The sequence below is a fragment of the Lygodium microphyllum genome, chromosome 11 (assembly GCF_053477565.2).
Source record: "Lygodium microphyllum isolate KBCC chromosome 11, Lygodium_microphyllum_v1.1.10, whole genome shotgun sequence".
NCBI classification, from domain to species: domain Eukaryota; kingdom Viridiplantae; phylum Streptophyta; class Polypodiopsida; order Schizaeales; family Lygodiaceae; genus Lygodium; species Lygodium microphyllum.
In genome coordinates this window covers 123234787-123306875 of record NC_141145.1, presented here as the reverse complement: position 1 = coordinate 123306875, position 72089 = coordinate 123234787, and the positions used below count along the sequence as shown (strand labels likewise).

At 40.2% G+C, this 72089-nt stretch overlaps 1 protein-coding gene across 1 annotated transcript; it reads right to left on the bottom strand.

Annotated features, from left to right (window-relative positions):
- Nucleotides 1-22128: 22128 nt before the first annotated feature.
- Nucleotides 22129-62051, bottom strand: LOC148029323 (ubiquitin-conjugating enzyme E2 8). The gene is made up of 4 exons (XM_087688102.1): nt 61789-62051; nt 61200-61327; nt 33311-33415; nt 22129-22659 (listed from the first exon to the last, which is right to left on the bottom strand). Exons 1-4 carry the CDS (start codon nt 61856-61858, stop codon nt 22516-22518), a joined length of 447 nt encoding a protein of 148 aa, XP_087544228.1. The 5' UTR covers nt 61859-62051; the 3' UTR covers nt 22129-22515.
- Nucleotides 62052-72089: the final 10038 nt, after the last annotated feature.

Here is a 72089-nt window from a genome sequence, read left to right as displayed (position 1 = left end):
CGAAAATTGAAGTCGTAAAACCTACAATACGAGGTTCAATAGAAAAATGATGCTTTCGTTGATTTTTATTGTTCAAATGGTGTTCTTATGGAATATAATGCTAAATCACAATTAATATAAGCCTTAAAAATCTAGAAATAAAAAATAATTATTAGTATTAAAATAAATAGTAAAATTTTCTTTAAATGAATTTTTTGATAAAATGAAGTGTGAGAAATTTTATTAAAAAGTGGGAGAAGGTCCGGTAGCTACTCCTCTACCACCTGAAAGTGAAGGACTAGCAGAAAGGGTATCCAAACAACCAAGCCTTAGTGATCCTAAAGATATTGGTCACCAATTTACAGCAGAAAGTCTACAAAAGCTTAAAATTGGTGAAGACTCTTTTCTCTTGCCAGCTGAAAAGCAAATCTTCATCCAGATGTTAAAGAACCATGGTAAAGCTTTTTCATTTCAGCCACATGAAATTGGCTGTATGGATCTAAGCATTGTAGCACCAATGGCCCACATGTGCCTTGGAATCTTAAACCAATTCTGGTTCCAAGGGCTCATTTGCCTAAGTTATTGGAACTTCTAAATGAAAAGATAAAAATGCGAATATTGGAGCCATCTTCAGCTCCATATTCCAACCGATGGTTTACTGTACCCAAGAAGAATGGATCTTTACGATTCATTCAAGATTTACAACCCGTCAATAAATTCACTATAAGAAATGTTGGATTAGGACCAATTGTGGATGAGTTTGCTGAAGCTTTTGCAGGTAGGGCAATCTATTCCATGGGAGACTTATATTCAGGCTACGACCAATTTCAGCTTGCTTTGGAAAGCCGGGACATTACCACAATGAAGACGCCTCTTGGCCTAGTCCGCATGTGTACTCTACCTCAAGGGGCTATGAATTCAGTAGCTCACATGATGAATGCTATGCATAAAGTATTGAGGGATTATATTCCTCAATTGACTCTTCCTTTTCTTGACGATGTTCCAATTAAAGGATGTGAAGTTCATGAGAAAAATGAAGAACTTAATGAACTTGGATATCGAAAGTTTGTCTCTGAACATGTGAATGATTGTGCTCAAATCTTGTCTAAATTGGAAGAAGTCAATCTTACTCTTTCAGGAGCTAAATCTGTTTTTGGAGTCGAAGAAGTCCTTGTGGTCGGGACATATGTGTGGTCCATATGGCCGAAAGCCTTCTCCATCCAAAATAGATGCTATCAGCAAAATGCAAGAAGAATGTACAAATGTTTCAGATGTGAGAAGATTTCTTGGTGCATGTGTCTTCTACCTTATTTGGATTCCACATTTTTCCCATGTTGCTGAAAGTCTTTATCAGCTTCTGAGAAAGGGCCAAAGGTTTATATGGGAAAAAGAACACACTCAGGCTATTCGGAAACTCAAGAAAATGCTGACTTCAGCCCCCACTTTAAAGAGGGCTAACTACTCTAATGGACAGCCCATTATACTCACAGTGGACACAAGTCCTATTGGAATAGGATGGACAGTGGGTCAAGACGACCTTGAAGGCAATAGATATGTAATCCGCTTTGGAGCAAAGGTTCTTAATGAACGACAAAGAAGGTATGCTCAAATTAAAAGAGAGCTTCGGGGAGTAGTAACTGCATTAATGTGACAGGGAGTACTTTATAGGCGCACATGTTATAGTTGAAACAGATTGCCTTCCACTCTTGGGCATGATCACCAACTGTTCCACTCCTGACATAGCCATGCTAAGATGGATAGCCTATATTAAATCCTTAAATCCTGATTTAAAACATATTGTAGGTAGAGATAATCCAGTTGCTGACATGCTTTTACGTGCTAGATATATGGATGAAGAAGAAATGATGGATGAAGAAGAATCAGAGTCTATAAATGATGCTGTTAATGCAGATACAACAAAAATTACAACAAGAACAACAGGTTCAGCTGTTAAAACAACTTTTACATCAGCAAGGAAGGATGAATCAACCAAAGAAGGACAATGGACAGCTAGTAAACGACATATTCCATGTTTTGTTATGGTTTGTTCACACTTTAAAGAAGAATATTATGCATATGATTTGCTAAAAAGTGGCCAATTTTTTAGCACTATGACAAAGAAGGAAGGTTGGACTAATGAAGAGTTCAAGAGAATTAAGAGAAAATCCTATGGTTTTTTTCTTAAAGATGGTTACCTTTGGAGACATGCGAAAAAGAAAGGAAGGGCGCCTATTCGTGTCTTAGGAGATAAAAAGACACAAAGACAGGTCATGCAAGAATTCCATGAAAGCCTATTGGCTGGTCATAGAGGCATATGGGGCACTTTTGCTAAAATAAAAGAGAAATTTTGGTGGCAAAACATGTATAAAGACATTGAGCATTTTGTTGAGTCTTGTCATGTTTGTCAAATGTATTCTATGGTAAAGTATAGAGATGGGCTTCAGCCTACCTATCCTTTATCCATTCACTATAGATGGGTTATTGATTTAGTAACCATGCCTATAGAAATTTGGAACATGAGATATCTAGTACTTGCTAGAGAAGATCTCACAAATCAAGTGGAAGGAAAAGCCTTGACAACAAAGTCCACTCATGCTGTTTGTAGATTTTTACTTGAAGAAGTATTTTGCATGTATGGATGTGTTGCTAAAGTAACTGCTGATAGAGGAGAATTGGATGCCGATGAGGCTCGCCATTTCTTTGCTCAATTGGGAATTAAGCTATCTCTTACCTCAGCCTACAATCCTGAAGGCAATGGTAAGAGTGAAAGAGGCCATCAACCAATTCTTAAAGCTTTAGCGAAATCATCCAAAGGAAAGTTGAGGGAATGGCCTAAAATGCTACCATTCGCATTATGGGCTGATAGAACTATCCATAGTGCAGTAACAGGATATATGCCAGTTGAACTCATGTATGGACAGCCACCCGTTATGCCTATTGAGGAATCCATTGTCACATGGAGTATCTTGCCTTGGAATGAAGCCATGAACAGAGAAGAATTGTTGACTTTACGTATAAGGCAACTTGAAAGAAGGCCAGAAGATGTCAAAACAGCTATTGAAAGGCTAAAAACAGCAAGACTAAAGAATAAGAAGAGCTTTGACAAGCATCATCGACTCCGTCCAAGAGCTATTCAAGAGAATGATTGGGTTCTTGTCTATGATAGCAGCCTGGACAATCAATATAGTGCTCATAGGAAGTTAGCCAAGCGATGGTTTGGACCATATGCTGTAAAAGTAGTACATAATAATGCTACTTACTCTTTGGCTGAAATGGATGGGACCATGATAAAGATTCCAATAGCTAGGAAACGAATCAAACTCTTCAAACGAAGAGAATCTTCAACTTATGAACTTGATGACTTAAATATAAGCCCTCTACTTGAAGACATGCAGTAAGAAAAAGACTTAGAGAATGAAGATGAAGAAGAAGACCCTCCTCCTGTAATCTTATGAAATGGCACATGACAAGGATGTGCAGGTTAGGAGGGGGTGAATGTCAAAGAGTTTATTGTTCATAATATAAATCATGGGATTCTTATGAACACAGAAGAGCTTCACTGAAAGTCATATGAGAAATTTGCATACAAAATTCAGACATTGTTATCCAATAACCACCTTAGTTATACAAGTTCTTTTGTATTTAGCATATAATTTTCAGTTATACCATGTATATTTATGAAAAATAAGTCTATGGGAACCTACAACTTGGTCATCTGGAAGGAATTAACAGTCTACAGGATAAATCACATTAATTCAGGTACAAAAATATGGTCAGAACCCAAGAAAAATGCTAAAAACTACCAAAAGTCCACTAGGTCCACATGGGACCTGGAGTAACAGACTTAAGTGACCAGCAAGTGACCTAGGCTAGTCAAAAAGTGACCAGGGATTGAGCAGGAAGCAGCCCGCGTTTTTCGGCACAAAATGCGAGCTGCACTGTCTGAGGCAAACTGGAGAGAGCTGGAGCTATGGTGCATGAAATGGAGCATGCAAACTGAAGATCAACAGGCCCAACTACTGAAGATGTAAACATGGTGAGAGCTCCATTTCTCTGCCTCTTTGGTCTGACGAAAATGCATGCTGAAACAATCTATAAAAGAGGGAAATCTGAGAGAAGAGTATTCAGCCTGCTCTTATGCACGACTTCTCTCATTTTGTTTACCTTATTCTTGGTCCAATGAAGCCCGACTTGTACCCAAGTACTTGAATGACTTTGGGGCGAGCAAAGGGTGAGGATATTGAAGACTTATGGGCTGTTATGAGCTGAAATAACCAGTCATAAATAGGGCAGCCCACTGTTATGGTCCATTTTTATGAACAAAAATGGGATTTTTATGGTTGTAATGGAAGGAAATGACCTCTTTTCTTCAAGACATTGTTCATGAATGATTAGAAGTGCTTCCTCTTGAGTTTATGCACTCATTTTGAACTTGATTATGGGCTGGAATTTTCTATTTTAAAACAAGGCTGAAGCTAAAATTATACTTTTTCAATTCATTTCATGTATCTTTGGCCCAAATCTTGGATGCATTTGAATCTATCAACAATATACTTGAACCAAAGGGTTGAAATCCATCTATGTACTTGGAATAAATGCCATTAGAGCTTGCATTTGACATTCATAAATGAATTGAGAATCTGAAAATATCCTTTATGATATGATGTATGTATCCAGAGACATTTGATGTAATCAAGATAGACTTCTTCCTTCTGTTCATGTATGACTAAGTACATAATGAAAAGGCTTGAACTCTTCCTCTGTATCTAAATCATTTCTAAATCCCGGATTTTATTAAACCCCAATCTATTTTCCCTTCGCGAATCTTGAATCCTAAACTTTTCTTCTGCACTAAAAGCCCCGGTGGTAGACCTTCAACTCTTAATGCGACGACAGCGTGTGAGGATCCCTAAGGTGCTATAGAATAGTACGATTTTGTTTGGGGACTAATTAAGTGAGGAAAAAATATATCTCTTGGAATGTGCATCTTGGAATAAGAGTGGACAATATTACAATTGTATTTTATGTTTAGACAAGGTATCCTAGGGCCAATCCTTGAGGTGTAGAAGAGTTGTAGGAGCCACATTATTGACTGAGGGGTACTCTATATATGTATATAAATCAAGGTGTTAGTCACCTATATGTGTGGTATACTCCCTCTGATAGAGTTGGAATAGGAAAAATCATTGGACTACAAATCGATACAAATGTGTATGCATGCAATAGAGAAGGGACAAACCCCTAGGGGTGAATTAAATGATATAAGAAAGAATGTATGTGAGATGATAGGTTGGGATGCACCAATAGAATCTTTTTCTATCTATGCATAACCTTCTAGATTGCATAATACATATGTGATTTTGGAAGAGAAAAGAAAGAGAGATTATGGCAATGCTAGTACATCTAAAAGGGTCACCAAAGGGAGGGATTTAGATTAGCCATCTCCTCCACCTCCTATGAGATCTATGTCCTAACATACCATGGAAGATATTTCAAAAGAGAAAAAGCTGAAGCATGTAATCCCTAAGGGGAAACAATTAGATACAAGTTGTAGTAAACATTGAAATTGTAACGAATTTGAAAAAAGTACTTGAGGAGTGCACCCTAAATAGCAAAGTTGAATTCACTTTGGGAGACATTCTTGGTATTGCCAAGAGAGAGTTTCACAAGGTAATCATTGCTATTATCAAGAGAAAAAAGTAGTTTGTTAGAGAGCCTATGCATGCTATGATGCAGGGAAAAGAAGAGTATAGTTTATAGGGCAATCCATGAAGATGACGTGCATGTTGCAATTGACTTTTTTAAAATTGAACATATTATTATTGATGGTGGAAATCTAGTTGATATGGTTGAAAAAGTATTAGCTTTTAGCCATACACAAAGTGCAGTGAGATAAATGCACTATAGTGACAAGGGGATGTCAAGTATGATATCTAGGAGTCATTACACATGCAATCATTGGGCTCATAGAACTATACAAAGACAACCATTAAGGTTGGGGATCTTGAAACTCCTTGTATTGCGCTCAGTGATTATGGTTTAGAAATTAATGTCATGCTTCGAAGCTTGTATGAAAATGACATATGGCCACTATATGTTGATCATAAATGAAGGATGAGGGCAACCAATAATTCTTTGGGTGATTTGTATATAACTTTCCCAAATATTAAAATTACTATAGGTGATGTCTGAGGATGAGCAACACTTTTTTGTACATTAGTGTTGTACATATGGAGATGAAAGTCTTAGATGATAGATTAGCCTATGAGATTGAAATAAAACATAAGGCTATGGATATAATAAAGTCAATTGTAGTTCCATTATTTGTGGATAGTTGTAAATCAATGTTGTATGTATGGAGATGAAAGTCTTAGATCATGGATCAACTTATCCAATTGAAATAAAATATAATACTATGGATATAATAAAATCTATTGCAATGCCTCGCTATCTTATCCCATTATTTGTGGATAGTCATACATCACTATTGTACATGTTGTGATGAAAGTCTTATATGATAGATCATCCTATGAGATTGAAATAAAATATAAGACTATGGATATAATAAAATCGATTGTAGTGTCATTGCTTCCAAACATTGAGAAAAAAATTAGTTGGCTTCTCATCAAAACCAAATTTGAGGGATCCAAAAAAAATTGATCCTAAGTTTATTATAGAATCTCTCAAAGAGTTGAAAATTGGTTGTAATGAGTTTGTTTTCCCTACAAAGAAGTGATGTTTTAAGGAGATGTTGTCTAGGCATGGCGTGGCTTTTGCATTTCAATTGCATGAGATTGTCTATATAGTTCTAGGTATAGTTGCTCCTATGGTGATTTTTACTATTCCACATGTAACATGGAACTTCTTGCCAGATCTAGTGTCAAAAGTTCATTTGTAGAAGTTTTTTTTTGGAATAAAAAGATAAATATGAGAATTTTAGACCCTTCCTTAGCTTCTCACATGAACATATGGTTCATTATGCCTAAGAAAAATGTGGCTTCAAGGTTTATACAAGATATGCAATGAGTCAATAAGATCACTATCAAAAATGTGGGAGCAAGTTCTATTGTTGATGAGTTTGGAGAGGCTTTTTCTAAAAGATCAATATATTCTTTGGATCACTTGCACTCTAGTTATGATCAATTCCAATTTTAGCAAGCAAACTAGGAATAATACTACCATAAAAATCTCATTGGGATTAGTATGCATGTGTACTTTACAATAGGGGGCAACAAATTTTGTTTGCTGATAAATGGGTGTGTACAAGAGGATAAGGATGAGAACTTGAATGAATAGGGAAGTAGAGAATGTTTGTGGTGGTTGGATTGTATTGTTGACTATGAGAAGAACTTGTCTAGACTAGAAGAGGTGAATCTGATTCTTTTAAGTAAAATTCAATTTTTTGTGTGAATGAAGTACTAATTGTTGGGAATATATGTGGACCATATGGCAAAAGGGCATCACCAGCAAAAGTGGATACGATTAACAGAATGGACAAGCCTTGCTCTTTATAGTATCAGAGATGAGGTTTTTGGGAGCTCGTATATGCTATCTTATTTGGATACCTCATTCTGTGCATATTAAAAATGCTATGTATCAGTTACTAAGAAAAGGGTAGAAATTCCAGTGAGATAGAATTCACAACAGGAAGGCAATGGGAAAGTTGAAGAAATTATTTAAGACTACACCTACATTGAGAAAAACAAATTACACAAGTGAAAGACCAACTATCATCATTGTAGATACAAGTTTGATTGGCATTGGTTGGGCTATTAGTCAAAATGATGATGAGGGAAATAGATATGCAATATCAAGTTTGGAGAAAAAGGTGTTGAATGAGAGACATAGATGGCATCCACATGTAAAGAGGGAATTGTAGGGAGTTGTTATAACTCTATAATGTCATAAAGAAACTTTATTGGAGTACTCTTAATTGTGGAGATTAATTGTTTGCCTCTTTTTGGGATGATTATCAGCTTTTAAGTACCACATAGTTTAAATCCAAACTGAGATAAGCATGTAGCACATACAAAAATGAAGAGTGAGTATGAGCCTCAAACACTAGCAGTAGCAAATCAAGACAATATTTTTCTTATATTATGAGTATAAGCACAATTCCCCAACACAAGACAACACAAATGATTAATCCTAATATCCTAGTTCTTTTTAGAGTGTGAGATAAGCCTCTAACACACATAGAAATAGAGACTACATTAAAAAATACTTTTGAAATATGAGGTACATATCTAATAAAGTAAAAAATAAAATAATAAATATTATTTAACAATTTTAAAATAAAATAAATATTATAAAAATACAAATTAAAAGAGTAGTCAAAGAAGGAAATGTTGATTAAAGGTTGGTATGCTAGAAGGCAAGAGGAGAAGTTACTTAAGATACAACTGAAAGCTCTTCAAATGATCAAAAGGCCTTTTATTAGGGTATTTGTTATTATTTGGATGAACATTGAATAATATGTTAGGTATGCTCAATGCCCCACCTTGTAAGGTGCCACCAATGATCCATGGTACTCTAAGTGGTAAGGCTCCCATTATGAGGAGAAGCCATGTGTGAGTACAGACATTGATTGGGTCCTAACTTGTATGTCACATGAGGCCTATGTGAGAAAATGGCAAAAAGGTGATCTTTATGGATCTAGCCTTTGATATAGTATTTATGCTAGTAGCACAATGCATCAAGTTGCAGGGTGTGGGAGTTATCTGGGACCCCCTATTTTGAGGTCCGAGGGCCATAGAAGCAACCCCTGACTAGGGGGGTCTCAAGGGGGCCAATATCCCCCTTGATAGGGGTCTGGGAGCAATGACCCCGACCCGATAGCAAAGAGAATATTCTAAAGGATATTCCCAGGTTGATTAGAAAAGGTTTATAATGTGGTCAAATAGACTAATTGGACTATCTTTTTGGGCTATAAAAGGAAGACCCCTCCAAAGCCATAGTCAATCTAGCTTTCATCCGATTAGAGTTCTTCTAGTTATCCTTAATATCTTTGCCTATCATTTGTCTGGATCACCATCTATCATCAGGAGATATAGAAGATCGGTTGGTAGCCTCATGTACTTGTGTAACACTAGGCTAGATATTAGTTTTGCTATTGGTGTTTTGAGTAGGTTTTCAAACAAACCACCAGAAAGTCATTGGAAAGGTGGGATGTGGGTGCTCAAATAATTGAAGGGAACTCTTGAGCATCGTGTCACATACAATTCTAGAAGCTCCCTTATGGGGTACTATGACTCAGACTGGATAGGTGACAGTGATTCTAGGAAATCAATTTTTAGATATTATTTCTCTTTAGGTTCAGGAATATTCTCTTGGATCAGTAAGAAGCAACCAATTGTGGCATTGTCTTCTACCAAAGCAGAGTACAAGGTAGCTTTTTTTGCTGCATGTGACGTAGTATGGTTAAGAAGGATCCTATGGCATATGGGAGTATAGGATGAAGATCCAAGAGTGTTAAGATATGATAATTAGAGTTCCATTTCCATTGCCAAAAAAATGCAACACAACTAGGAGTTTTCTCAATTTGAAGACCAAAAGTAGCAGCTTCATTGCAGGCATAAGCATCTCCTCAACCATATCATCTACCAACTTTTGCATTCCACTCTTCCTAAAATTTGGATTAAGTGGCAAACTAATCTCCTACAAGTGGATCTTCCCATGTGAAAAAGAAAATCAATTTCTTTTCTAGTGCATCCCTATAATTCATGTAGTCCCTACACTCATGCTCTATACTACCACACCAAATACATCGATGGACAAATCCTTCCTGCATCAAGACTATTGGTGCAACACGTTGATGCTTTTATTTTATCCTTGCAAATTTCAACTTCACATTGTGCATGCCCTTAGTGATTTCGTCCATTATATCCTTCTTTACTTGAGTAATTGTAGAGATAGGGTGCTTTCCAACATACTCTATAAACTTGCTAGTGGTTGAAGGCATATGCCCCAACCTACATACTAGCCTATCTCCTTTGTCTCTTAACCACTACAAAAACAACATTCTTGGCATCCTACTACTCTATCTTTAAGCCCTACTTAGTACTCTCATCTTTCAAAAGTTCTTGTAGCAACCTAACTACAAAGCAAGATCAAGAACCTATAAGAACAATTCTATCTTCTTGAACTCAAGAGTCTATTACTTTGTAATATCCAACTAGCCAAATTTGTGCTCAAATTCCTGCAAGAAATCTATATCTGCAAGACCTTTATTGGGTTTCAAAACCAACTGCATGAAAGTCCTATAAATCACCAAATTTGTGTTGTTAATTAAAAAACTCATCCTTTAGATCTTTCTTCAACCCATTTCACCCTAGATATTTTTCATTAATTTCATTTATGCTTAGCTTCAACTCAGTACTACAAGCCATACAAAATAATGGCTTATCATGTATGAAGAAACCACATAGAAATCCATCTTTTCAACATATAGAGATTCAAGTAATTACAAATGTTTCTGTCACATCAAACAATTTTAGATGGATTTCCATATCATGTAAAGCTTTAGTGACAATAGATTCATTCATTAGAACAGAATTCAACTACTATTGTTGATACTACTATTGCAAATATATAGTAAAAGTCTACAACAATACCTTACATGATGTGGAGGACTTGTAGTATCTTGTCGGGACCAAAAATGGGCCTGACACTAGCTCTAAGGCTCTAGCCATGCCTCCTAAACTCACCTAAATAACCCCACGGCCTTGCGGCCATGAGCATAAAGACACTACGAACTAATTCAATCAAAGAATGTGTTTGTAGATAATATTACTAAAGCATAGTCCAATGGATCATTCTTCCCCGACTCCAAGCAATTAGAGTTCCCAAACATAATGGTTTCTCCAACTCATATCACATACACAGGGAGCACCCCCCAACTAATTGTTGTGGCCCCACTACGGCTCTCCTACATCTCAAGGATTGGCCCCAATATACGTCGTTCCAACATAAAGCACATGTGAAACATAGTCCACTCTTTTAATGCTTGTTCCACTAGATGAAGTATAATTCTCACTGAATCAACCCCCAAAGAGATGAATGTACTAAACCTATAGCTTGGGACTTCTCATGCTCTCAACATAGGTTAGCATTTATGAAACTAAGTGCTATGCAATCTAAGACCTCATACTCATTTGATACCATGTATATGGAATGTGATGCAAAGGTGCCCACGAGTGCACAAACAATTTATTTTATCAAATCAACAATGTGGATGTGCATAACCAATTATTTTCATGATTTTCATACTACTAGCATATTTACTTTGTCGCATAAGGGACAGTACCGAGCATTCTTGTGCTATTGAGCCCTTTAGCTTTTAAAATAAATGCATCCAATATGTAAAGTGCATTATAAAAATCGTATTTTAGCCTATATTTAGCACTCGTGACCCCTCCCCTTCCTACCATTTAATGTTATGCTTGCAAGGGTAGGTGTAGAGTGTTTTTATATCTTTTTTTTTGTCTAAAAAGCAATAAATCACGCACTATAACATGGAAATGGGGCTAAGATGAGGCTAAAACTCCTACCTTAGGCCCATCATACATCCACAAACACATTTGTAATTTATGGCGCATAAAATCTATTTTTTCTATATAAAATCCTTTTTTTTCTTGATTGTTTAATGTAAAATGATTAAGAATATTGAGATTTGTCATCATTCACCATTTCATACCATAGAAACATAATATAACTCAACAAAATCCATATGACTCATGATTTGCCATAAAGTAACACTTTGTGGGTTTTGCATGTCTAGCATAAAATTAGTAAACTATTAATACTTACTATTCTTTCTAATGTTTCTGATAAAACAAATCATTTCCAAGTGATAGCAATCATTTCCAATCATATAAAATCAAAATGCATCATAAAACAATCAAGAATCCCACTTACGCATTGAACCATATAAAAATCCATATGTATCTCACGTTTGGAACGCCACGACGCTCATCCATGGCCATTGACACCTCTCTCACAATCAATCTATGCTTCATAATGCTTCAACATCATCCCATGTTCAAAATCCTTTATCTCAATCCACCCCTCTCTCATGTAGAATCAATCATGGAAACAAGCACTAAGAAGAGAGAGAGAGAGAGAGAGACACACACACACACACACACACACACACACAGAAGACAGAAATACTCAAATCAAAGATTTTAATTCCTCGTGTCATATCGTACATACATATAGTCAAATTGAAGCTCTCAACGCATAGATCGGGGATATGCCTTCCATCTCTAATCAATCGGCTCGATTAAAAAACCATGATCATCCAAATCGAGGAGGTATCAAAAAAATTGTGCTCCCCCTCCTCCACGCAAAAAAATAATAATAATAATAAAGCCCTTAACTTAATTCTTAACTTTCCAGTTCACTTTTTGCATGTTCACACTACCCGAAAGTGGTTCCGACTTGGTCAGAGGGCCAAACGAGCTTGGAATCACAAAGGGACTAGATGGCTGGTTTCATGGCATTAAAATCTTTCAACTTGGCCTTTGTTGTGCTCTTTTTGGCTCCCATATCTAGTAGCCACTTTATAACGCGAAACTTTGTGGAGCTTAAATGAGGGGTCAAACAGACTTCGATCAACAAATAGAGACTTGCATTGGGTTCTTGGTGTCAAAATCTATGTAGGAAAACTCCTGCTCATTGATTTGTCTCATTTTATTTTCCATAAAAAATTGCTCTTTTACGACTCTCAAGCCATTTTTATGCTCTAAATCGAGCTCCAAAAATCTACACTCATTGGCAACCACAGGATAGGACGACTCAGCCCATTGAATCCATGAACTAACCTACACATCCAACAACCATAAAGAGCATCAAGCTACTTCAAAGAAGAAAACACAACAAAAGATAAGAACAGCTCCCACCCTACCCCCTAACTAAATTAAGGCATGAAGATCCACAAGGGATAGGCCAACTATAACCTGACAAAGATCTAGAGCTAGTTGCTAACCAATTGCTCCAACACATACAAGCTGAAAATAACTACCAAAGAAGTCATCCTACGTGGTGTTCTGAACTATCTGCCCACCCTAGGACAACCGGACCAAGAACACTTACTAGTAGGCGCTGCAAGAGGACTGCTATAGCCTGATCTTGCATTTTTAGATCCTTTTAATTTACCACTTTTTAATACATCTAGACTTGATACTCCGGCATGTAAAAGGGAGGGAGTTGTCTTCTTTCTACCTTTTTACATCTCTTGTCCGATCGAACCATGCATCACATCAATAAGATCAACAACAGACTCGACCAGTTGCCATTCCTCAAGATTAGAGGGATAAACATCTACAAGACAAATGAACAAATGCTATAATGAAAAACCTTAAACCAAGCTCAAGAAAAGAAAGACTTTAAGAATCAAATCATTACAATTTGGTCTATGCATTGGAACATTTGAAGTTTCGAGTTCCAAGTTCCAAATATAGCTCTCTATGCATAAACACATGTTGCACTAGTAGCTCTTTTATGCTATTCTTATTTACTCCAAGCTTGAAATCTCGAAATCTACCCTTCCAAGTAGAGATGAATGAGCTCTCATATCTTCACCTTTTCCCACGTTTTCCTATTACATGGTGATCCAACTACCTTTGCTAATGATTGTAGAAATCCATCTTCCATCTTTTTGGAATGAGTTAAACACTAATATGGATGTGATTTGGGAGCTTGGACACCTTGTTGAAGGTCGAATTTTTGTATCCATGGCACAGAGAGAGAGAGAGAGAGAGAGAGAGAGAGAAGACTAAGCTACCATAAAGGAGGGAAAAACACGAGAGGGATAAAAAAATGAGAAAAATTAAATAAAGGCCAAGCTCTTTATTAATTTGAATTTATATTAAACATGTTATTATCATTATTCCAAATATATCATTAAATAAAAGTGGTCGAGACTATATATCATTAATGCAAAGAATGTCATAATCACGAACATAAGAGGCAAAAATAGACATTGATAATAAAAATTCATATCTCTCTCTTTTTGTAAAATGATTTTTTGTAGTTTTTGAAATAGAACTTCCGTTACGGTGGCTCTGCTCCTATTGGTCTAGAGAACTCTCTCTCTATCTCCTAAAAGGCATTTTCGAGACCTCAAAACTCCCCTAATGTTTCAATAAATACAAAGGCACAAAAGATTCAACTCAAAATGATTTGGTTTCATCTACTTTGGGTGACCTTTGTAATGAGAAGGCCTAAAAATCTTTTGTTACTTCTATTTATGTACGGAAGTCATTTTCAAGATTTTGATGAGTTAGTCTCTCTCATGATCACTAGCAATCAACATGCAAGGTGAATCATCTAAAAGAAACAGTGAATAGATCCAAGCATTTTACTCAAGTTTAGGAAGGGAATGTGGTAAATCCTCTTCAAGAGGCCATGATATGGGTCGTGCTAGTGGTAACTAACAAAAGAGGTTGAATCAACAATTTATTGACATGCATATTTTGGGAGGCTACAGTAATTTTGGAGGTAGGGGAAGCTCTAGAGGAAAAGTTGGATAGCAGAATAGAGGTTCTAACAATTTTGGTATTTTCTACCATTGTTGTGGAAGAAAATATCATATTGCAAGTGCCTATTTTAATAAAAAGGATGACATTTGCAGTGAAAAATTGTGACAAGGAAACTATGCATCATCTTCAAGGTCGAATGATGACAATTGAGTGTTATTGGTCATTCAGCATATTATGAATGATGTTATAGGAAAGGGGGCCTATGATGATGTATGTTATGTTGATTTAGGTGCATCTAATCATATAATGAGCTATGTTGAATATTCCTTTGTCCTTACATAATGGTCAGACAAATTATTTGTCAAATGTTTTACATTTGTCATTCATCACAAAGAGTTTAGTATTTCTTGGTCAAATGCTAGAGAATTGACTGCAAGTTAGATTTAATGCAAATGGTTGTTTTGTTGAAAACTTTAATAACAAGTTTAAGTTGGTTGCCAAAGGAAGTAGAGTTGGCTACATTTTAACTTTAAATGTTGGAATTACTACTAGAGAAAGGGTTGCAAGTTAGATTTAATGCAAATGGCTATTTTGTTGAAGACTTCAATAACAAGTTCAAGTTGGTTGCAAAAGGAAGTAGAGTTGGCCACATTTTAACTTTAAATGTTAGAATTGCTAGTATAAATGTTGGTATGTATACTAAAGGAAAAGGTGTGGTTGCATACATTGAAATATGGCACAAATGTATTAGAGGTGCAAATCTGCAAAGGGTAAAATTAATGCAATTGAAAGGATTGGTTGTGCAGGTTTTCCTATATTCAAAGTTCCAAATTTGCATAAAGTTTATGAAGCATATTAGTTCAGAAAGTAGACAAGACAACCATTTTTCATGACAAAGATGTAAGCAAGGATATACTTAATGTTGTGCATATAGATGTTTGGGGGCCTACCTAGAATGTATCTCTTAGTGGCAGTAAGTAATTTGTTACTTTCATTGATGATTGCTCTAGAAAAATCTAGGTATCTTTCATAAAGGAAAAGAGTGAAGTATTTGAGCCCTTCAAAATTTTCAAGGCTATTGTTGAAATAGAAATAGGATTGAAAGTTAAGTGCTTGACATCAAATGGAGGGAAAAAATACCTATGAAATGAGCTCATTGATTTTTTAAGGTCACATGGGATAAAGCAACAATTCACATGCAAGTCTACCCCACAACAAACTAGGATTGTAGAAAGGAAAAAGAAACATATTGCAGAAGTTGTATGGGCATTGAAAAAAGAATATACCCAAGTACTTTTTATCTAAAGCTATTCATAGTACTATCTAGATTATGAAGAGGTTTTCCACAGTTGTAGTTTATGATATGACTCTTGAAGAGTGTTTTACATGCAGGAAACCTGATGTATCACAATTGAAAGTATTCAATTGTAATATGTTCATATGTCTAAAAGGCTAAAAATTGTATTTTCATTGGACTCAAAGGCTAAAAAGTGTATTTTCATTGGATAGATATTCTACTGAGTTGAAAGGATATCGTTGTTATAACCCTGTTAGTAGTGAGATTCAAGTGAGCAAAGATGTTATTTTTAATTAGATGAGCAATTGGTATGCATCTAGTTGAGATGCATTGAATTATGTTGATTATCATGATAGTCATGTTCAAACATAAAAGCAGGATTCATGGACTCTTAGTGGGCCAAATACATCATCTAGTAGTAGGACTATAGCTAGTCCATGGTCTGGGAGACTAAGGAGTAGCTCCACATCTTCAAGTGCATCTACTAGTACTTCAGGTGTAATGACCAAGGGAAGAGGAAAGTGTCATATGGTAATAATGCATCTACTAGTCATGTACGTCTTGATGAAGACTCTAGTGGCTTAGAGAGTTTGGATGATGAGCTTGGTATTCCTTCAATCAAGACACTAAGTGTACAGAGAGAGCACATGGTCATGTAAAGGCTCGATTGAGTGATCCATAGGTACACATCTAGTAGGGTGGGATACCTTGTTAGAAGTTGGTTTTGAGGGTTATGCAGCTCACCATTATGCTTATATGATAAAAGTATTTGAGGATGTTGAGCCCACTTACTTTGAGGAGGTTGTTGGACATGCTCATTGGGATACACCCATGGATGAGGAGGCTAATGCATTAGAGGCCAATAAAATTTGGAATTTAGTACCATTGCCCAAGGGATAAAAAGCTATTATTTGTAAGTGGGTCCATAAAATAAAGCATAATGCAAATGGTTCTATTAGCAAGTATACGACCAAGTTGGTTGCAAAAGGCTATGCACAAATATATGGCATAGGTTATGAATAGACATTCAGTCTAGTTGCTAGAATGGTAACTATTGAATGTGTGACTGCTTTGGCAATTGCCAAAGTTTGGAGTTTGCAGCAAATGGATGTGAAGAATGCCTTCTAGTATGGTTATTTGCAAAAAGAAGTGTATATGGAGTAGCTAGCAAGTTATGAGGATTTAGAGCATCCCACATACGTGTGCAGGTTAAAAAAGGCTAAAGCATGGTCTGACAAGATCGAAGACTATCTTGTCAACATTGTCTTTTATTCTTCTATTGCAAATCACTCACTTTATGTTAGGAAAGGTGATGCAGGTTTGGTCATCATAGTCATATATGTGGATGACTTGACTATTACAGGTGACAATGGGATTGCTAAAGTCAAGGGCCTTTTGAAAAAAAAGTTTGAGATGAAGGATCTGGATGAGCTGAGACACTTTCTTGATATTGATGTGATCAAATGTGGTAATGGTATATAGCTATCCCAAAGGCAATATGGCTTGGATATGTTATTCGAGTATGGTATGGTGGCATATAAGCATCTTTCAATGCCATTTGTACAAAATGTAAAATTGATTATTGATATTGGGGATGAGATAGAAGAGCCTCCTATGTTTAGAAAGATCGTAGGGAGTTTGATCTATATAATCATCACAAGGTTAGACTTGAACTATGTTGCTGGACTTGTGAGTCAATTTCTGCAGGTACCTAAGAAGCCTCATTTGGATGCAGTGATATGCATATTGAGATATGTGAAGTCCACCTTGCATTATGAGCTTTTTTATGAGGTAGGTAAGGATTTGCTGTTGTTTGGGTATATAGATGAAGATTGGGCTAAGAATATACTAGTGTTTGGGTACACAAATGCAGATCGGGCTAATATCAAGTCCAATAGAATATCTACAAAACAGATTCATTCCCTTGGTAGTGTAGCTATTACTTGGAGCAACAAAATGCAACCAATGGTTGCTTTACAGAGTACAGAGATGCTACTATGGCAGCATGTGAGATGGTATGCTTACAAAGTTATTGGGTGATTTGGATGTGCAAGGAGATGGTCCAGTTATCTTTTACTGTGACAACATGAGCAGCATATAGTTAGCTAGAAATCCAATGTTCCATGCTAGGACAAAACACATTGAGGTGCATTACCATTTTGTGAGAGAGAGAATGTACTTATAGGAGAGCTTGACTTGGTATATGGCAATACACATGATCATATAGTTGATATTTTGTGAGAGAGAAGGTACTTGCAGGAGAGATGGGCTTGGTTTATGTCAGTACTCATGATCATATAGCTAACATTTTCACAAAGGGATTTGGTGTAGAGAAGCTTCAAGGATTTCAAAGCTTACTTGGAGTTATAGAGATGCAGTTGAACTTGAAGGGGATTGTTGAGATGGCAGAGTTAGATGAGTCCACAAATCTACACTTAGCACATTGGTGGTCATTATGATCCTCACATGGTCACTAACTTATTACTTATTATATTTGGTTGCTACACCTACCTATATCTAGCATAATTATAGTGCCATTTGATTAGTTATACACTATTTGACTTAGTAGACCACTTTCCTTTGTGTTGTATCTTATATATACTTCATGTAAATTGTATTGTGAGAGAAAGGAGGAAGAAAAACTATCAAAAAAACATTTTGGCCTCCATCTCTCTTTTTGTGTTCTTAACTGAGCTTCCTCGTGTATTGTGTGTATTTTGTGCAGTAGCTCAAGTAAGTCTCCCCACCATGCAATTCGTGACATAGGAATCAAAACAAGAGAGCCCATGAGCTAGGAGAGTAGGTGTTCATCAAAGAAGTGCATCCCATGATGATTCAAGATCCCTTGTATTAGGCTAGAGAGTTCCTTTATGCAAAAGAAGTGCTTCTTATAAACTTTGCAAGGATAAGATCGAGGAATGCTCAAGTGTTTTTCATGAGTAAGAATGTGGAGGCCATCATGGAGTGAAATAACAAAGAGCAAAATTTCAGCAACCAAGCTTATCTAGCCAAGTACATGTATAGATATTGTTCATTTGTGCAAGAGCTCTCATGTGCGCCAAGCATTGCAAAAGAGGATACTACTTTCAAAACCCATACATCATACTTTGAGCTATGGAGATTTTGAAAAATGGGGTGTTGATGTGAGAGTATCTCTTCAAGATACCAAAAATAAGAAGTATTACATACTCACAAAGTGGGGTGTGGATGTGATAGGACCACTTCAAGGCACCAAAAATAAGAAGTGTTAGATCATCACTATAGTGGATTACATGACTAGGTGGCCAAAGACAAGCAACAAGTAATTGTACAGCAAAGGAAATGAAATATATAACTTTGCTCATGAAATGTTTTGTTGTCACTTTGAGGTTCCTTTGGAGTTGTTTTCTAATCAAGAAAAATAGTTTAACACTAATTTGGTAAAGCAACTTACATAGAAGTTAAACATAAAGCATGTCATGTTTACAATTCCTTACCATCCACAATGAAACGGGCTTGTTGAAGGCTTTAATGGAGTATTGCAGAAACTTTTGATGAAGCTTGTGGAGAAGCATCCTAAAAGTGCCACCCAAAGTTGGCCTTCGTAATTCAAAGCTATGCAATCATAAGCATGATTATACATATCCACCAAACTATGAGGCTATTTGATGTAGCTATTAGAAGTATATCACCACACTAATCTTTTGAGGCAAAACATAATGCTTTAATGGATCATGCATTAACCATTACATACATTCAAAGCAAATATAGGAAGCATAAGAAGGATAGAATCCACCTAGAAATGAAAAAAAGAAAATGCCTTGAGGCCTTGGAATTAAGTTTCTATCACTAGTAAGCCAACTTTCTTAGGATTTCCTTAAGGTAACTCAAAACTCTACGAAAGTTTACTTTGATATGTGTGAAACTACTACTCATAGGTATCATGTCTTTAGAAGGAAGCATCTAATTTAGGAGTGTAAATAAAATTTGTTGACACTCTTGTGCTCTTTTTATAACACCATCTCTTAAGATCAACCAAATTTATTGCCACTATTGTGCCCTTTTATAACATCATAGCTTTAAACCAATGTATAATATCACATCATAATTGTTCATCTAAATTTGATTGCTTGTAGCTCTTGAATGTTGCTCGTGAGAGCCATTATCAAGCTAGTGAGATCATACCATACCATTAACCATTACATACATTCAAAGCAAATATAGAAAGCATAAGAAGGATAGAAACCACCTAGAATATGAACAAAAGAAAATGCATTGAGGCCTTGGAATCAAGTTTCTATCACTAGTAAGCCAACTTTCTTGGGATTTCCTTAAGATAACTTGAAACTCTACAAAAGTTTACTTTGATATGTGTGAAACTACTACTCATAGTTATCATGTCTTTAGAAGGAAGCATCTAAGTTAGGAGCATCAATAAATTTGTTGACACTCTTGTGCTCTTTTTATAACACCATCTCTTAAAATCAACCAAATTTATTGCCACTATTGTGCCCTTTTATAACACCATAGATTTAAACCAATGTATAATCTCACATCATAATTGTTGATCTAAATTTGATCGTTGTAACTCTTGAATGTTGCTTGTGAGAGCCATTATCAAGCTAGTGAGGTCATATCATCATGTTTTAGCGATTAGAACCAACTTATACACCTCATTGGCAAGATGTGTCAAATGATTTTCATTTATAATCAAAGCCATCAAACATTCAAGATCTTGTTTACTTTAATTTATCAATTTAAAACGTTTTTTGACAAATGCTTAAATGTTTTTCAATGCATTACTATTTACTGTTGATGATCGTTAATATTTAAGAATGATAGGTAATATTTGAGTTTATTAACATTAGATGTATAAGTTTATTAACGTTAGGTGTTAGCACATACATTCTGATTGATGTTTACAATCAGCATTCATTACTCTTTCATGTGGTCATTGTTTATCAATTTTGATCAAGCTCGCTCTTAAAATGTTGCTCTTTCATTAAGTCCAGCAAATTCAGCACATTTACACAACATAGCAAGTGAAGGGAGTAACCAAATCCACATGCAAATAATGTAACTTGCCCAGTAGAACCTAGGATGCAAAAAACACAAACATACAAGACCCAAAGAGATTGCAAAAACTAGTCAAATCGTTGTACTCAATAAGACCATTTATGTTTAGTATTTCTGTTCACTTACTGAGTTAAGCGTCATTATTGTTAAGTCTTAATGGAGTATTGTTTGTGTATGACAACCAACAGATATAATTTGTTGGACTACAAGGGCACTTCCACGTGGAGCATCCATTTGGTGCAACTCTGATCCACACATTTTTTAGTTGGGAAACACCGTCGATGTGCTACATGGGTGATCCCTTAAGAGCAAGGAATACAAGGAGTAGCTTCATTCTTGAATTTAATCTTTAAAGCCAAAGATACCTGTCATTCAAATGCAGTAAATCAACATACTCCATGAGGAGTTTGGGAGAGCACAAATACATATCAGTATAGAAGCAAAATTTAAAAAACCAAGGTGAGGGGGGAGCCTACAGACATCGGAATGGTGATGCAATTCATAAACCTTGTATTCAATTGTGCATATATGGTGAGAGTTTGGATTGTTGGCTAAATACAAGTTTGCAATTGCAAATTTCTTGCGTGTAGATTTTCATGGTATCTTTTGAGGTTATTCCCAATTTGTTTCATTGAAAAAATGCAAAGGACACAAAAGATATGATTAACTGAATCAAGATGACTTGAGACATGATAAAACAAAAACAGAAGGCTAATAACTTGTGAAGCATTCATACCGCACAGACATTACATAGTGTAAATAGCCTTTACTTGAATGCACTTAAGGCTTCTGTAAGTGCTATTTAGGATGCAGGAATGTAAACAATACTACACTCTGGAGTGTTAGTGTGGAAGTCTTTGATTTTCCATCCCATTTCCACTAATGCATGGGTAGCAGCAGGTGTAGTTTCATGTTAGCATTCAAGCTTACGCCAACTTCATTAAAACTTGGACATTATGTAAATGTTTTCTTAAAAGGGGTGAGGGAAATGGATAAGAGTTTTGAATTTATGGAAGCTTGTGTGGTTCCTACCTGCATTTTAATAATCCATGCTGAATGAAAGATGGAGCTCATCTTCACGATCATTAAGATTAGTATTTTATGAGACTTCTCAAGTGGCTACTCAAAACAATAGTTTTCACTTGTTTTAATATCCGAATTAACCATTTAAGAAGGCAGACAATGTCAAACAAGGTGGCTCCTGCACCTATGCCTCCACTCAAGAACACTCCCTTACAAGACTCCAGAGAGCTTCATTTATGATCTTTGTCACCAGGTAAGAAATCTAGATTTGACAGCAGCTAAAATCTGTGATTTGGACTAACTATAAAAAAACTCTATAGAACTTCACTTGTTATCTTCTTTATCACCAAGGGAAAAAAATGTAGTTTTGAAACCAGCTAAAGCTGTGATTTGGACTTGCTATAACACTCCCACTTCTTCAAAATGCAACCAATAGCTTAAATACTATGTGCACATGACAATAAGCCACTGGTTACTGCAAATAGCTACCAAAGTACTGAGGACGGTATCATATTAATTTTCCCCCAACCCCAATCTATCAAGGGAAGGCAATTACAAATTTTGAAACTGGAAAAAGATAAATGGTTTAATTACTTGAAAGATCTAACAAAAGCGGAGAATTCACAATCCAGAACGAGTGTAATACAGTTACAGCAGCGTAGATAGACACCACCCTTGTCATCCCATCGCATATTTCTGGGTCCAATTTCTAGCAGTCGCTTCATACTTTGCTCTGTCTGTCTTGTACATGTGAGCAATCTCGGGGACCAGTGGATCATCTGGATTAGGATCGGTGAGTAAAGAGCAGATCGAGAGAAGAACCTGCCATAGAGTTCCAAGTTTGGGTAAAAAAGGTTTAAAAAAAGTGTAGACACCTTGCCCTCTCCTCCCTCGCATGCACACACAAAACAAAAAGCTAGCAATTGAAATGATTTTTAAAAAAGAATGTGCCGAGCATAAACACATGAACACATTGATTTGGCTACTTAAACACTTGATTCATAGAAGATATCAATCTTGCTGATAAATAAGTACCCTACAAAGTGCCATCACAACAGACAACAATTTCTGATAATCAAGCTCACTAATAGCTCTCGCTCAAGAAATAAATCTTGACAGCCAGTATACAAGCCAAGTAACTCATCTCGCCCTCACCAATCAATTAACACCTTCATATTTCAAAAGGGAATGGGCTCATTTCCACCTCAATCTAGTGTCAACTGTCTCAAGCATTCTGTTTTTCTCTCGACAGTAATATTTTAAACACCACATATGATGGCAAATGTCCATGGATTAAACATTGGCATTAATTGACAAATAGCTTTTTTGTGCTACCTTGCGTCTTTTAGATGCACCCAATGATGGTGAAGCCTAGGAGGCACAACAGCATGGAATTATACCGGAGCATTGTTAGGCTAAAATCATTTGACGAATTATTTCAATCTAGTACACCCCAAAAATAGTTAAGTTACGTTTAAAACTCTGGAGTCTAGATTTGTGTAGGACAACGATCGATCCTAAATCTCCATGAAAGAGAAGTACTCGGCAAGCCATTTGGCATCACATCCAGTCTGTCATAATTGCAGCCTATCGCCACCAGCTGCCTCCTTCACCATCCACACTGCCTCATCTTCGATTCTAAACTTAACACCCTAACTTGAGTCCTGCACAAGACTCAGGAGTTGAACCTCATCAACATCCACATCCATCTACTTCAAATCTGAAGACTCGACAGCCTGATCCTCATAGTCACTCCCAAAACACACTACAAATGCATCCTTGTCAAGTGAAGATACAACAAAGTACTAGCATCAGCCAAAGCTCTTCTTTAGCATCATCTAACAACACATGGAGGAATCATCTCCTCATATAGATATCTCTCTCTCATGGAATCCTCATATCTCTTTGCATTTTGGATATCTATATTGTTGAAGTTGACCCATCTCTCAAATTGCCGCATGGAGGGTCTGTTCCTCTTCTTGGTATGGACTCTAGAGCAAGGCCCATGGACTCTAGTTCCTCTCACAAAGCACAAAGCTACAACCTTGTAATAGAACTTTCATTGCATAGCATCTTGCAAGAAAATAAGCTAGAAAATCAATGCTTGTATTAGTAATCAAGAAGCAATGTTGGAGGTTCAGGTGAAAACTTTTACTCATACCAAGGTAGATGCTTTGATGCCTACTCTTCCCGCCAAGAGATTGGCTATGACTAAGATTTTTATTGCTGTGCCAACCACTTCGATTGCAGAATAGATGATGTTTGTCCGCCAAATTCAATAGCAAGTTATCATTGCCCACAAACCTGCCTATATATGCTGAACATCCCTCCTCTAATTTCCATTGACATACTGCTCCTAGTTCTACCACAGCGCATGAAGGATGTGGACAACGGCTGGATAGGCCTATGAAACACATCCCAATTTCAGTTCCAAATGTCTTCAACTCTTGGACACTGAAATTGAGTAAGTACAAACATTGAGAAGGAAGAAAAAAACCCATAGACTCGTAGAAGCCAGTAAGTGCTCCATTCCATATCTTGTCAGGTGGTGCAGCCACTGAAGTACGCACTAGATGAGCAACTACGACATGTGCAACTCCATAAAGTCCCTTTTTTTGGTTTTGGTGGTGTTTGGTATTTTTTCAGGTGGGTGGTGTGGGGTGTGTGGGTGGTGGTGTGAGTGGTGGTGTGTGTTTGGATGGAGGGAGAGAGCACTTTAAACCATAGAAACAGGGAACGCCCGTTCCGGGCCTTAGGAACGGATTAACACGTTCCGGCATGTGTCTGCCAGCGAAACGCCCATGGAACGTTCCTGCCCGTTCCCAGCCCCGTTCCTGCCCGTTCCGGGCCGTTCCAGCAGCCGTTCCCTGTTTGGAACGGCCGTTCCCTGGAACTGCAGCAAGTGTGGACAGACGACTGGAGGCGACTGCTCTTCCACCATGCAACACCATGTTTGGAACTGCAACAAGCGTGGACAGACGACTGGAGGCGACTGCTGTGCGATACGTAACAGGCAACAGCTGCACGCGACGGGGCGACTGCACGTCGACTGCACGGCGGGCACGCGACGGGGCGACTGCACGGCGGGCATGGTGACTAGTGCGTAACGGCGAAAGGCGGGCGTCATAGCGCACGATTGACAGGTCCGTTGACCCGTAGATTTTTTCAAAAATTCAATCTTTTTTTTGAAATCTCCACCCATTGACGGGGTTTCACACGCATGAGCACAAGATCTCTTATCTGTTCAAAATCGGCTCAAAAATTTGGGGCTTTTCTCGAATCTGGGGATCTCAACACAGAATTGGACAATTTGACTCAGAAATTGCAAAGTCGGTGCACATCTACCCGGGAATTTTAGGGCTTTTCACATTTTATTGAAATCCTTTCAATTTCACTGAAATTGGTGCACGTAGGACTTGGAAAATTTGGGGATTTGTCCAGATTTGGTGCGAGCAAGTTGCAACAGTGATATCATGCCACCCTTCTTACTTCCACCATGCAATCTTCCAACTAACTTAATCTATGAGCTCTCTCTCTCTCTCTCTCTCTCTCTATATATATATATATATATATATATGTATATATATATGCCGTTCCCTCCGTTCCCGTTCCCTAACTTTAGGCGTTCCCCCCGTTCCGGGGGGTCCCGTTCCCGTTCCCGTTCCCCGTTCCTGGTAACTATGCTTTAAACTTCACAAGAAACCCAAAATGCTAACCCCCAAAGTACAAAGTTAGGGGTTTCTTTTATAGCATGCGGATTCCGTCATATGCTAACCCTAACCCAAAACTCTCACACATTGAGGTGCGTTCACACACATAGCTGGTAGATAACTAACCCCCCTGAGTGTTATGGGTGATTGAAGTTTTGACATGAAACATCACGAAAGAAAACATGGAAAGGTCTTCTCTCAATAGATGCAATGTCTAATCCTATACAACAAATCTTCGAAAGGAGAGATACATGATAGGAAGACATTTGCAACTCAAGCTAGGACATGGTGTGTTCTACTAAGAAGCTCAAAGACCCGAAGTAGGGCGTGTTGCAAAGATGCATGTGGGTGGATCAAAGGCTGATCAAAAGTTAGCATGGCTTAGAGGAACACTACAGGTGACCAAGGGCCCAAACTCATGTATGGCCAAACTCATGTATGGCTCTTAGGCTCAACACAGAGGCCATGGAAACTAGTTACAAAACCCTCCCCTAAAATATAAAACTCCTCATAGAATATTCAAGAAAAGGAAATTAAAAATTTTCAGATGAAAACTCAAGCAAAGTACCCCACATAAATATTTAATATGCATATGGAAAGGTCTTAGCACATGCTTGAGCCTAGCCAATGTCAAGTTCAATCAGTTTTTAATTGCTCTTGTTCGCTATTGTCTATAGACAATGATTGAGCGAAGATGGTCAAGGCTTTGTTGGATGCAGAACAAGGCTAATCTGCAACACTATCATTGTCAATGTAGGAACGGGTGTCTGCATAATTGGCATGTTGCTTCTCCAACTCCCTCCCCTTCTTTTTGAAGCATCAATCAATGGTATGACCAATACATTTGTTGATGAAGACACTTGGGCAGCTCATTTTTGGTATAGAACGTGTTAATCTAAAACATGCTTTACAGCTGATTAGCATTTTTAAACCACCCCAAAACACACTTAATTAATGAAAAACGCAAATTTGGTGCACAGTTCAACAGAGCTTCAATGGTCCCCCAAAACCCTAATTTTCAGGGCACCCTTCAACATCTATAAATCGACAGGCTGCCCACCATTCAGCCTTCTCTCTTCTATGCAAGCTTCTCACCCTTGTGTGCAGATCTCAGCCATTAATCTCCCACCACGTAGAGGTCTCCAACCTTCACGACTACTACCACCACCTCATCTACTCCTTTACTGCAGCGTTTTATTGTCGCATTTTACTATGACATCCTGTAGCAGCCTTTTGCTGCTGTGTTTTACTACTATGTTTACTGTTGTGTTCTACTGCTTTGCCCACATCATCAAGCATCATTCCCTACAGTCACCTCAGTCTCCCCACACTCTAGTGATCAGCATTTGGTGTTTCTCTCACTCCATCACTTTGACTGGTGGTCGCAACACTTGGGATCCATCTCTGATGGATGTCACTCTCCAACACTTCATTGCTCTGCCCTTGGGCATTCTGTATATTCTTACATTCATTTACAACATTCATTCACTTCAGAGTTTCTTCTCTGTGTGTTTGTCTCTATGTTTGAGTTTTGAGTTTTGAGTTTTGTGTTTGCATTTTGTGTTTAGGTCTTAAGTTTTGCTTGTCTCTGTCTGAGTCTTTGTATTCCAGTCTCGGTCATACATGTTGTGTTTCCTTTGTGCAAACCCTAGCATATCTTCACATGATATCAAAGTTGGTGCTCTTCTAAAGAGTATCCTGCAGTGATTGTGGAGGCCAATCTTTGTGCGAGACTTACACGTGACTCCATTTCGTCTCATAATGTCTCAGACACCTTCTTCTTCGACTCCTATGACACCCTATTAGGCTTCTCCATCATTGGAGGCTCTGATTATGCATTATAGTCTCAAGGAGAGGATAGGCACACATTCACCTTTACCATCTTCTTCTTCTTGTTTTGGTTATCTTATAGATGAAGAGTTTGAGGAGTACTTGCGCATCACGTACGATTCAATTTACACTCCTCCAAAGAGTGCTAAGGATCCGAATGATTTTCAGTATGTTAACTTTAAAAAAGGGAAACTCTCGAAGCAAATACCCTTCATCAAGGATACCTCTAGTATCTGATTCATTTGAGCAAGTAAATCACACTTCTCAACTCCCTCCCATCCCACCACTAACTTCTCCACATTTTGATCTACTCACATTTTCATTCCAAAATCTTGAATTACATTCCACTTCCACTCAAAGCACACTAGCATTTGGATCTTCCATCTCTGCTCCTAACACTTTCTCTTTCTCCACCCCACCATCTGCATACGCTCCATTTCTCCCACCTCTTGGTGCATCATTAGGGGAAATGCCACCCTTTAACAATATATCTTCCACCAACCCCTACTTCACCACATCCTTTCACTCTAGGAGAATTGTGGTGGGCATCCCCCTCACTACCCCCTGACACTCACATAACCCCCAACACGACCTTTCAAATGCAAGAATATCCATCATCTACTTATGGATTGTCATCACACATCCCTTGGGTCACTCCTACGCAAGAATTTCCATCTTTTGCTCCCCATGTCCCTATCCCTCCACCTTGGGCTCGTCATACGATTACCATACCTATACCCAATCCACCCATGCCCACCTTTGGAGCCACTGTACACACTTCTCATCTCATATGCATAGTGGGTACTCTCGAATTCTTTCATGTGCCCTGCTCCCCCATCCTATGCCCCCTAATCAACCTACCCCCATTACACAGCTTTTCTATCTTCTAGTACTACCACTCCTATTGCAACAGCCAAGAATGTCTTTGCGGATAAGACTCATTTTAACAAGTCAAATTTCACCACTTGGTCGAACTTCATGCAATAAGTGCTCCAATCTCAAGGACTTTGGAACCTCGTCGTTGATACAATGCCACAAGGACTTTGGAATCCACAATTCCAAAGTCCAATCTCAAGGACTTTGGAATCCACAATGCCACAAGCAATGTTGCATTAATACAAGGTTGCTTCTTTAGTTACACTCTCATTGAGAGCATTTTCCCCTTGCATTTGAGCGTTGGAGTTATCTCATTGACCGCTATGCAGCTCGAGATCGCACTCAATATATCAATCTCAATTTTGAGCTTCAAGTTTTTTCCATTAAGGAAAGGGATTACTAGCCAAGTTTGCTACTATTGGCTCCCCAAAGTCGAACAACGATCAGGTCACATTCTTTTTGAACAAGTTGCCGGACAAATACTTTCATTTTATCTAGCACATTATCTCAATCCCTAGATTACCGACCTTCTACGAGCTTGAGTACGAGTTTTTGCATTATGTGAGGCTGCACAATCAAGTCCACAAAAAGTCCTCCATATACATCCATTCAAAGGGGGCAAGGGTTGGTTGCCTCTTCTTTGGGAGGGAAAACCAACAATGGTAAGAACTTGCAAGATACAAAGGCAAGCCAAAACAAGGGTGACACTACTTCCTCCAACGGAACCAAAGAAACATGAACCCTTGACAACAAATTTCTAAGAAAAATAGGTTTTGCACACACTGGCAAAGGTCAAGTCATGTGGACGAGAAGTCTTGTACCAAGGCCCTAGGTCTTTCTCTTAGAAAACTACCACAGATTACTACAGCTGCCTCCATTCCAGTTGGCAAGTCCAATGGGGCTACACCTTCCCCTACTACACCATCTATTCCATCCACCCCAGCGGCTACTGGATATGTGGCACACGGACAGTCTCAACAGCCTATCTCCTTCACTACTCTTGAAGGATTGGTTGATTGGTCTGCTAGTGGCTCACCTATTGCACTTTACACATCCCTTTCTACAATATCCACTGCACCTTCTAGGACCACTTTCCCACCTCACCGTACGCGATAGTAGCCACACACAAGCTTTCCCTTATTAGACTTCCATTGCATACTTAAATACTCATTGCATTTCACTTAGCTTTGCTTTCTTTTATTTTCAATTTTGTTTTTGGAGCATCTCACTATTTATCTTTGTGCTTGCAAATTTCTCTTTTGTAGGGTTTTGTATTTCAGTGTAGAGCTAACATACACGCTTTCACGAGTCCTCCCTAAACTGGAGATAGAAGATGCATGTCGTTCCTTTCATGGTTCCATCTACTTGGAGTTATGCTCTTCTACCACCATGGAGGCTTCCCCCCTGTGGCAAATCGTGCAATCAGTCCTCCCTGAGCTGGAGACAAGAGATGCATGTCGTTCCTTTCATGGTTCCATCTACTTGGAGTTTTGCTCTTCTACCACCGTGAAGGCTTCCCCTCCCGTGGCAGATCGTGTAATATCTCTCTTGATGCTATCATGGCAGTGTCTTCTATCCTTGCTCTTCCAGTAGGGATGCTTCATTATCTTCATCCACATGGTTCTCAACACAACAAGAAGACCAACATCTTCAAGCTTCTCTTTCTTCTTCAACATCAACATCCAAGTTTGGAGGGAATTCCTATCCTTCTTGGTATTCTACAAGTTTCAACACTTGTCATCGACATCGACCTTCCCCCCTAGTTGTACCTTCACCTATGCATTGCATAATTTCATCATCTTTGTACTAGAGTGTGGTGCTTGGGCAAGTGAAAAATTTTCCCATAAGGGACACTGCCCAAGTGGCACTTGTTGTATATGCATTCTTCAACATGTAGCATACTATGCATTCTATTGTACAAGGGACCACTAGACAGATTCTAAGCTATTTCCATAGACAGATTATACAACAATCCTTCTTTCCATGATACTTCATCATCTTTTCCCTCATCATTAACATTATCGAGTGGTTGGGTAAGCTTATATTATTTTGTAATGTGTTGGGTGTACCATCCCTACTCCCGTCTTCTAGTTCACTATTACTTAACCACCAGTTGCCACCCCTAAATTTAACTTTCCACCACCATCACCACCACCACAAAAAAAAAAAAAAAAAAAAATCAATGTGGTTCCATTGCCTTTGTAGGGCTTCATAGGCCCCTAGGCAACTGACAAGCACCCTTTGTCCAATGCCATGTCCTCTTTAGGATAACTACTTGGACTTCCTTAGTAAGATAACCATCAACTCTATAGTCTTGATAGGCTACTAGGCAACTGACATGCACCCTTTGTCTGATACCCTAGCTGCTTTGGGATGGGACACCATGGAGCAAGCATTGTCGGCCTTCCCTTTTAAGCTCAGTTTTAGGCCTGAGAGGGGGTGTTAAGCTAAAACACACTTTACAATTGATTAGCATTTTTTAGCAGCCCCAAAATACGCTTAATTAATGAGAAACACAAATTTGATGTGCAGTTCGAGAGAGTTTCAATGGTCCCCCAAAAGCACCAACTTTTAGGGCACCCTTCAATATCTATAAATAGACAAGCTGCTCACCATTCCTGCTTATATCTTCCGTGCAAGTTTCTCACCCTTGTGTGCAAATCTCAACCATCTGTCTCCCACTACGAGGAGATCCAACCTTCCTGCATTTTCATTGTGAGATGCAACTACTATTAGGTTGGATAGAGGTTATACAACACTTGGAGCCCTTGAGGGAAAACGTGCAAATGCTCAATTCTAAGAATCTCTAACCCAAATTGTGGTGGTATGATGCATTGGTTACCCTAGCCTTGTTATACGGATCCCCAATCTACAAAAGGACCTAGAACAATATTAAGAGGCTACTAATGATGACGATTGCTTGCATTATCGAAAGCAAACCATCAATATCCCATGAGATTATTAGAGTAGACGTTGGAGCAACACCTCATCCACAACTTGCTTACGGAGGCTATGGGAGCTCCCTAGATATAGATATTTGTGATTGGCATTAACTTCCTCCAAACAATTCGCTAGTATTATACACACTAACGTATGTGAACACACCATAGATGTGTGTGTGTGTGTGTGTGTGAAAGGTGTGAACACCTTTTACACCTCCTAGGCCGTATAATAAGGCCCTAGCCATTGTACTATCATAAACATCTATCACATCAATCTATTCAACTTATTGTATACTTGCAAGAGCGCTCTCTCTCTCATGTTGCCAAACCCAACAATGGGGGTTTTGTAACCACTTTACGCATGACCTCTGAGTTGATCCCAAAAGCTATACTTGCATATTCGGCCTCTAGTCATATGCCCAGTGCCTCTGAGCCACACTGGCTTTTGATTAACCTCTGAGCCATGTACACGCACCTTTGCACTGTGTCTTACCTTGGGTCCCTAAGCTTCTCGACAGACCATGTCATGACCATCCTCATGTTGCACCTTTCTCATTTATGTATCTCCTTTTCCAGAATCATTGTATGGGACTAGACACTGCCGCTTTGAGATAAGACCTTCACATTTTCATTTCTTTGTGTGTTTCATGTCACAAATTCAGCCACCCATAACCCAAAGGGGGGTTTGTCAATATTATGCACGCTCGCATGTGTGAACACACCTTAGGTGTGTAACTGTATGTGTCAAAGGTGTGAACACCTCTTACATCTCCTAGCATTTAATAAGGGTAAAAGGTTTAGGGAAACCCTATGCCTATTTAATAAGGCCCTAACAATTGTACTATCAAAAACCTCTCTCACATTATCTATTCAGCTTCTTGTGCACTTGCAAGAGAACTCTCTCTCTCTCTCTCTCTCTCTCTCTCTCAACCCAACACAATTAGCAGAGAGTGGGGAGACATTGTTGGTATGCACAGATACAATCATGATTCAAAACACATGAAAGATGGATGCACTCTCACCACCACAGTACAATTTGGATTGCCCATACTTAGATCTCACTCGTATGGAGTAGAATTGAGTTATCAAGTCACATATTATGAAGATTAACACAAATTCTATATGGCTACACCCCTAGGGCCCCTTGGCACGAAGAGGGCATGATATCAGCACCATTCCTTTTCCCATGGGATACATAGTGCTATTGGATAGATACAAACATCATCACACAAAATTAGGGCTGAGACAAGACGGTACATGCACAAGTCTAAGCATACATATTTGCTAGTTATGCCACTAAGAGGTTGTGTCAAACGAGCCCTTTATTTGCAAATGTATTGCATATTATGCGATAAAAGGGAGATTTCATTGCCTTTACTCAGAGGGGTTTGGGTCCCTCTACAACATGATGAAGTATGAGGATCAAAGATGCCTAGGACTGTTCTTGGTTGAGCTCCAAACACAGAGAGAAACTTCTGAGGGACAAGACAAAGACAAAGGCAACGTCAGTGAGCTAGTGGGTTCTTGCAAATTTCTTCATTGCTAGCTCACTAGACACTACTACCACAACAAAACCGCCACACCATCCACAAGTCAAAGCGATCACAACAAACGAGACAATCATACTCCATAGAGCATGATGCCCACCACCTTATCGCCATGCCCAACATCCTTACCTTCAATAGATTAGACCCATCATCGCTCACATCAAAGATGAGTACCCCCTCTCAATGGACTTGCTATCTTGGACAAACTCATGATAGAGATGAGTACCCCCTCTCCATGGACTTGCTATCTTGGACAACCCCATGATAGATATTCTTGCCTCTAGAGAGTCCTATTGATTGGTGTCGGATATTCCATGTCAGCTGAAGGATTATTAAGAGATAATTTTATACATAATGGTAGCCTACACTAGCATGCATTATGATTGTAAGCATAAGCATTGTTGGTCACTTTTTATTTCATTCTTGTTCCTAAGTCAAGACAACATGGTCAAATGTACTCATTTTTCTGCCTCATAGGCCATTCTCACTTTTTGCAAATGTAAATACAACTCTCTCTCTCTCTTTTTTTTTTGTAAAAACTCTCTCTCTCTCTCTCTCTCAAACATACCTTTGAAATAGTAAGGGCAGGACTCCACTGCTCTTTCAAAATATCTAAGCAAATGCTTCCGTTGCTGTTTATGTTTGGATGGAAAACCTTAGTCCGAAAAGCAACCTGCATACATATATACAAATAAATCAAAAGTAATCAATTACATTTTTTTAAAATACATCTTAGCATTAATAAATAAAAGTTCAGGAAATCCTTTCAATTAGCTAGCAGATCATATGTCCTATAGGTACAAAGTGCCATTGAAATGGATGTTTCTTCAATATTTGTGTTTTAAAAACAAACAAATCTAGTTTGAGACTTGTCAAAAACAAAATCACCAAACAAAAAGGAGCTTATAAATAGTGCTACCCATATCCACCAACACTTGAACCATGGGGACATGACTTGTTAGCTTTGGAAGATTGAAACAAACTCACGAAACGAAATGAGCTAAAGACCTTATCAAATGGGTTCCCATGTCATTGGAACGTAGTCCATCAAAGTAAAGAAAATATATTAAAGCGCAAAATAATGATTTTAAAATATGTAAATTACATGAAAGGACAAAGTGCAAACCCTAAGGTTTATTGGTTACAAATTGAAGCAAGTGTTCATCCGAAAAAACCACTAGCATGCAAGAGGTGAAAAATATAGCACACCTCATGGTGTGGCTTGCTAGCAAAACAATTGGATCATGTGAAGGACATGACCTTCACATGGTATTAGAGCCGGTGCCAACCCTAGCATAACTTCACATGGTATTAGAGCCATATCTTCACATGGTATTAGAGCCAGTGCTCTTGTAAACAATATCATGTGGCTATTGTAGAGGATTGGTTTGTGCAAGATACATGAATGACACATAACCAATTCATAATCTCTCAAACTCCTTCTCGGGATCCTACTATGTCTTATTAGGCTTCTCCATCATTGGAGACCCTAAGAAGGCATTATGGACTTGACAAGGAAGACGACACTTCACCTTCACCTTTTTCTCCTTGGCAAAATACAAGTTTTATGACAAGCAAGGAACTTGAAGAATCCTTGAGCATCACGTATAGTCACAACTACACCCACTTGAATATCACGTATGGTTACAACCACACCCCTTCGGGTAACCTTCCTAATGCATCCAGATCGGTTGGTGAGACTAGCCACCTCTCTAATCAAGGAGGACATACGGCATTTGGAACACCTAGCAATCCATCATCTTTAGCACAGCCATGCCAAGTGTCAGGTTCATATAATCCTAATCAAAACCCTTCCCTGTTTTTCCTTTTGGTATGCAAGATCGGAATCATGTGACAGGTGTCAATATATAAATGTAAATCGAGGAGGCTTTCCAAGCAAAAGCACTTCTACACATATATCTAACACGGTTCCATTTGTTTCATTAGAATATGGTATTACTAGCCCTTTTTTTCAAGATCCTCTCATTCCTCCATCTTCTAGTCAAAACATAGACATTATTTCTTCTGCTTTTAATAATTTAGGATTGCACTCCACATCTGCATCTAGCACATTAGGGTCAAGATAATTTGTTTCTATCCCTAGCACCTTTTCTTTCTCTAACCACATTAAGGTCAAGATAATTTGTTTCTGTCCCTAACACCTTTTCTTTCTCTACACCACATGCCACCTATTCATAGGTAAATGCCACTCTGCATCCTAGTACATGGTTAGCGAAAATGCCACCCTTTAACACTGTGATGTGCTCTCCTTCTCCCCCCCTTCCCCCAAAAAACGTCCACCCCATACCATGATACAATGCGTGCTCCTCAAGTGGTTAGCATGTGTATGCCTAGTCAATCCATACCCACACTTGGATCCTCTGTGCACACATCCCGTATGCATGGTGGATATTCTAGGTTAATTCCCACGTGTACTTTGATCTCCCACCTTATCCACCTTACTCATCCTACAACACTACCACTCTTGTTGCTATGGCCGAGCATGCCTTCACAAAAAAGTCTCATTTCAATGGGTCAAATTTCACCACTTGATCTAACCTTATGCAACAAGTGCTTGAGTCTCAAGGGTCTTTGGGACCTAGTCCTTGGTCTAAAGCCTATGCCAGACCCTCGCATGACTCACCCTGATTGCATTCGTCAATGGAGAGCTTGAAATGCTACATCCCATGTTGAGTTAATGCAAGGGTTGTTTCTTGGGTTTCACTCTCAATTACAACACTTCCCCCTAGTATCTAATCATTGGAATCCTCTCCTTAAACACTATGCAATGATAAATAGCACCTAGTGCATCAATCTCAATTTTCAGAAAATGAGTTCTCTATTAAAAAAGGAGATGATCGAAAAGTCAAGTTGACTGAATATAGGCAATTACTCACCAAGTTTGTCACTAATGGCTCACTAAACGTCACATTTTTCTTAAACAAGTTGCCTCAAAAATACTTCCACATTATGCGCACATTGTTTCTTTTTCAAATTCCCGAATTATCAATCTCCTATGAGTTTGAATGTCAACGCTTGCCTTATGCAAGGTCGCATGATCAAGTCCACAAGAAGACCTCCCCGATTTCATATTCAAAGGGAGCTCTGGTGACCACTTCTTAAAAGGGGAAAATAAAAGGCAACAAGAGCTCTCGAGATGGGAAGGCAACTCAACCAAAGGGTGACACCCCTTCCTTAAACGGAAACAAAGAAATTAAAAATTTTGCAATAACTCCATAAAAAGAATAGGTTTTACACATACTGCCAGAGATTGGGCTATGTGAAGATATGCTAGGGTTTGCACTGAGGAAACACAGCATGTACGACCAAGACTAAAACACAAAGACTCAGACAAAGACCAGCAAAACTCAAACCCTAAACACAAAATGCAAAATGCAAAACTCAAACACAGAGACAAACACTAAGGGAAGAAACTCTAAAGTAAATGAATGTTATAAATGAATGTAAGAGCGTACAAAATACCCAAGGGAAAAGCAATGCAATGTTGGAGAGTGATATCCACCGGAGATGGATCCCAAGTGTTGTGACCACCAGTTGGAGTGTCAGAGTGCAAGAAACACCAAACGCTGGTCACCAGAGTGTCAGGAAACAGAGACAACAACAGGAGAGGTGTTTGTTGATGTAGACAACCTACTAGACAACAAAAACACAAATACTGCAGTAGTCGCCCGGTGGGAGAGATTGCAGCAATCTATCGCCTCACATTAGATGCTGAAAACGCAGGTTGATCAAGAGCTTTGAAAACACAGTAGTAGATGGAAACCTCAAAATAGCAAGGCAATGGCTGAAAACAGGCCGTCTAGGGCTAGATAGTCATGAGTTGCAATCGGTGATGGCTGGATAGCAAATGGTAGGTGGCTAATGGTTGAAATCTACACAGTAAAGTGAGAAACCTGCACAAAAGGATGAGGCTAAATGATGGGCATCCTATTTATTTATATATGTTGAAAGGTGCACCAAAAAATTAGGGTTTTGGGGGACCAATGAAACTCTCTCAAACCACGTACCAATTTTGTGTTTTTCATTAATTAAGCATGTTTTGGGGCTGTTTAAAAATGCTAATAAGCTATAAAGCGTGTTTAAGCTCAACACCCCCTCTTAAGACCAAATTTGAGCCTAAAAGGGAAGGCCTATAATATTTACCCCAAGGTGTCGCACCCCAAAGCAGCCAGGGCATCGAACAAAGAGTGCACATCGACTGCCTAATGGCCTATCAAGACTCCAAAGGCGATGGTTATCTTACCAAGGGAGTCCAAGTAGTCACCCCAAAGAGGACAAGGCATCGGACAAAGGGTGCTCGTTGGCTACCCAGTGGCCTACCAAGCCCTACAAAGGTGGATGGAACCACATTGAACATTTTTTGTTTTTTTTTATAGAAAGTTAATTTTAGGGGTGGTGGCTAATTAAGTGACAGTGACCCCAAAGACCGAAGTAGAGATGGTACTAGGGATCGTACACCCAACACATCACAAAACAGTACAAGATGACCCATCCACTCAAGGATTCGATGACAAGGGAAAAGGTTATGAAGTATTATGTGAAGAAGAATGATAGTGTAATCCACCGGTCAAAACAACTTAGGATCTGTCTAGTTGTACTCTGTACAATGGGATGCATAGTATGCTACATGCTGAAGAATGCTCATGCAACACATGCCACTTGAATTGTCCCTCCTAGGGAAATTGTTCACTTGCCCAAGCACCCTAGTACAAAGATGATGAAATCATGCAATTACATAGATAAAGGTACAACTAGCAGGGAAGGCCAATGTCGAAGATAAGTGCCGAAACCTATAGAATACCAAGAAGGGTAGAAATTCCCTCTCAACCTGGATGTTGATGCTGAAGAAGGAAGAGGAGCTTGAAGGTATTGATCTTCCTGTCGTGCCAAGAACCATGTGGATGAAGATGATAAAGCATCCCTACTGGAAGAGCAAGGATAGAAGGCACCGCCATGATAGTATCAAGAGAGAGATTGCACGATCTGCGTGGAAGGGGAAGCCTCCATGGTGTTAGAAGAGCAAAATCCAAGTACATGGAACCATGAAAGAAACGGCACACATCTCTTATCTCCAGCTCAAGGAGGATTGGTGCAAGCCTGCATATTAGCCCTACACTGAAATACAAAATCCTGCAAAAGAGAGAGAAATTTTGCAAGCATAGAGGTGAGTAGTCAGATGCTCTCAAAAATAAATAAACAATAATAAAAACAAAGCTAAGTGCAATGCAATGAGTATGTAAGTATGCAACGGAAGTCTAAAAAGGGAAAGGGTAAGTGTGTGGCTACCATCGCGTACGGCGAGGTAGGGAAGTAGTCCTAGAAGGTGCAGTGCATATCCAAGGAATGGATGCTTAAAAGATAGGTGAGTCACTAACAGACCAATCAGCCAATCCTTTAAGAGTAGTAAAAAGATGGGCTACCGAGGTTGCCTGCGTGCCAAATGTCCAATAGCCGCAAGGGCACATGAAGTAGATGGCGCAGCAACGGGAGGCATAGCCTCAGTGGATTGGCCAGTTGGAGTGGAGGCAATCATAGCAATCTGTTGTGGTTTTCTAGGAGAAAGACCTTGGGCCTTGGTACAACACTCCTCATCCGCATAGCCCCGACCTCCAGCAATGTGTTCAAAATCTATTTTTCTTAGGAATTTGCTGTCAAAGGGGTCATGTTTTTTTGTTTTCATCAAAGAAATTGGTGTCACCCTTGTTTTGGCTTGCCTTCGCATCTTGCAAGTTCTTACCATTGTTGGCTTTCCCTCCCAAAGAAGAGGCAACCCACCCTCGCCCCTCTAAATGGATGTGTGTGGAGGACTTCTTGTGGACTTGATCATGCAACCTCGCGTAATGCAAGAACTAACACTCGAACTCATAGAAGGTCGGTAATCTAGGTCGTAAGATAATGTGTTGGATAAAATGAAAGTATTTGTCGGGCAACTTATTGAAGAAGAACGTGACCTAATTGTTATCTGACCCGTAGTAGCAAACTTAGCGAGTAACCACCAATAATCGGCCAACTTGACTTTCAAATCATCTCCTTCCTTAATGGAAAACTCTTGAAGCTCAAAACCGAGATTGATAAGTTGAGTGCGATCTCAAGTCGCATAGAGGTCAATGAGATGACTCCAAAGCTCAAATGTGAGGGAAAATTTGCTATAATTGAGAGTGAAACTTAGAAAGCAACCCTGCATTAACTCAACATTGGTTGTAGCATTATAGGCTCTTCATTGATGGATGTGATCAAGGTGAGCTAATGGAGAATCCGACATCGGTACCAACGACAAAGTCCCAATCCTTGAGATTGGAGCACTCGTTGCATGAAGTTCAACCAAGTGGTGAAATTCAACCCATTAAAACAAGTCTTAACCATGAAGGCATTCTTGGCCGTTGCAACAGGAGTGGTAGTGCTAGGAGATGGAGGTGTGTACTGGGGATAAGGTGGATAGGGAGGATAGGGAGATGGAGTGGAGTACACTTGGGAAGTTATCTTAGAGTGCCCACCATTCATACGAGGAATGTGCATAGTGGATCCAAATGTGGCAATGGGCAAACTAGGGAGCAGCATGGTAACCGCCTGAGAAGCCCGTAGTGGAGGGATAGGGACACAGGGAGCAAAGGATGAATATCCCTGTGTGGAAGTAACCCAAGGAATGTGGGATGACAGTCCATAGGCAAAGGATGGATATTCTTGCATTTGAAAGGTCGTGTGGGGGCTTGTGAGTGTCCGAGGATAGTGAGGGGAATTCCCATTACAATCGTCCCAAAGTGAAAGGATGTGGTAAAGTGAGGATATGCGGAAGGTACAGTGTTAAAGGATGGCATTCCCCCTAACAATGCACCAATAGGTGAAGTGAATGGAGTGCGTCTAGATCGTGGGATGGAGAAATAGAAAGTGTTAGGAGTGGAGATGGAAGATCTCTTGAGATTTAGGCAATCACACTCCTAAGACGACGTCTTTGTATGGAGCAATAGGGCAAGGGACATGCAACAGCTTAAGAGAAGTTGCCTTTATCCCATAGGCATAGTGAGAAAAGTGGTACCATCCTGCAACTATAAAGCAATATACTTGACAATCATTTGATGAGAATGTTATTGTACTTTAAACTTTCAGTCTTATCTCTCTCTACTCAAGATTATGCTTATGAGTCCAAGCTAATCTATCTTGGAACATAATTCACTTGAGTAAAAATCTATGTGTCCAGTCTTAGTCATCATGCATCTTGTCATTGACTTCCGTCCTCCATAGCTAAACCTTGCTCAAGGATCCATGTTTCTCAACATGGTATCAAAGCCATAGTGAGCTCAGCTTAGTGTTCCTTCAGCTCCCCACAACCTTTGGTCAACTCAACTTCAACAAATGACCTCATCTCTTACTTCAGTTTCACTTTACCTCCTTTGTCTACCATAGCCAATACTACCTACCTATATTGGAGTTCCTGGATCTCTTCAACCAAGCCATATCTCACTAAGATTTATTCTAAGGAATCTTCTTCTGCTCTAGAAGCTTCTCCTTGTTACATCATAGCAGAACATTGGTCTCCCTCCTACCCAGCATTGCATGGTATTCAACTTGCTGCCCAAACCTGTGTTGTTTCCTATCACACTACTGGCACTATCATCACACTCCACAATGTTGACAATTTTCTTGGGGCTTCCATAATGCTGCCATCCAATATGAAGAAAGATTCACCGTCATGCCGCTTCAAAGGAACGGGCTTTCATACTTAGCAAACAAGGATCAAGTTGATCCTGATGAAGAAGGGCCGTTGGTCAATAACTAGTGGCCAAGAGAAGAAACCCAAAGATGGTACTCTTGCAACAATATGGCAAGAGAATGATGACAAAGCCCAATCCTTCATCAAGCTTAAGCTTGATGACAGTTATATCAATCATGTAGACACATGTGATATATCTCATGCCATTTGGAAACAGTTGGACACACTGTTTGGTGCCCAATCTAAATCCTCAAAATATGGATTATTAATTGAGTTTTTCAAGTTGGATATGAAAGCTAATACATCCCTTGCTACTCACCTTAATTATATGGAAAGTCTGCTAGCTCAACTTGCAAGGATTAACTTAAAAATGGAAGAAGATATATACATTGGAGTCTTACCCAAGAGTCTTCCTCTAGAATTTGGTAATACCTCCACCACACTAATTAATATACCAAATCCAAAGCTGGTAGACATCAAAGCATGACTCCTTCAAGAAAAGAAAAAGCTCAAAGGAAAAGAAAGATCAAGCACTTCAAAGGAAGAACAGGTTCTCTATGTCAATAACAAGTACAAAGGGAAGAAAGGTATTGTCTGTGACTTCTGCAAAAAAAAACGGGACACATTGAAAATTTTTGTTATGTCAGGAAAAGATCACAAAAGGCCTACCTAGCAACTGCCAAAGAAGAAGAAGACCATGAAAAAGAAGAAAAAGAAGCCACTCAAGAACAAAAGGACAAGTCTCATAAGTCCTTCTATTCCCACTATTCAAACTGACTTTTTTAAGTCTTGTATGTACTTGCATTAATACTCCAATCATACGCTTTGTAACCCTCATGTAACCTATGCACTACAGCCTTTGCACACTTGGTGAGGCTTTGTGACAACCTCTAGCTTTATATGGTTGGTCTTTCCATATCTACACTTAGCAAGGTTCTACTCATGGCAACCTCTGTATACTCAGTGCTTTTTATGGTTGTGATTGAGGGGTGTTGAGCTTTATGCAATCACACTTCTAAGACAACATCTTTGTATGGAGCAGTAAGGCAAGGGACATGCAAAAGCTTAGGAAAAGTTGCCTTTATCCCATAGGCACAGTGAGAAAAGCGGTACCATCCTGCAACTATAAAGCAATGTACTTGACAATCATTTGATAAGAATGCTATTGTACTTTGCACTTTCAGTCTTGCCTCTCTCTACTTAAAATTTTGTTTATGAGTCCAAGCTAATCTATCTTGGAACCTAATTCACTTGAGTAATAGTCAATGTATCTAGTCTCAGTCATCATGCATCTTGTCATTGACTTCCGCCCTCCATAGCTAAACCTTCCTCAAGGATCTGTGTTTCTCAACAAGATACAAACCTTGGTGTGCTTTGAGCAGAAGTGGAGTGTAATCCAAGATCTTGGAATAAAGATGTGAGTAGATCAGAATATGGATAAGATAGTGGTGGGATGGAAGAGTTGAGAAGTGTGGTTTACGTGCTCAAATATAACAGATGGTAGAGATATATATGATAAAGGGTGTGTGTTTCAAGAGCCTCCTCTATTAGAGTTAACATACTAAAAACCATCCGGATCCTACACACCAAAAGGGGAAAAAAAAGAGGGTTTTGGCTTATATAACTCAAAAAGGTTATACAAACCTGACATAAAACCTCGTTGACATAAAGGAGATAGATCGCCAAGCGCGTCGAATGTCATGGTACCTCCAAGATCAGAGGGATGGCCAGTCTCACCAATCAGTCCAAACGGGGTAGTAGCACTCATTGGAGGAGTGTAAACCGAACTATACGTGATGCACAAGTACTCCTCAAACTCTTCATCTCTGAGATAACCAAAATGAGAAGAAGAAGGTGGTAAAGGTGAAGGTGTGTCTACTTCCGTCTCGAGACTATAATGCCTTCTCAGAGCCTCCAATGATGGAGAAGCCTAATATGGCATCATAGGATCCGAAAAAGAAGATGCCTAAGACATTATGAGTCAGAATCGAGTCATGTGTGAGTCTTGCACAAAGACTAGTCTCCACAGTCACTGCAAGATACTCTTTACAAGAGCACTGACTCTGATACCATGTGAAGATATGCTAGGGTTTGCACTGAGAAAACATAGTATGTACGAACAAGACTGAAACACAAAGACTCACAAAGACAAGCAAAACTCAAACCGTAAACACAAAACTCAAACACAGAGACAAACACTAAGAGAAAAAACTCTAAAGTGAATGAATGTTGTAAATGAATGTAAGAGCATACAGAATGTCCAAGGGCAAAGCAATGCAATGCCAAACGGATCCCAAGTGTTGTGACCACTAGTCAGAGTGTCAATAGGGCTCGATAGTGATGGGCTGTAGTCGGTGATGCTGGACAGCAAAAGGTAGGTGGCTGATGGCTGAAATCTGCGCAGTTGAGTGAGAAACTTGCATAAAAGGTTAAGGCTGAATGGTGGGCAACTTGTCTATTTATAGATATTGAAGGGTGGCCCAAAAAATTAGGGTTTTAGGGAACCACTAAAACTCTCTTGAACTGTGCACCAAATTTGTGTTTTTCATTAATTAAGCATGTTTTGGGGCTGTTTAAAAATACTAATCAGCTATAAAGATGTGTTTTAGCTCCATGGCCATGTAGACGAGGAGTGTCATACTAAGGCCTAGGGTCTCCTAGCTTGGAAACCCCAATCAATTGTGACTCCATCCACTCCCCTTGGGCAATCAAGTGAGGCTACACCTCTCACTGTTGCTCCATTGATGACTCCTAGCACATCTGCTACTAGACATGTGGCACACGAACAACCTTAGCAACCTGTGTCTTTTAGTACTCTTGAAGGATCAGGTGACAATCTAGCAACCCTTCTTCCATAACACTCTTTGCGTCCATTCCAAGGTCTGCTCTTGCATATCCATCTAGGACTACTTCCTCGGCTCGTCATGAGTTTCTTTAACAAATATCTATTGATGGGCAAACACGATGATGGCCACACACTTAGGCTAGCACCTCTCTAAATACACTAGGATACTCTAGCTACTCTAATATCATTTTAGTTCCTCTATTTGTCATTTGTTGCATTCACTCACTCACTCATTAACACCTCTCTCTTCATTCATTTAGCTTTATGTTTTCTTTTACTTTGAAGCATCTTACTATTGACATCTGTTTTTGCAAATTCTAATCCATTCTACGGGGTTCTATATTTCAATTTAGGACTAACGTGAAGGTTTGCACTAGTTCTTCTTAGGTCTACCACAAGTATAGAGGCTTCCCCTCTTGAGGCGAATCTTCAAGCATCTCTCTCGATGCTACCCTAGCGATGACTTCTACATTTCTCTTCTGAGAGGGGCTTCATATTCATCCTTCATCATGGTTCTCGGCACCGCGTGAAGACCAACATCAAGCTCCTCTTCCTCCCTTGGCATCAACATGCATGGTTAAGAGAGGGTTCCTACCCTTCATTGACACCTCCAGGTTTCGATGTTTGTCTTCGATATAGGCGTCCCTTTCCTATTGTACTCTCCTTCACATTGCATGATCCTCATCATCTTTGTAAAACAGCGCTTCGATGAGTGAACAGTTTCCCATGAGGGACACTATCCAAATGGCACCTTGTTGCATATGCATTCTCTGTGAGAGTGCGCAACGGAAGAACACGAACACAGAGGAGAGGAGAGAGAAAGCAGAGAATGAAGGAAGAAAGTCTGCACTGACTGAGATGAATGCTGAATACACTGAAATGGACAGAGCAGTCCCTGCACGCAGCCCGGAGCGTCAGTGAGGGCACCAGAACAGACTGGAAGCAATGGCAGCACCAATGCTGGAGACGGAGATGACGGAGACAGTGCTGAATCTGCAGAGTACAATGCTGGAATGACTGGGGGGGGCTGCTATATATAGCCCCCAGGCCAGTAAACTGGCCGACCTGGCCAGATTTGGCCGACCAGCCAGATCTGGCCGACTTTGGCCAGATCTGGCCGACCTGCCCAGGAAACTGGGCCGACTGCAGAATAACAGCCCAGTATGGGCTGTATGTCTCCCAAAGGCTGCAGACTGACAAGGACGGCCACTAAACGAACTGACAGAGCTCCTCTGTCTCCTGTCAGACTCTGACAGGAGCTCACAACCAGGAGATGACAGACTGAGAATGATAAAGAGCAGGCTAACACCCCCTCTCAGATCCTGGGAGGGTCTGAAGACCCAAGAACCACATGTGATGAAGTAAAGAAGCCTGAGGCAAAGGCTTCGTAAAGAGATCAGCTGCATTGGCCGCCATAGGACAATAGACCACCACCAGCTCCGAATCCACGATCCGCTCTCGAACATAGTGATACTGAACCTCAATGTGCTTCGTGCGAGCATGAAACACCGGGTTCCAGAGCAAGAGCACTCTGGTTATCCACGCGCAGCTCCGTAGGTCCGGTCTGGGAAAAGCCAATCTCTGCCAGTAAGCGACGGAGCCAAACTGCCTCCATAGCGGTCGAACATAGGGCCCGATACTCAGCCTCTGTAGAAGAAAGTGCCACAGTAGGCTGCTTCTTGCTGCTCCAAGAGACAGCACCGGATCCAAGGGTGAAAGCATAACCTGTAGTGGATCGTCTCGAATCCACATCACCTGCCCAATCAGAATCACTCCATCCAGAAAGGGTAATTCCATCTCCATACATGATCCCGAAGGATCGAGTCCCCTGTAAATAGCGAAGAACCCGCAAGGCTGCCTGCCAATGATCCTGGGTAGGAGTCTGCATAAAAGAAGACAATAAAGCCACCACAAAAGAGATATCCGGCCGAGTGTGAAGCAGCCAGATAAGAGAGCCGACAAGGCACCTGTAACGGGTGGGATCTGGAAGGGGAACTCCAGCTGTCAAAAGCTTGGACTCGGGATCCATGGGGCATGAGATAGGCCGACACTCAGCCATATCAAACTCCGAAAGAAGCTCGGAGATGTACCTGTGCTGCGAGATAAAAATGCCCTGTGCCATCTGATAGATCTCCAGGCCTAGAAAGAAGTGAAGGATCCCTAGATCCGTCATGTCAAACTCCTGCTGAAGAATGGACCGTGTATGCTCCACCTGCTGAGTGTCGCTCCCTGTAATGATAAGATCATCCACATACAAGATAAGGAACACAGAAAGAGAATCCACAACCCGTAAGTAGAGGTTGGGATCATAAGCGGAGCGCGTAAAGCCACTCTGTAGAAAGAAGCGGTCAATCCGCTAGTATCAAGCACGAGGAGCCTGCTTCAAGCCATAAAGAGCCTTCCGCAGCCTATAGACATGATCCTCCTTCCCCTGCACAAGAAAACCAGGAGGCTGTGAAACATAAATCTCCTCCTCAAGAACGCCATTCAGAAAAGCAGACTTGACGTCCATCTGATAAACAGGCCAACGGTGGTGAGCAGCAAGAGCCAAAAGAACTCCAATGGTGGACATCCTGGCTGTAGGAGCAAAAGTCTCGAAGTAGTCCAAGCCTGCACGCTGTGCAAAACCCTTGGCAACAAGCCTAGCCTTATGCTTGTCCAAGGAGCCATCTGCAAGATACTTGGTCTTAAAGACCCATTTCACACCTATCACCTTCCGTTTCGCGAGACGCGGAACAAGCTCCCACGTATGGTTTCGCTCGATGGAATCGAGCTCGGCCTGCATAGCCTGTCTCCAAATATCCTGTGCAAGAGCCTCCTCCACAGTGGAAGGCTCAGAATCCTGAAGAATCTGTGACATAAGAGCATAGTTCACACATAGTGAACTATCCCGCTAGGCCTGTAAACGTGCTGATCGACGTGGGCCTGTAGAAGAAGCAGGAAAGTGCGTAACACCTGAATCCTGCATGAGCCGGCGATACCATAAAGGAATCCTGAGAGACTCCTGCTGCTGTGAGGGAGACCGGGGGGTCTCCGGAACCTGCAAAGCACCCAAATCGGAGAGGGACTCCCCCTCACCGAGTGAAGGTAGATCCTCCGCATCAGAAGAAGGCTGTGTATCCCGTGAAGATCCCGAAGTGGAGAGGGAAGAGCTCGTAGAAGACGGAGTCACATCCACCAAAGGGGAAAGGGAAGCCGAAGGAGGAGGAATAGGGGGGGTGCTAAGGGGTATCCTGGAAGGAAGTGAAGGGAGAGAAGGGGTGGTGGTGTGGGGGGGGGATCCGTCGATGACGAAGAAACATCTGTAATGGAACCATCAATCGGATCCTCAGAGGCCGAAGCCTCATCAAAGATCACATCCCTGCTCACCTTGACCTTCCGCGTCGTCAGGTCGTAGAGCTGATATCCCTTCGTGGTCGTGCTATAACCAACGAAGATAAGCTTTCTTGACTTAGAGTCGAACTTCGTCTTCCTCTTCTTCTTGTCCACATGGACAAAAGCATCGCACCCAAAGATGCGAAAATGGGACACGGAAGGCTTCTTTCCAAAGAAAGCCTCATACGGAGTCATGTCCTGTAACGCCGAAGTCGGAGAGCGGTTGCGAATATGCACCGCTGTAGCCACCGCCTCACCCCAAAGGAAATGAGGAAGACTCCTATGCTCCAGCATAGATCGGGCCATCTCCACCATGGTCCGATTCGCACGCTCCACCACACCATTCTCTAATGGTGTATTCGGATGGGAATACTTCACCCGAATACCATGATCCCTGCAAAACTGAGAGAAAAGGTGAGAAGTGAACTCGCCACCATGATCAGCTCGAACGCCACGAACCTTGGAAGTTGTTTGGGTCTCCACAAACACCTACCACTCACACAGAAACGGGAGTACGCCTCGCTCTTATACTCCAAGAAATAAGGCCACACATAACGACTAAAGTCGTCCACAATCAGCATCAAATACCTGGCCTTCCCAAGGGAGGTCGTGCCCATAGGTCCGCAAAGGTCGGTGTGAACCAACTCAAGCGGAGAAGTAGCCCTCCTAGAAGCAACCTGAGGGTGTGGCTGCCTGGGCTGCTTGCCCCTCAAGCAGCTAGGGCACAAAGTGTGGAAAGGAGGGAAATCAGGAAGTCCCTCCACCATCTTCCTCCTAGAAGCCCGGCGAAGAGAATCGAGGTTCAAATGACCATACCGAGCATGCCAAAGCAGCCCAAGCTCATAGGAAGTCCGCGCAGCCAAGGCTGTGAGTGTATAAAGCCCACCCTCCTGTGTACCTGTCCAAAGAGCATCACCTGTAGAAGCATCCTCCACTGTGACTGCATCGGGTACCTAACTGAGTAAGGCCATGCACAGATAATAGGTTAAAACCCAAATCAGGGACATAGAGAACTTTGGCGGAGGAAGACCGCCTGTCAGAAAACATAGGTAAAGTCCCCACGCCTCAAACAGGGAGGGACTGTAGAATTGTCACCAATGGTGACGGTACCCCCTCTGGAACGAAGATCCTGAAGCCAATCCTGACGGAAGGTCTATGTGAAGATGCTCCACTGTCGACGAGCCAAGGCTTCTCCTGCTGTTGTGGCTGGGGCCGCCTTCGAGTCCTTCTCCTTAGGCTTCAAATGGGGATACTTCTACCAACACTTCTCCTCGGGATGAGTGCCCTTCCCACAATGGAGACACTTGGGCTTCTTCCCTTCGCATCCTTCTTGTCCTCCTCCTTCTTGTCCTTGGTCTTCTCCTTCTTTTGTTTCTTCTTCTTGCCGCCACCTGTGCCGGCCATAAATGCCTTGGTGGAGCCACTGGCTCCCACCTCTTTGAGTCACTCGTCATGCTCCAAGACAAGCGGGGAAAGCTCCTCCCATAGGAGTGTCTCACGGGTCCTCAAAGTGATGAGGCTGGTATAGAAGACATCATATCGGGGTGATGGCAGCTGAGTCAACAGAATCATCGCCATATCCTCAGACGATATCATACGACCAAGAGAGGCTAACTCGCCTCGCATATCCTCCATCTTCGTGATGTGCTCCTTCATGGAAGAAGAATCATCAAGACTGAGCATCCGCAACTTCTTCTCCAAGGAAATCTTGTGGGCAAATGTCTTGTGCTGATACAAAGACGCAAGCTTCTTCCACACTTCCGCCGCGGTCTGTAACCTGTGAACATGTACAAGAACGGAATCATGGAGACTCATAAAAAGAAAGGAACGGGCTCAAGAGTTGAGCCTATCCCATAAGGCTGCACGATCCATAGAGGTGCCATCGGACGAATCCGCGGGGGGATAGTCGATTGGTGAAGAAACAAGCTCCCAAAGGTCAAATGTATCGAGGATGCATGCCACCTTGCATGACCAGAGGGAGTAGTTGGAACCATCCAACTTATCTTCCTTCAGAAAGGAAGGGAGAATCGGCACCTGAATAGAGGGAATCAAGGAAGGCATCCGCACATCTGAAGCAGTCTTCACTGAAGAAACCTTCGCGGTAGATGGAACCCTCTGAGATGCATGGACTGAAGAAGGACAAGTGCGAGGAGGTTCTTCTTGACGTCGAACCTCATGATAATCCCGCCTCCGCTCAGAGGAATGATGAGAAAGAAGTTCATCCTTTGAGTCATCAAAGCCTGAAAACTGGTAAGACATCTTCCAATCTGCAAAATACCAAAGAAAGTTGTGCCGATGTCGAAATATGACCAGCAATGTGGTCACCAACCACCAAGACGCAGGCAGAGAATGCCTACAAACACTTGGATCTGCAAAACGCAAAGATAACTGATGACGATCACCAGAAAAGAGACCACAAGCACCAGGAAACAGCCCGGAAAGAAGTCGCCAGCAGGAAATGTGCCGCCTAAACGCAGCCTGTAGAGAGGTCACCCAGCAGGAGGAGGGACAGCCTGGTGGAAAACGCAGGGTTTCTGCGTCGCTGGATGACGTGGCAGCCTCTGCAGACAGCGTGGACAGGAAAACGCAGGCTGAAAGGCCTCTTGAAGAAGTCGCCTGGCAGTTGTTGATCAGATGGCAGCAGCAGTAAGGTATCTCACTCCTGAGGGTATGTCCTCCGTGCTCTCAATCAGGCGATGATACCATGTGAGAGTGCGCAACGGAAGAACACGAACACAGAGGAGAGGAGAGAGAAAGCAGAGAATGAAGGAAGAAAGTCTGCACTAACTGAGATGAATGCTGAATACACTAAAATGGACAGAGCAGTCCCTGCACGCAGCCCGGAGCGTCAGTGAGGGCACCAGAACAGACTGGAAGCAATGGCAGCACCAATGCCGGAGACGGAGATGACGGAGACAGTGCTGAATCTGCAGAGTACAATGCTGGAATGACTGGGGGGGTCGGCCAGATTTGGCCGACCAGCCAGATCTGGCCGACTTTGGCCAGATCTGGCCGACCTGCCCAGGAAACTGGGCCGACTGCAGAATAACAGCCCAGTATGGGCTGTATGTCTCCCAAAGGCTGCAGACTGACAAGGATGGCCACTAAACGAACTGACAGAGCTCCTCTGTCTCCTGTCAGACTCTGACAGGAGCTCACAACCAGGAGATGACAGACTGAGAATGATAAAGAGAAGGCTAACATTCTCATCATGTAGCATTACTCTTTGCATCTCATTGTGCAAAGCACCCTTAAGCAAATCTTGCGTTGTCTCCAATAGTGGTTCTTTTACCACAACACCATCCCTCCAGGCTTCTTTGCGCTTCTCCTTTGTCATTGATGGTCTAGCTAGCTTGTTTATTTTGAGATGTTGGATCTAACCATGCCTTTTCATTCTCCCCTTGTGGCACAACTACTTTATAGGATGAAAACTTAGTAAACCATTGGGCAATTGATAAGCACTCTTTGTCTAATGCCTTGGCCTCTCTTGGATGATCGCTTCATCTCTCTACATAAGATAACCATCACCTCTGTAGCCTTGGTAGGCCATTGGCCAACCGACAATGACACCCTTTGTTATGTCCTAATTGCTTACGGATGGAAATTCTCCTCTCTCTCTCTCTCTCTCTCTCTCTCTCTCTCTCTCTCTCAAAAGAATGAAGAGTCTGTTTGTCCATCCGCCCTAAACTTTGTTTTGTTCTTTGATATATTACATATACACTCCCATATGTCTTCTAGTAGCACATTACGCATGTTGTGCATGAGGTTTTTCCTTGTTATCCTCATGTATTCATCCTATTAACTCAAGTGGCATTGCTATTTTAGCTCTAAACATGTGTTCTATTATCTATAATCCAAAACAACCAAGTTTTTGTTTGTTTTTTTTTTGTACTAATATCGTACCGTACCTTATAAAATCATAAGATACCAATTAGTACCGTATTTTATCGTACCGTACCGTATCGTACCTGACAACCCTGGATAGAATGCCTTGGAGTAAAAATGGCTTCAACATTTCTTCCAATCCCTTTTTGGTTCTAGTTTTGGGGCCAAAGAGGGGACGTTGAGCTGGAAATACATTATAATGTAATTAGCTCTTTTAAAGAGCCCCAAAACATGTTATTACCAAAACTTTCATTAAAAAAGAAATGCATTCCTAGAGAGTTTATGTGTTCCATAAGCAAAACCCTAATTTACAATAACAAGTCTCAATTTCAAGCTCCCATATAAGCTCTAACCCTCTTGCCTTTTGGCCACAAAGACCAATGAATTTTAGCAAATGGTGGTTACTCCAAATAAGGAACCAAGCATCATACCAGTAATGACATCATATTTTAAGCGCATGGATGACAACCAACAATTCCTTCTCTCCAATGGTATAACATGTTTGAGCAACAATCAACTTATGAAGGCCAAAGAAAGTCTCTACTACTTTCATTGGATTGTCTGTAGTATCAGTATAGTGATCTGAAATGTCCCCCTAAAATCCAACCTAGACATGCGACATGACAAAAGCTATATCCACAACAAAGAACATAAAGGTAATGAACATCATACTCACCTTTAAACCATAGAGCCAAACAAGCTCACCCCCAAGCCTAGGAGGTAGTAGCATATCGGATCATGACCACATCCCAAGAGTTGGTATCCCTACACCACCAACCCACACCATTTTAATGTGCAAACACCTTGACCTATATGCCAAGAATCCAATAGTGGTGATCACACAACGATTCACACAAAAGGGCCTTGACTTCTATATTAGTTATGCCCTTTCAGTATGGATCTCAAAGTCAAACTCCTACATAAGGTTTGTTCATCTCGTCTTTCATCCACAAAGATCGATTAGTCCAAATAATAAACTAGATGCCATACAAATAATGATGCCAACTTTTTAATACATGGATGAACACCAACAATTCCTTCTTTGCAATGGTGTAACAAATTTGGGCATCCCACGAGCTTACAACTCTCAAATGCGACAAGTCAAATGTCTTAATAAAGTATTATTCATCAATTACACTACATTGATCCTTGATTATTTTTTCTTAAAATAGCCCCAAAACTAATTAATGTTGATTAGAAATAATAAATGGATTTACTTTGAACAATAGGATAGATCCCAATCCTCAATAAATAGAGTCAATTGTTTGTGCATCCTTTGTTCTCATCATTCACACACTTCGCCCTCCACCATCAGCCCTCTATCCCCACATTGCTACCCACATCCCATCTAAAGCTACTGCCGGTCCATCTCAGCATGTTGTAGCCTACTCATTTGGACGACATCACCACTAATAAAGGACACATCAAACTACTATCCAACTACCACCCAACCTCCCACCACTATAGTTGCATTTTTTGAAGGCTAATCAACATTTTGGAGCTCGTAGACATGCTACCTCTTACATTTTTGGATGTTTGAATAGGCACTAGTAGCATAGGTGAGACAGCACTAGGGGCACTTTTAAGTTTAGGGCAAACTCAAGACCCTATTGTGTACATCATTGTGTGATCATCACTTTTGGACTGTTAGCTTGTAGGTCGACCTGTTCTCGCACTAGGATGTTGTAGTACTAGTGGATATGGGATGCCAGTTGGGACCTGGTTGTTGTCAGAGTGCAATGAACACGGAAGGGTATGACCAAGCTGAAAGAAAATGAACACGAGAGAAGAGGGAGAGAGAAAAGAGGCTGTAGAACACAAAAATCCGCAATCGATAAATGCTGAAATGAAAAAGGCAAATGTATACACGGGCTCTCGAATGTATCACCAGGAGCCAATCTCTATCACTACCTGAAAAGACAAGTGAATGATGACCCAAGGCAAGCTGCCTATAAATAGACATGAAAAATAATAATAAAATAATTGGGTCAGCCAATTCACAAGAACAATCGCTGAATAAAATAATGACTAGAAAGCTACACACTAATGTGGAGCTATTACATGGGAATCTGCACAATCTGCCTAGCCTGCCAACTGCCCAATAAAGCTAGAAATGACCTGTAGACTGCATCTAGCTATCTGACCTGATAAGTAGGAAAGGGGTAACTGTGACCGAGAGTGCTAACTGTACAACTGAAACCTGCCAATGCCTATCCAAGGGATGAATAAATCTCCTACACTCCCTCTCAGATCCTAGACGGGGCATAAGGCTCAAGGGTCTAGAGTGTTGTCAAAGATGGTCTGAGGAAAAGCTTTTATAAACAAATTTGGCAAGTTGTCCCCCATCTTGCAATAAACCACATCAACGTCTCATCCAAGATTCTCTCCCAAATGAAATGGTGTTGTATCTCAATGTGCTTTGATCTAGCATGGAATACAGGATCCCTTGCCAAAGCAATGCAACTCTCATTCTCGCAATGCAGTATAGTCGGACCTATCTAAGGACAAGTAAGCTCTCCTAACAATCACTGAAGCCACATTGTTTCACATGCTAGAAGATGCGGCTCAATACTCTGCCTCTGTAGATGATAGGGCAACAATGGGCTAATTCTTGCTACTCCAAGAGATAGCACCTACACCCGAAGTGAAGCGAAATCCTGTTGTTAACCTTTGATGGTCAACATTTCCAGCCCAATCTGAATCCATCCAGCCCTGTAGAACCAAGACTACATCTCATGTACCTGCTAGATAATAAATACCTAGGTCAAGGGTCCCCCTCAAGAACCGCAAAATCCTCATAGCAGCCTGCCAATGAACTAGCTTGGGTTCACTCATGAACCTTGCAAGTAAACCAACACAAAAACACAAATCAATCCAAATGTTAAGGAGCCATATCAATGACCCAATCAACTACTTGTAGCAAATAGCATCCACCGCTAGTGAATCTGCATGGGCCGTAGCCTTCTAGTTTAGATCCATGGGAGAAAAATAAGCCTTACATTCCTCCATCTCAAACGTAGTCAAAAGCTCTTGCAAGTACTACTAATGGGAGAATGAAAACACCCCTCGAAGTCTACCAAATCTCATGACCTAGAAAGAAGTGAAGGTGTCAAAGTGGTGCAGCAATGGAAGCATAGACAAGTGCTGAAATAAATTGCTCAACACAAGACAGAAGAGAAAGAAAGAGAGAACACTACAAAAAAGAGAACTTAGAAGAAAGCTCACAAAATGAAATCCATATACCAAACAGGTGCCAATCACGTACAACAGTGAGTCACTGGCTGTGTGGACACTAGTACCGACTCCTCTCTCCAACGAAAAGCCTACTTGATGAATTACAATGATTGTATGACTGAAAAGGAGGAGCCCAATAAATAGACACAAAATAGGCCATAACCAACGCCTGGTCAGCCAGCATTGAATGCTAGCCAATTGGCATAAAATGCCTAAAATGCTACACATAAATCACAATAAAAAGACCTAAAATAAAAACAATGTGCCCGCGCCTAAATGGCGAGCATAGACTCACACATGAGCTAACAATCCTGCTAACACCCTCTCTCACATCATGGGTGATCTAGTATAATGATACAAGGAGAATAGCTCATCATAATCTATACAACATAGAACCACCAAAGTAGAATCATCGATACATAAGCAATAGGTGATCAAGCCACCACCAAGGCGCCTCTGAGAGAACCCGATGTCGATGTCGATCATACCAACTCCTAAAAATAGAGATGAATCATAGCATGTCTCTGTGTCCATCAATATCTCACAGTAACATATAAAACCATCCTATCAAAAATGCCTCTAAACTTACATGACCATGGATTCCCTACCTTTGGCCAAACTGCCAAAGTGTCCCCTCATGTGAGCAAGACTAGGAACCAAACCCGCTCTCTGTCGAATAACGAGCTCATCATGAACCTGGATGTCAATCCCAGCTCCAAAATTTAAACCTATCAAACTTCGGTGGATGTGTCACGGATGTCCCCCTTTGGAACATGTGCATCTATATGCTTGTATAGATGAGGCCCAACTGCCCCATCTCATCACCCTCTCACACTCCATCTCTAGCACTAGAGAGCCATGAGGGATAACCACATCACTTGGACTAGAAAGCAACAAAGGAAGGGACAGTCAAGCCCTTTCCTTGGTTTGAAGAAGTGGATCTTTTCCACACCTTGGACTTCTCGTTAGCCGGAAGATCAGAGTCGAAGTCTGAGGAAGAGGATGACTCGTCGGAGGAATCCACATCTTGCTTCTTCTTCTTCGCTTTCTTCGTCCGTGAGGCTACTAACTCCTTGTATGCTTTCTGCAACAAGTGGCCCTTCTTACCACAATGATAACACTAGGCCTTTGACTTCTTCTTCCTGTCACCCCTCTCTGAAGCTGTAAGGACATATGTGTAAAGCTCACACGTGTAGATGATATCTGCACCCGCAAAGTACTGGCCACTCCATCAAACTCTGAGCGGAGCTTCTAGACTACCATTCCAACAAGATGTGCCTCTAGAAGGGCAGACTGCAAATGTCAAAGCTAGTCCTGTACCTATGTAACTCCAAGTAAAAATGATTGAATGGTGTCCTTAGGCTTGAACTTCATTTGTTGTGGCTGTCCATAAAGGGTCACTACACGCATGGTGGAAGGTGCCTCCTACAATATCTAACCATGCTTCGGGAGATGTCCTACAAGAGGTAACCGATGGTAGAACTTCTTTAGAAAGACATCACAAGATATCAAAATAGGCATGCGCACCATCCATATCCCATCTAAGCATAGCTTCCTCATGGTTGTCCTCATTAGAAGATAGACGGTACAACAGCAAAGACTTCACAAAATGAGAGTTCACATGCAATGTAATCAAAAATCTGATCAAAAATGAAGGGTGACAGTTGTGAAATGAGGAAAACTCAGTCAAAAACAGCCTATAGAAAACAGTCACAAGATGTCGAACTGCCCAAGACCAAGAGCAAACCTAAAAATGCAGATATGCTGAGCAAAAATCAGCAAGCATCGGTAGTGCAAGAGCCGCTAGGGGGAGAAACAGCAGCGCAGCCTAAAAACACAGGTACTGATGGGGTAAATGCAGGCTGATGCTGCATTAAATGCAAATGCAGGTTGGGCAAACAGCAAATAGGTCAAGGAGCAGCAACAGACTATCGCCTAGTCAGCAATGAGAAGGTGAAGACCTGAAATCAGTAGAAAAACACAGCAAGCAGGAGCCTAGATTCCACAATCTGATACCATGTCAGAAGTGGTGGAGCAATGGAAGCATAGAAAAGTGCTGAAATGAACAGCTCAACACAAGACAAAAGAGAAAGAAAGAGAGAACACTCCAAAGAAGAGAACTCAGAAGAATGCTCAAGAAATGGAATCCATATACCAAACACGGGACAATCATGTACAACGGTGAGTCACTAGCTGAGTGGGCACTACCACCCGCTCCTCTCTCCAATGGGAAGTCCACCTAATGAATGATGATGATTGTATGATTGAGGAGGAGGAGGAGGAGGAGGAGGAGGAGCCCAATAAATAGGCACAAAACAGGCCATAACCAGCAGCTGGCCAACTGGCATTAAATGCCTAAAATGCTACACATAAATCACAATAAAAAGACCTAAAATAAGGACAATGTGCCCAGCCCTAAATGGCACGCACAAACTCATGCACGAGCTGACAATCCTACTAATAGAAGGCCCATATCTATCATCTCGAACATCTCGTGTAGTGCCTCCTTTGTCTACTTGACCTTTTAGGCATGGTCAATTGTCAAGATGAGATCATCCACATAAAGCACAATCAACACGTACCCTCCAACGGAGATGTGGACATACAACTATGGATCTAAAGAGGAACATCAATATCCTAACTTTCCATGGAGGCACAAGTCTATCTTCTCTTTCCAAGCATGTGGAGCTTGTTTGAGGTCATAAAGGTTCTTCCTCAACCAATGCACATTACCGTTCAATAAGGAAAAATGCTCAACATAGTTCTCCTTCAAATCTCCATTAAGGAATGCAAACTTCACTGTGGTACTTAGTCTTAAATACCCATTTGACTACAATCACCTTCCTATGAGGAGCAGGCCAAGGCACAACATTCCAAGTGCCATTCCGCTCAATCACATACAACTCCTACCCCATAGCCTTCCTCCAATGATGTGACTACAAAGCCTCCTTCATGGAGGTGGCCTCCCTACCTTGCATGGCACAAGACATCAAACAATAGTTAGTACAAACAAGCTCAATGGAGTGTGCCTAATTCCTTTCAGATCACTGTGGGCCATCTTGCGGCTATCACTCCTCAAGAATTCTCTCAATCCCTACATTACATAGTGTATCATGTGCCCAACGAGGAGGAGATTGATACCCTCCTTTCCACTCTACCTCTGTCGAAGTCTCTCTAGAATGTCCACTGGGGCCGGCTCAATAGGTGAATCTGGTGGTGAAATAATCTCCTCCTCCACTGATGTGGAGCCTCAAGCGGCATAGGCTCCAAAGGCACTGGATTGAATGCCCAACTATCACCTGGATCTCCAAGTACGGGATGCTCAACACCCCCCTTAACAACTAGAAACTCCATGAAGCGAACATCTTAACTCGTGTATACTTCCCGTGAAACACAATCAAAAAGCGTATATCCTTGATTGTGAGCTATAACCCACAAACACCTGTCATTGAAAGCCAACTTAAACTTATCCCTCTGTTTCTTGGGGATGTGAACATAGGCATCAAACCCGTATACCAAAAAAAAGATACACATCCAGCTTTTGACCAAAGTAAGCCTCAAAAGATGTCATACCAACCAGTAGGGGATCAATTAAGGATCTAGACAACAATGACCACAACTTCCACCCACAGACACTGAGGTGTCTGTCAAAGCTTCATCATAGTCTTCACCATCTCAACCATAGTGTGATTCTTCCGCTCCAATATGCCATTCTCCTAAGACATGTTCGTGTTGGCAAACTCCTAGTGAATGCCATGATCTACACAAAACCTGGCTAGCTCGTTGGAGACAAACGCCCCTCCTTTGTTAGAACGTTGCGGCTTGAGTTTCCTGCCAAACTTGTTCTCGAAGATCAACCAATCCTAAAGGTGTAAGAAAGGTCTAGACCTTGGATCCAAGAAATACACTCAAGTCATCTTACTAAAATCATCAACTAGCATAAAGTATAAAGTGCCCTAAAGGAACTCCATCCAGATTGATCCACATAAGGCCATAGAAACCAGCTCCAAGGGCTAATTAGCCCTATACGAAGGCTTGCTAGAAATCGCATCTCCATGTTGCTTGCTTGCCACAAATGCAAGATACGCATGGCAGGTAGCTCACCCCAATCTCTAGTAATCCACAAACAAGCTGTCCACGAGCTGCCTTTCGAAGGTACTCTTAGTTGAACTGGCCGAACCAAGCATGCCATAGCTCAATCCGAGTCTATGTAGAGAGAAGAAGAGAAGTAAAGGCTGATAAAGTTTGCATCCTGTAGACTCTATTCTCCTTATGATCTGCACAAAGAACCTATCAAGAAGCCCCATCAAGTACTCAAAAAGAGTCCTTATGAAACTCGACCATAAGACCAAAAGCACAAATCTTGCTCGCTAAAAGAAGAAGATATTCCAAATCTAGCACATAGAGAACTTCTGATGTAGTTAGAGGCATGCATGAGGGACACATGTTGTAGTTAACATTACCACAAGGTATGTTTCTTGTCCGGTACTCATGTTGAGGATGGCATTGGAATGCTTTTGAGCAAGTTTTTTTATTGTGCTGATGATCAAGACCTGGAGAGTTTCCACTCCAAGGCCCTAGTGGACTATCATTGGCAATGGAGATCTTGTTCGTTTGGCTGGCATCAATAATTTGTTCTTTTGATCTTGATGTTTTTATTAACATTTTATATTAATCTAATTGTTAGTATTAATGTTTATGCTAGCTTTAACATTTGATGTATTGTGATTATTAGCATTCAATGTTAGTGTTGTCACATTGATATTAATGTTTCTTAACATTGATTTTGTCGATAATATTGTTATGCAATGGAGAGAAGCAAGAATATTTGTTGTTGGGGAGGAGAAAGGGTGTACTATTAAGGAGAGAGAGAGCGGTATTAAAGGGAAGAGGAAGATGAGGTATCAAAGTGTGAGAAGGGTAATGGTGCTTGTGTTGAGGGGGAGAGGAGGTGAACTTCGCTAAGGCAGCCCTTGGGGATGCACGGGGTGTGTGTGGTGGTGATGTGGTGAGTGGTGTGTGGTGAGGGAAGAGAAAAATACAGACAAGGGGCTTGAGCATAAAGAAGAAGAGGCAAACATTAATGGAGCTGTGATATAGAAGGGGCTCTTTATAATGCTTGTCATGCTCACCATGCTGCACTTAGAATGGCTTCATAATGAACTTGCAAATCGATCCAAAGTAATTTTGATAGATCTTGCTGTTTGCAGCCTACATCTTGTTCTTTGTTGCTTTAGGAATGAGGATTGAAGAGCAAAGGCATGTGGATGCTAGGAATGTCTAAATACAAAGGTGAATGCTCAAATGGTTGGATCTCTCTTTTGTAGTGCACCCAATGACATGGCAACTGCCATAGGCAGAGTCAGGTCAGACCAGGTTGATGAATTGACAGGGCTGACTAGGACTACTCGGACAGGAAGTTGACATGCTATCCCGATTGTTGGGTACTTGCTATCCCGATGCCTATTCAAGGTAGGTGGCTCACAGTTTGTGGAGTCATCATCAGATAATCATTAGGAGGAGCAGCCTTCAACATGGTGAACACAAGTGTTGATGGATCAAGGCAAGCAGTAGTCCTTATGTTTGCAGTTGAGGCTATCAAGACTGTGCAATGCTGATTCAAGGCTGATTGTGGATCTGTCCTGGACACATCAGCAAGGTGTTATTGAGGAACGTGTGAGGGTGCATGATTGCCCTTGGGGCTGGAGTTTACCCTTGTACACATCCACATTACAACCATGATATAAGACAAGAGGGTCATCTCCACCTTGGTTTCTCTCATCTTCCATGGCAATGCACATTAAGGAGATTAATGTCTTACATGGAGGTTGAGAATGGAGAATCACATAAGGATAACAAAAGTACGTTGCCACATGATTCAGAGTGAGAAAAAGGACAATTCGCATACGTAGCACAATGCTCTGCATGAAACTTCTATAAACCATTGGGCTAGCATGCAATCCTAACAAATGACTGCATGACTAAGAAAAGTACCGCCCAGTCCAGTTTCAACTACTCGTCCAGCCACAACCATCAATTGAGAAGTGCTTCCACAGAGACTTTTATTTCACGATAGCCATAAATCTTACATTGCACATTTGCTAAAAATCCCTTCGTTCATCTCAGTAGAAATTCTTAATCAGAAAACTCATAACTTATAAGCCAATGTTGTGACAAATCATTGCATTTATGTGTCAATGCTTGATGATTCATTAAATTATCTGCATGTTCTCTTTAAATATGGGCATTGCCTGACCTTTCTCTGCATGTCCAAAATTGAATTAAAACAATGCATCACTTGCACAGTTACTATTGATTTTTAATAAAATCTAATTTGTAGATTCAGAAAAAACTTAGCAAGCACTATTCCACAGATTTTCAGAGTCTAGAGATGCTATGTTAGACAAAGATTCCTGAGTCCCAAGGTTCCCAATATGTAACAGCTTTTGTGTTCAATGGCGCTCAAAGTTTGTAACTGCTTTCTGTACAGCCACGCTAATTTGAAGCTGAAAATTAGAAGCAAAGCTAAAAATGAACGGCACCACATACAATACAAACAACAAAAGCAGAAGCTGATAGTTGTGAGGACTGCAACCAAGACCCATACCAATATTAAAGGCATCACAGCAGCAGCTACTGCAAACATCTTTATTGCTACCAACTACAGCTTACAACAGATCCTAGCCTGAAGTACCCCTGGATCTCCTGAGGCTTAAAGCATGAGTTGAGGGCTACAGCAATACTACTTTAAGATGCTAAGGACAACCATAGAGGATGTAAGGCAACACCACACTCAAAATGCATCATTGTTTTGTGCCTGCATTCTACTCGGGTGCAAATTTGATTTGCAATGAGTGATCAGTCTCCAACTATAGCAATGTCTGATGCAAACTAGCCCTCGGAGCTTTGTCATCCGTCCTATCATATGCTTGTCACACATTTCATCATCTGCAACCACCACCTACTCCCCAGCAGGCCTACCTCTTTTAGCAGTACATTTTGTACTACTTAACAAAGTGTATGCAGTATTTAGCCTTTGGCCTGACTTTGATCATGGGCATGCTTTACAACAGATAGAGAGAAACGCTTTTTACTCGTCCAAGTCACCCTTGCCAATGTGATGCATGAGAAACTCAGTATAAGTCTTGGGAAGCAGAATATCTTGAGACATTCAGACATCACCTGGACATGTCTAACATATTAGCTCTTCTCCATATTTGATAATTAAGAGATGTTGTAGTTCACTGTTTGTTACATTTATTGAACCACAATGTGACAATATTTCTCTCATGTGCACATTATGCATGTCTTACGCTTACATGCATATACACAAGTACTAAAAACAAGAAGTGCAGGAATGGCCATGAGAAGACTGCAACAACTGCCTACCTTCGGAGGTTTGAATGGATAATCAGGGGGGAAATGAATTGTCACCAGAAAGACCCCTCCAGCATATGGACTATCTGTAGGTCCCATAATTGTGGCCTGCCAATGAAACATGTCTTCTGCAACTGGACCTATCAGACAACAACAGAATCGATAGACAAAATGCAGACCAGAAACACCACCAACAAGATTTCGGCTATGACTTGAAGATAACACTGATCTGACAATAAACCTTGAAGAACATAATTTTGTTGCAGACATGATCTATGATCAATCAGGTTGTTCCGAAATATACTTAAGTTTTGCCTTTTCTGTGTGGCAAACAAGAATGACTACTGCAAACTGATTCACATACACAAATTCATGCACTTGACAGAACATATTTACGTGCACAATTTACACATGTGGAAGCAACCGCAGATCAAAGCGATTGACATGCAGCACATCATGCGCTTAAGCATACACACAAACAATACATCTTCTGCTGAAATAAAAATGGCCATGAAATCTACATTTTCGCTTCAAATCGAAGCTAGTAAAGTATCTTGTACGCATCAGAAGCGGGGGGAAAAAACACGGAGAACGCACACACCAGCGCTGCAAGAAGTCGGTGGATCTTTCTGCAAATCCTTGAGCTCCTTAAGGATTCGCTTGGAAGCCATAGCGCGCGCGATAGGAGGAAGAGAGTATCAGAGCGAGACAGACTGGAGTTCTCTCTCTTTCCCTTGTGTTGATGAACCTTTCCCTTCCTGTTCCTGGTCAAGAGCTCTTACAGCAAAGCGAGTGCAGAGAGAGAAACTGGCCTAGTGATAGATGAAATTATGTCACATAGGACTCGCTCTGTGAATGACCATTAATTTAATTTCCTATTGTGTTTTTCGCCATTATAATGAAAGGGTGGAAACCATTATCTTAAGGTTTACACTAAACTTAATAAAGTTTGACACTTTGAGTATTACAAATTATAATGATTAGGTGATAAAGTTTGCAAGGAGCGAGTGCCCTTGATTAGGAGCTGTCCCTCATAGTTCTTTTTCCTTTCTTTCTCACCAATGAATTGCATGATGTAAGCCGAGATATGCCGACACACTCCAACCACCAAGCTATACCTCTAGCCCTAATGGCAATAGGGCAATTTGTGTTGGTCTATAGAAGCATCGAGAAGGTGATCTTCATGTGTCCTTGGCTAATCATTGATGATGCATATAAGCACTCGTATGTACACGTAATTGACCATTTTATAGGCGTGCCCAATACATCATAATCTTATCTTACTATTATATTATTTTCGCTATAGATTCGGAAATCCCCAAACCTCCAAAGGGCTTCCCAAACTTATCCCATTTTCCAAACGTCCATTTTTTTATCAAAACCCCCTCCCCTCCTCTCTTTCTCACGTGTAATCTCTTATTTTCTCTTCCCCCTCCATTTTTTCATTAAAGCCTCCCCCCTTCTCTTCCCTCCCCCCCCCCCCTCTGCCCTCCCACCTCCCTTTTTTTAAATTAAAACCTCATCCCCTCTCTCTCACTTATAATCTCTCTATTTTTCCCCTCCCCCTTCTCTCTCTCATGTGTAGGGCCAAGGTCTCTCTCTCTCTCTCTCTCTCTCTCTCTCTCTCTCTCTCTCTCTCTCTCTCTCTCACACATTAAATTTTTTAAGTAAAAATTAATTACATATTTTAAAATTTTAATTTAAAGTTTTTCTAACATAGTTATTCACACAGTTTGAGAGGGAGATAGAAGAAGAGAGAGAGAGAAGAGAAGAAGAAGAAGAAGGATAAAAAGAAGAAGATATAGAGAAGAGGGGGGAAAAGAGAATAGTTTTTTTTAATTAAATACTTTTATTCTCCCCTTCCCCCCTCTCTCTCATGTGTAGAGCTTAGGCTCTCTCTCTCTCTCTCTCTCTCTCTCTCTCTCTCTCTCTCAAAATTAAAAAGAAAGTTTAAATTAAAAAGTTTAATCAACAAGACAGTTTTACTCTTCCATCTTATCTTACTACTATATTATTTTCGTTATAGGTTCGAAAAGCCCCGAACCTCCAGAGGGCTTCCCGAACCTATCCCCTTTTTCAATCAAACCCCCTCCCCTCCCCTCTTTCTCATGTGCAATCTTTCATTTTCTCTTTCCCCTCCCTTTTTTTATTAAAGCCACCTCACCTCTCTTTTTTAAATTAAAACCCCCTCCCCTCTCTCTCTTTATTTTCCCCCTCCCCTTTTTAATTAAATTCCTCCCTCCTCCCCTCTCTCTCTCTCATATGTAAGGCCTAGGTTCTCTCTCTCTCTCTCTCTCTCTCTCTCTCTCTCTCTCTCTCTCTCTCTCACATTAAACTTTTTAATTAAATATTTAAAAATAATTTAAAAATTTTTAACATAGTTATTCACACACTTTGGGAGGGAGATAGAAGAAGAGAAAGAGAGAGAGAGAAGAAGAAGAAGAAGAAGAAGAGAGGAGGGAGGGAAAAAGAAAAGAGAATAGTCTTTTTTTAATTAAATATTTTTCTTCTCCCCCTCCCCCCTCTCTCTCATGTGTAAGGCCTAGGTTCTCTCTCTCTCTCTCTCTCTCTCTCTCTCTCTCTCTTTCTCTCTCTCTCTCTCTATTTAAAAAAAGTTTAAATTAAAAAGTTTAATCAATAAGGCAGTTTTACTCTTCCATCTTATCTTACTATTGTATTATTTTCGCTATAGGTTCGGAAAGCCTCGAACCTTCAAATGGCCTCTCGAATCTATCCCATTTTCCAAACCTCTCTTTTTCAATTAAAACCCCCTCCCTTCCCCTCTCTCTCACGTGTAATCTTTCATTTTCTTTTCCCCCTCCCTTTTTTCATTAAAGCCTCTTCCCCCCCCACCTCCATTTTTTAAATTAAAACCCCTCCCCTCTCTCTATCTCTTATAATCTCTCTTTTTCTTTTCCCCCTCCCCTTTTTAATTAAATTCCTCCCCCCTCCCCCCTCCCTCTCTCATGTGTAGGGCATAGGTTTTCTCTCTCTCTCTCTCTCTCTCTCTCTCTCTCTCTCTCTCTCTCTCTCTCTCTCTCTCTCTCTCTCTCTCTCATAGATTAAACTTTTCAATTTAAAATTTTTTAATTAAATATTTTTTAAAAATTTATTTTAAAGTTTCTCAAACATAGTTATTCACACACTTTGAGAGGGAGATAGAATAAGAGAGAGAGAATAATAATAATGATAAAAAGAAATCGTAGACAGGATAGGGGAAAGAGGAAAGAGAATAGTATTTTTTAAATTAAATATTTTTCTTTTCCCCCCTCCCCCTCTCTCTCATGTGTAGAGCCTAGGTTCTCTCTCTCTCTCTCTCTCTCTCTCTCTCTCTCTCTCTCTCTCTCTCTCTCTCTCTCTCTTAGATTAAACTTTTTAATTTAAACTTTCTTTTTAATTGAGAGAGAGAGAGAGAGAGAGAGAGAGAGAGGAAAAGAGAGGAGAATAGGGGAGAGATCGAGAGAAGAAAATGAGAGAGAAAAAATAAGAAGAAGAGAGAGAATTTGAACACGGAGAGAATTATAGAGAGAGGAAAGATAAAATTTAAAAGAATGAGAAAATTAAAAAAATTAAAAAGATAATAATTTTTAAAAAGAGGAGAGAGAAGGAAAAGAGAGGGGAGAGAGAGAGAATAAGAAAGAGGAAAAGAGGAAGAGAGATAGGAAAAAAGAGAAAAGAGAAATGTATTTCTTAAATTTAAATATTTTTGAGAGAGAGAAGAAGGGAGAGAGGAGAGAGGGAAAAGAGAGAGAGAGAATAAAAATATAAAATTTAAAAGAGAGAAATAGAGAAGAAAAAAGGAAAATTAGGAGAAATGAGAGGAGAAGAAAAGGGGCAAAGAGAGAGAGAGAGAGAGAGAGAGAGAGAAAGGAGAAGAAAAGAGAGAATATAAACATAAAGAGAGAATTATATACAGGGAAAATATAAAATTTACATACTTTAAGAGAGACTGAGAGGGGGGGAAGAAAGTAAAAGAAGAAGAAGAAGAAGAGAGAGAAAGAGAGAAGAAAAGGAGAGGGAGAGAGAGAGAGAAAAAAAATTAAAAATAATGAAGAGAGAGATAGAAAAAAAAGGAAAAAATAGAAGAGGGAGAGAGGAATGAAAAGAGAGGAGAGAGGGGGAGAATAAAATGAGAGAGAGAGAGAGAGAAGAAAAGCAGGGAGAGAAAAAAAGGAGAGATTGAGAGAGAGAACCAGGAGAGGAAAAAAATAAACTAAAATAGAAGGCAAAGAAAGAGAGAGAGAGAAAAATAGACATAGGGAATTTGGGGGGGAGAGAGTGTGTGTAAATTAAAAAATTAGAAATAGAGAGGAAAAGTAGAAGAGAGAAAGATGAGAAATGGATTGTTGAGCGAAGTTGACTTGGCTCGCCGCTTTGAGGCAGCGAAGCGGCCTAGCGTTCGCTAGTTATTTTTAAGAGAAGAAAAGCCCAAAATGCATCTCTCTCTCTCTCTCTCTCTCTCTCTCTCTCTCTCTCTCTCTCTCTCTCTCTCTCGGGTAGGCCATTATGATTTTTATCACTTGTTAATACATAAATAATACCAAAAATAAATGCTTATAGAACCCCTTGATTTAGGACCATTCCAAGTTACCATTAAAATGTGAGACAACAATACATTCCCACAAAATGACCATGGACCAACTATACACACCAAAAGAAGTTGTCACTCAATTTTTGAAGAGGGGTTTTGGGGAGTGGGTGTGAGGGTGTGAGGGGGGTCCCCAACAAGAAGGCAAAGATCTTAAGAGAAGGGGATTGAGTTTACATGGCAATAAGATGGGGAAAATTCATGGGATTCTTCCACTTTTAAAGGTGGATGAAAGCTTCTTCTAACATCATTCCCTCGGAAGAAGAGTGAAAGCTTGAAAAATTATTTGTCTTTAACCAAGAAGGTAGTCATTAACACTTTTTTTTACTCATCGGCTATCACCTTAAGACTTGTTTTTTTGTGCGTGCCTTTGGAAATGCACCTTAATATTGAAAACTTTAACAACACTTTTATTATTGAGAACCTTCTCAATAAGTACAAGTGGGTTATTGATTGTTGTTTAGGCAACTAAACATATGTTGAATTGAAGAGTTTCCTAATTCTTCACTTATATAACAATTCGTTGACACTCACTAGCCTGGGTTATTGATTGTTGTTTAGGCAACTTAACTTATGTTGAATTGAAAAGTTTCCTAACTCTTCACTTACATAACAATTCATTGACACTCACTAGCCTGGCAAGAATGGCTAGGCCCATTATTGGCACCATTACAAGGCTTGCAAGGCTATACCTTGCTTGCTTCACATATTTTGTGATCTCACAAAAAGTCAAACAAGCAACACACTTCATACATAACAAAGGGTGCATTATTCGTGTGATAATGCATTAGTTTTTAGCTACCTAAAGCTATGACATGAATTCTTAGATGCTAATTATAGGTTTCATATGAGTTAAGAAACTGAGTTGTATGACATTTCTTATCTCTTGGTTTTTACAATACCTTCAAATGATGCATCCTTTAGTGTCATTCTATTGGTCCCTTGTTGTCAATTGGGCTTTTATGGCAATGTGTCACTTTTTTAAAGCTTAGAAGGTTGCACCTCAATGGCTTAATGTTTTTTTGGGTAGCATGGTTTCTTTCCTTTGTTGGCAAAAAATGAAGGGGGTATGCTTCACACAAATGTGATATTGTGCTTTACATTTAGACTTAGGGTGGATGTATAAACATTAAGCATTGTTGATTTAAAGATTTAGTTTCTTTATTGATAGACTTGTGTGCAAAGACATATCAATGCACCTTTGAGGATTACGTGCACGCACACGCATGCACACACACGCACACATTCTATGCTATGCTTGTATATATGTGCACTAGTCTTGAAATCTATTTAACAAAGATAATGGCAAACTTGGGCTTATAATAATTGGGGTTTAGTTTTGTTTTTTGAATCTATATAGTGGGAGGGGGGTAGTATGGCCCAAAATTGTAACTTGTACCAAGTGCATGAGCTTTAAATAAATATTCCAATGAGAAGCCTTGGGAGGAATCATCACCAAGGACCACTTAGAAGGAATAGAATATCAAAGCACATGATCACAAAGAAAAGTGCTTGATAAATAAAGTTAGAGCCTAGTGATGCACTTATACTTGGGATGTCACCCACACTAGTGGCTTATGATTAGTGGTTAAGCCTTGTTGCTCCAAGAAATAGATCATGGATATGGTACAATTCTTGGCACTATCAACATGTCTATTCTCTCTAACCCTTGTGTAAAACAATGACGCAAATAGGTATAGATACACATACACTCATCAATATACATACACTCATCTCTCTCTCTCTCTCTCTCTCTCTCTCTCTCTCTCTCTCTCTCTCTCTCTCTCTCTCTCTCTCTCTCTCTCTCTCTCTCTCTCTCTCTCTCTCTCTCTCTCTCTCTCTCTCTCTCTCTCTCTCTCTCTCTCACACACACACACACACACACACACACACACACACACACACACACACATAAAACCTATGTAAGGCTTTAAATCAAAGGAAAAGATGCAAAAATAACTTAATTTACATTGCACACTTCACTCCTTGTTGCCTACTGTGCAAAACACTCCAATTCTAGCCTTATGAAGAGGTTTGTCCAAGTTGTGTGTGGAGATCCTCGTCCACTTTGTTAGAAAGTGATGCATGTCTATAAAGAGAGAAATAAAAGCTTACAAGTCTAGTTACTTATCATGAACTATGTGGTTTGATGTCTCATGACACTAACCACAATTCTTCTCCTTATATTGTCAATTACTATACATATTCCAACAAAATTCATGCATTGCCTTGTACTCTCCTTGTACTTTGGACTACATAATAACTTTTAGTTTATTGCCATCCCAAAGTATATGTGATGGCTCAATTTATCTCAGAATTCAAGTTATCAAATGTGTAATTATTCAACTTATCTTTAGCTAAGAATCTAATGGGTATTTATAACACTTTAAATGAGATTGAGCATATATCGATATCGATAGCTATTAAAATTCTCATTCATACTTGATACTTTAGATTAGTCAAGATGCATACACACACATGCACGATATTAAAATTCTCATTCATACTTGATACTTTAGATTAGTCAAGATGCATACACGCACATGCAACGCACTCTTTCTCTTAGAGAAAGGAAAAATAACCATATATATAAACCAAAACTGTGAGGCATCTCCTTTACACAAAGTACAAAGTGTAGCACACCATGACTAATCACCTTCCATCATGACATGGACTAGTATATAAAGTAGAATAAAATCACTTTATGCAAGCTATTAGCCAAAACTTTTATACCACATGTCTCTCTCAAGAATTACAATTCCAAAGGAAACTATTAGCCCAATGATAGTTCCAAATCCCATCACCCAATAACTATAAAATGGGGCTTGAGGTATATTGCTCAATCTAAGAGCCCATTTGGTGTTTTGATCAACTCATCCCATTTTTCCCCAATCTAATATCATATACTCAACAAAAGGGGAAAAGATAGGGAATCAAGAAAAGGAGCACATAACATTAGGACATCCATATTATCCATAACTTTGATTTCCCCAAAATATCAAAAGTTAAAGCAAGTCATTGGCTATAAATATTATATTTGCCATTGCAACTTCTACTTGACCTACTCATGTGTCATATGATGTTATGCACACAAACACACATACACGTGTGAAAACATGTGCATATGTGCACCCATATAGACACATGCATTTATTTGGTCATTTATTTATTATTCATATAAAGAGGAAAATAGATTTTCCCAACAAGATGTTGCACCAACATCAATATCAGAAGTTTGGCATAACCTATAAGGACCCATCTAGATACACTCTATTTTGGCATCCTACAGATTCTGGGGGTTATACACAAACTAGAAGTGATCAATGCTATTTTGCACCTTAATGGTGTAGATGATCATGTTTGTTGCAACGTCCACCCTCTCACCATGCTAGTATTTTCCACACAAACCACCATGTCCAACCTCGGTACCATCATCCCTTCTCCTTTTCTTACATGGTAGATTTATTGGCAACTACTATCGATGTTAATGCCATTGCAAGCACATGCACACCTCCTATCCAAAGGTATGTAATGATAACTATGCTTGAAAGGAAGCCAAAATAAGAGTAAGGATCCTTTTCAGTAGAAGGTATAAAACTAAGCAATGTTAAATATGTAGGAAGTTCAATATCCTCTATATTGCCTACCTAGGTACCTTAAGGAGCAAGTGTAGTTATTGTAGGACGTAGCTCCTTTTGCTTATTTGCCTCAACATCTACATGGAGTGTTCTTCCCTCCAAGGTTCATGGTCTCCTCTTTTGCTTATTTTTAGCACCAATTACAAGGACTATATTATTTATAAGATGGCCCCATCATATACAACTTGCGGCATACTTTGGAAGTGAACAACTCGTCTTTGGTGGACCAACCAATTTTGGATGGTCATTGGATGGCAGTATTAGGTAGCATACATATAGACTATCATTTGCTTACTCGGCAGGGTTGTGGCTTGGTATATTTGAATAAGTTTATGTTAAAAAACTCTTGAAAGGGTTTGATTTCTAGAAAAATAGGGTTGTTTGTCCTTATATGTAGGGCTCGAGATTGCATGGGCTCTTTATTGCCCGTGGAAATGATATTAGCCTACCAACAAATCATCCATTGTTAACAAGAGTGGGAGGTGTCCCTTTGAAGCATACACTATAGACCCCATCTTGTAGAAATGCTTTGTTGTACACTTGCAAACCTTTGATAATGTAATTGGAGAAGCACTAGATCAAGTACTCAACGATGAGGTGTTGTAGTATTGTAAGGGTGCTTGAGAGGAGGCGACTAAGGGCATTGTAGTTCTCATCATGGTGCAATGCCAACTGACATTGTGTGGCAAAGAAATATTGCATCGAGAAATAGCTAATCACAAGGAACTTTAAAACGTATTCTATATAGCAAAAAAAGAGATAGAGAGAGAATTTGCTTGTTTTACTTGTACATACCTAGAAAAATATTGGGGGTTAAAGACTGCCCTATGCCTAGCCACTTACATTCACTTGTATATAGATTGGCACACTTGTACATTGCAGATAGCAAGTGCCTATCACTGTCACTTCTTTTAGTGATAAATAAAATAAGGGGAGGTAGGTCAAACATTTGTGACTGTTGGAGTTTTCACACATCAGTCTCTCTTTTATTGCTTGAATCTCCATAGCTCTTGCTCTCTTCTTGCTTTGGTCATGCTTCCACCTTCCACTCCACCTTTCAATTGGTATTAGAAGAGGTGTTTGAGGAGCTTCATAGACATTGCATTCAGCCCATGAAGAGAGCTTGACTTACAGCTTTCACAACAACCCCATTTTAGTCCATTTGAAATATGCATTAGATTCCCTACCTTCAACACTTATTCTAGGTTAGCTAAGGAGCTTCCCAAGGCTTAACCGAGTCTATGTTGAGTACTTACTGATGTTAGGAATCACGTGGTGGGGGGATATTCTTGAGCTGCTATGCTAAACACACACCACGTACACAAGAGGAAGCTCACTCAGCAAGGAGAGATGGAGGCCAAAATGTTTTCTTGTTGGTTTCTTATTCTTCTTTCACACACAATACAATGTACACAAAGTATAGAGATAAGATACAACATAAAGGAAAGTGGCTTACTAAGTCAAAGAGTGCATAATTGACTATACTGATCGATTGGCGATATAACTATGCCAATTCTTGTAGATATGTGTAATGACTAAATATAATAAGTGATAAGTCAATGGCTATGTGAGGATCATAATGACTACCAATGTGCTAAGTGTAGGTGTTGACCTATCTAACTAGACAGTCCATCATCAATGCCCACACGTATTGAGCTTGTTATTCCAATACTCTTCCTCAAGCTCAATTGTATCTCTACAACTTCAAGTAAGCTTTGAATTTTCAAAGCTTCTTTGCACTCAATGCCTTTGTGAAAATGTCATCTATTTGATTCTGTGTACTGACATATATGAAGTCAATCTCTCTTACAATTACTTTCTCTCTCACAAAGTGGTAATGCACCTCAATGTGTTTTGTCCTTGCATGGAATACTAGGTTCCTATATAAATGTATGTTGCTCATGTTGTCACAATGAATGACAATTGGACCATCTCTCTACACATCCAAATCACCCCTTAACTTTTATAGCCATACCACCTCACATTCTACCATAACAGATCTTTGTACTCAGTCTCTGTACTCAATAAAGCAATTGTAGGTTATTTTTTTATGTTGCTTGTAATTGCTACACTACCAAGGGAAACTTGAATCCGCTTGTAGGTCTTTTGTTAGACATGTTACTAGCCAAATATGCATCTGTGTATCCAAACACCTATATATCCTCACCTATCTCATAAAGAAGTTCATAATGCAAAGTGGCCTTCACATACCTTAATATGCATCTAACTGTAAACGCCCCGAACAACGTAGTATGCTTAACAATTATGATATTTGCTTATTTTCGAGATTTAATAGAAAAGAGAATGAACACTTAAAGCTGAAAATGAAAATTACTCACAAAATTACAGCCATAAAAATGTAAAAGTAATGGAGACAAGATTGAGGGTTGAAGATGGGCAACCCCCCCCGAAGGAATGTATTTCTGCTCAACCCAAGTCCCTTAGGGAAGAGCTCAGTTACAATCAACCTGAGAGTGAGAAGAAGTAATTCTCACTCTCACAAGATCATACAAAGATGTACAAACACACATGCATTATCTATTATGCAATGATAATAACTGATTTCTTTACAGTATGAGAGAAGAAAAAGGGGAATTCAGCCTTTCTCCATCGTTGATCAGCAGTACAGGGATAGAGCTTGCTTCTTGTAGCTAAAATGGAAGAAAGAGCTCAAGA

Excerpts from the sequence above, each read along its gene's own strand:
- LOC148029323 (XM_087688102.1), bottom strand. The coding sequence starts at position 61,858 with ATGGCTTCCAAGCGAATCCTTAAGGAGCTCAAGGATTTGCAGAAAGAT. Across the intron at positions 61,328-61,788 it reads ACCGACTTCTTGCAGCGCTG|GTCCAGTTGCAGAAGACATG; the intron begins GTGTGTGCGTTC and ends GTTGTCTGATAG. Across the intron at positions 22,660-33,310 it reads CTGCCCTTACTATTTCAAAG|GTTCTTCTCTCGATCTGCTC; the intron begins GTATGTTTGAGA and ends ACTCTATGGCAG.